The 72,089-nt window shown below is 32.2% G+C and overlaps 1 protein-coding gene across 1 annotated transcript; it reads right to left on the bottom strand.

The window, feature by feature from the left end:
* Positions 1 to 35,416: 35,416 nt before the first annotated feature.
* On the bottom strand, positions 35,417 to 60,981 carry LOC127727700 (hephaestin-like protein). Its single transcript, XM_052234816.1, has 9 exons — positions 60,968 to 60,981; positions 59,174 to 59,421; positions 57,362 to 57,574; positions 56,664 to 56,851; positions 56,026 to 56,165; positions 55,372 to 55,451; positions 43,971 to 44,186; positions 40,560 to 41,078; positions 35,417 to 35,427 (listed from the first exon to the last, which is right to left on the bottom strand). Exons 1-9 carry the CDS (start codon positions 60,979 to 60,981, stop codon positions 35,417 to 35,419), a joined length of 1,629 nt encoding a protein of 542 aa, XP_052090776.1.
* Positions 60,982 to 72,089: the final 11,108 nt, after the last annotated feature.

Raw genomic sequence — 72,089 nt, 5'->3', positions numbered from 1 at the left:
TAATGTGGTTTTGTAGTTTTCTCATATACCACATAATGATTCTTAGACAAGTTGATTCTCATTGTGTTCTTTGGTGGTCGCTAGAATTGGTCGCTAGCTTGATTGGTCGCTAGAATTGGTCGCTAGCTTGAGTCTGGTGTGGCGTACCGAAATTTTCATAAGAGGGGGCCCACAGACTTCATAAGACTGGGCCCGCTCCAATCATGCTCCAGTGATTCCCTATATAATCAAACAAATTTTTCCCACAAAAAGGGGGGCCCGGGCCCCCGCCCCCCCTAAATCCGCCTCTGAAACCTTTACTAAAATTTTCCATAGATGCACATATTTGGTTTGCGAGTTTGACTATAGCTGTGGAAAAAATATTTCAAACAGAATAGCACATCCTAATTTTTACGGTGATGTTGTTTGAGGGTTGTAATTGGGGTACCTCCATGGCTAATAACGGTAAAAATCATACTAAATGACGTTAACGGTAAGTTTTGATGCATAACGATAAAATGTACATTTTCTTTATGACGATAAAAAATTGACTGATTTTGACGAATTTTGCCAAAAATAAAAACGGTAACGGATGATTATTTGAGACCTGTGACGAATCACGATAACGAAGGGTATTTTTGACGAAAATGACCTTTTGACGTCTGACGGTAAAGGGTATTCCTACCCTCTTGTTTACCGAGCCTGAAAATTTAGATACGATCCCGGTAAACTCATCAGGACTTATCACTCCTTTAAATAAACTTATTCTAAAACGTTACCAATTCAACGCTGTAATTATACCTTTAATATAGTTTTTATTGGTATAAATATTGATTTGTTATCAGTAAATTAAAAACCCTACTAAATATTATTGTTATACACATATGCACTTTCACGGTACTAGAATCTGTCTATACCTATATATTGGCATTACAAAAGGTCATGTGTTTCTCTGACTGTTAATGTCGTCTCTACACTAAGTCTATTAGATCTTGTATGTGTACTGACTGATATTTTAGTCTTTGATACATGATTTTTTTCATAAGTTGTTAAAGGCTTTGAACTAGCTCTCAAACATGTTTAACCCCGCCACATTCTGTATGTGCCTGTCCTAAGTCAAAAGCATGTAGTTCAGTGGTTGACGTTGGTTCATGTCTGTCATATTCGTTTTTCGTAAATTGTTTTGTTATAGATTAGGTTTTCTCAATTGAAGTGTTCATTTTTTCATGTCGGGGCCTTTTATTGACGACTATATGGTAATGGTGTTTGTCATTGCTGATAGCCGTACGATTGCCTATAATTGCTTACATCCACCTCATTTGAATCTTGTAAGATAGTTGTCTCATTGGCAATCATACCACATCTTATGTTTATAAGAAAAGCCAACTTTAACAAAGACAAATCGGAAACAATGCTGACTGTTATTAAAATAAAAAAAATGCTGTTACATGTACTCGGGACATTTCCGATTCTGTAATCACGGAAAATCATATAGTCGACTGGATTTGGTCGATCTCTCTGAAGATCCTTATGAATATCCTATTTTTCTCTCTTGAACGAACAAGCAAGAACATTGCATTTTATCAACTAAGAGAGAGATGGGGGTGTTCCTGACCACTCTTAGAAATTTCTGTTAAGTGTTCATTAAAAAAAGAATGCTGATTTAGCCGAACAGTTTTATCATTTTCACTTTATTATATTCCTGTGTGCTGGTTCATATTATGGACGCCATTCTTTGCTCCTTTCAATTGGTAAAACGGATAACAAAAAACAAATCATGAAACTTCGAAATGGAAAAATACTTATTACTAAACTCGTTGAAAGGGTATCTACACGTCTCAATCTTCAAAATCGATTATCTAAAAATACTTCAATCGTTTACATTTTTATTTACAAAAATCGTGGTTACCCTTCTATCTATAAGTGTCATGCCAAAAAATGACTTACATGTCCCCGTCTTTCCACCAACAATACGGTAAGGTCCACGTTTGATGGTCGCACATTTTCCCTAAATTTTGAAACTGATATCACTTGAAAAACTAACAGTATTGTATATTTACTCACATGAAACAAACCGGGATGCGGTATTCAGTACGTAGGTGAAACTGGACGATATTTATCTAAACGCACGCAAGAACACCTTTATCGTTTTAAAAGATCCAATAAATTCAAAGTATCATTTATCAACACCTTAAGAAGCACAATCATCCTATTAAATATTTAACAGTTCAACCTTTAGAAGTAGTCTAGTCAATAAGCAGCTTGTGGAATCTCATTCAAAATTTGTACGACCACGAAAAATAATTGAATTAAATTGGATAAAAAAATTACAGACAGTCTATCCTCTCGGTCTTAATGACAATCTCATGGGAATTGGTAATATATCTAGAACAGATTCTGTTAACTTTTTGGATATAGTTTCTAAAACAGTTCGTAAAAACCGTTCTCATGGGCGTAGAATAAATCGCAATCAAAGAAAATTTCGTAATAACGATACAAATATTTCGGACCTAATTTCTATTTCAAAAAACAACGGTAGACATTATCTATTAACCAAGCTCTGGTCTTTGCCTGTTAATAAATTACATCAAATTTTGGAAGAATGCAACACAATTCCATATTGCAGTCCTAGGTATGAAATCGTCCAAATTATAATTGCATATTGTTATTCTAAATTGTTTCCCAAAATAGATCGCCCTGAAGATCACAAAAAACATTTTATTACAATTAAATATGTCAATAAAGGTTTTGATTTTGTAAATATTGCCGGTATTTTTAATGATCATTCTGTTAAAGAACAAATTCCTGGCTATTTTGATAATACTGAACTCCCTCTTATTTGTTGTGTTTACAAAAAATCTACCCGGAAATATGTTTTTAATTACAGCGAAGTGTGTAAAGATGTAAATATCAGTGACAATACACCTACCTCATGAAATTGCAGTAATTCCGAATACATTTATGGCCCCAGTTCCCATGTTATAACAGGAGACCTTAACATCGTTCGTGACCGAGAGTTGAAATCATTCCTCAGTAAAGGACCTAAATATCGTCCCCCGTCAATTATAAATTGGAATGAGTGTCGTAACATCATCCACGACTCACTCCGTACTTACTGCTCTAAATGGATAAAACGAGAAAAAGCTGACAAGAAATCATTAGATTCTTTTTTTAATTCGGTAATAAACATAGTTGATATACGTATTCAACATTTTAAAGATCATTTTACTCCTAGCAACAAACAAATTAGCCCAGTTTCTCGTATCAAACAAGCTAAAAGAACTCGCCAAGGAATTTTTTTTTGTCCCGGCTGATAAGGCTGCTAACAATATCATTATTGTTTGACGTAAATTTTACATTGAGGTTCTACAAAAGGAAATCACGATTTCACCAACATTCCAACTGACTCCATTTTTGGAAAATGACATCTGTAACAAACATAAACTTTTAGCTACCTCTTTACAAGCAGAACCAAATACAATGAAAGTTCCAACTATGTACTGGCTTCATAAGCTGCACAAAACTCCTTACAAATATAGATTTATTTCGTCTTCAAGCCACTGTTCCACTACTTATCTATCTATTCTACTTACTAGTACACTTGGTACAATCAAAAACCTGGTAATAAATTGTTCAAATAAGGCCTTTGAAAATAGTGGAATTAATTACTTTTGGAGTGTCAAAAATTCGTTGGAAGTACTTGATAAATTGCATGCTTATATTGGTGATTTTGAATCTGTTCAAAGTTTTGATTTTTCTACCCTTTATACCACTTTGCCTCATAATCTTATTTAGAAAAAATTCACACGCCTGATTAAATGGGCATTACAAAGTCGGAATGCGAATATATATGTTCAAACTCTTTTAGATAATTTTTTAGTAACAACAAACAAAAGAACTAATATCAATTGGACCTGCTTTGATACTATAACTGCCCTTGAATTTTTACTAGATAACATTTTTGTTCGCTATTTAGATTCCGTATATCGTCAGGTTATCGGAATTCCCATGGGGACTAAATGTGCACCACTTATTGCGGACCTGTTTCTGTATTGTTATGAGTTACAATTTATGACTAAAATCAGCAAAGACCCATCGAAACAACATCTGATTAAAAAATTTATAACACTTTTAGATATTTAGATGATATATTGGCTCTCAATAATGACGACTTCAGTATCTACGCTAATCAGGAGCCTCTGGCCTTTGTTAGTTTTGTATGTTTTTTTAATTTTAGTTCATTTATATGTTTGGAGTTTAGTGTGACGTCCATTTTCACTGAACTAGTACACAATTTTATTAAGGGGCCAACTGAGGACCACCTCTGGGTGCGGGATTTTCTCGCTGCGTTGAAGACCCATTGGCGGCCTTCGGCTGTTGTCTGTTCTTTGGTCGGGTTGTTGTCTCTTTGACATGTTCCCCATTTCCATTCTCAATTTTATGATACACTTAAAATTTGCTAAGAGTAATCAAAGACGATCTTATGTTGATTATCGACGTTCGAGATACCAAGTCGTTAAGATTAAAACTAAGAGAGCGTTCCGAGAAGGATAAAGAGCACTCTTATGGTTGCGAGTGCAACATGAATTTTAAGGGCTGTCAATCATTCTAAGATGACTTCAAGATACACTCTTAGCAAATAAGATGATCTTAAACACTAAGATTGCTCCATGACACTGGCCCCTGGTTAACAAAAGTCTCCTAAGATAAGATATGTCCTAAATTTGGTTCTTAACTTAGAATATATACATAGGTGTCTAAGGGTGGTCTTAGAATAGTCCTGAGAGTTACGATGAACTAAGTCGAAATAAACACAACAAATATGGCCATCAGTCAGTATTTGAAGAATTTAATTTTGTAGATATTATCCCATTTTTGTTCCCCAATGTTATTCGATATTTGATAGCTTGCTGGATAAACTCCCCCTATGCCTATTTACTTCGGCAAGCAGAGTTTAATAATAATAATAATTTCCTTTATTTCAACAGGATAACATATTTAGTCCAAAGAGGCGTGTAACTACGTTTCCCTCAAAACGCCCAGGCGTACGCTTGAATTTTTCTGGATTTTGTTTTAATCTTAATATTTAAAGGGTTAAAAGGTGACGAAATTTACTTTTCAATCAAATGGTATCAAATCTTTTTTTTTCTGTCAAAGTCTCAATCTATTGTGGATTGTACTCAGTTTCCTATTGTTTAACGCAGTCCATTATTGTACATAAACCCACAAGAGTAACAGATGAATGTGCAACTACTAAAGACCATATTTATACTACCGATGTAGACCATATTATAGAAGTAAATGTGCCTAATTATGCTGTCAGTGATCATTATCATGTTTGCGTAAAAATACTCAACCCGAAAATATCGAAAATGGAGTATTTATCCGTAGAATACAGATCATTCAAACAATTTGATCAAAATAAATTTATTGAAAATTTAACAAATACTCCTTTTCGTCTTGTTGAATCGATTTGAGATGTTGATGAAACAGCTAATTTTTGGTATAAACTATTTCTAAACACCATAGACAAGCATGCTTCTACGAAAATTAAAAGGGTGAAAAATACTCAACAACCAGATAGGAGGACTTCTGATCTAAATAGCGCTCGATACCAAAGAGATTATTTTCATAGAAATGGAGATATATATAATTATAAAATTTGGCGTAATAATGTTACATTTTTAGTAGAACAGGCAAAGAAATATTATTTTAAAGAAAGTAAAACTATTTGGAAGCATGTAAAAAGTTTAAATCCCAAAAAATTACATAATTATATCACGCATTTAGAATATAAAAATAGTGTAATTGAAAATGATGTTGATTTAGCAAGTACATTTAATATGCATTTCACAAGTATTGCTGAAGGTATAGTTGATAACAAATTATGTAATAATGATGAAGGTCCAAGTTTCTACTCAAAAAATTTGTGAAATCAAAGTTACAAAGGGGTAGTGAAAAATTCATTATACCAGAAATGAGTATTTTAGATGTAAAAATGTATTTAAAAAAACTTGACAAGTCTAAAGCAACTGGTTTAGATGATGTTGGACCAAACATTTTGAGTATGTGCAGTGATGTCATTGCACCAGCTTTAACATATTTATTTAATCTAAGCATCAAATGTGGTAAATTTCCAAGCATTTTTAAAATTGCAAGAATTTGCCCAATTTTTAAAAGTGGCGATGCTTGTAATTTAATTAATCATATAATTTTATTGAAGAAACTTGAATATTATAATGTTTCAAACTGTACACTAGACTGGTTTAAGTCATACTTGTTTGAACGAATTCAACAAGTTAAGGTCAATAACGTCATGTCTGATACTTAATACATAAAAACGGGTGTACCACAAGGCTCTATCCTTGGCCCTCTGTTATTTATTTTATACATCAATGATTTACCACTGAAAATAGAATATTCATTAATAGATTTATATGCAGACGATTCTACTTGACATAGTTAAGGTAATAATGTACATGAGTTAAATGCTAGCCTTCAAAATGATAGTTATATAATTGAAAACTGGTGTTCGCAAAATTGTATGAAACTAAATGCCAAAAAATGTAAATCAATAATAATTGGTTCAAAAGAAAGGCTTTATTCAACTGGGAACAGTTAATATATCAATAATCCAAATGAACAAATAGAGAATGTAGATTATGAAAATCTTCTAGGTTTATATTTCGACAAAAACCTAAATTGGAATGAGCAAATAGATAAAATGTCATGTACAATATCAAAAAGAATCAACTTATTACAAGAGATAAGAAAGTATTTACCTATGCATATACGTATTATTTATTTTAATGCTTATATTCTGCCATTGTTTGATTATTGTTGCAATATATGGGGTAGTTGTTATGAAAGAGGAATACAAAAATCTGCTAGGATTATAGTAGAAGCTGACATAATGACATCCTCTAGTTTATTGGTTAATAATTTAAACTGGTTAAATGTAGATAAACGAATTCAATATCAAAAGGCAATACTTGTATTTAAATAATTACAGGATATAGTTCCTAATTATTTACAAGAAAACTTTCATTTTACTGCCATTGTTTGATTATTGTTGCAATATATGGGGTAGTTGTTATGAAAGAGGAATAAAGAAATCTGCTAGGGTTATAGTAGAAGCTGACATAATGACATCCTCTAGTTTATTGTTTAATAGTTTAAACTGGTTAAATGTAGATAAACGAATTCAATATCAAACGGCAATACTTGTATTTAAATAATTACAGGATATGGTTCCTAACTATTTACAAGAAAACTTTCATTTTACTGATAATCAAAATTATGATTAACGTTCAGCTGATGAAAAACTATTAAATCTTCCGAAGCCAAAACAAAATTTTGCGAAGAAAACATTTATATATTCTGGTTCTCAAATATGGAACAGTTTACCAAATGAAATAAAGATGAGTAATACACTTGTATCTTTTAAAACAAAATGTTACAAATTTTTCATAAATTGTGCAAATTAATATGCTTTTTTATTAATATCTATATAAAATTGTATATTGTGTATGTATCATTATAATATTGTATGTACTTTATAAATATGTTATTATTATTTTGAGGACTCTCAGGAAGATTAGTTTTAACTAATGGGATTATCCTCTTGAAATAAAGATTATTTATTTATTTATTTACAAGTTTGATCGTTTATATAAATATACATTGATAATTTCCATTGTGTAATGCAATGTAGGCGTACATATAATAATAATTTTGCAGCTGAAATAATAGTTTTAGGTAAATAAATTGAAGAAAAACTACGGTTTCTTATTGGTGCATTCTGAATAAAATTCGGATCTATCATAACTTTCATTCGTATACACCTAAGTCTTGCATTGTTCTGGACATAATATTCAATTTCATGTATGATAATATAGAATCAACATATGCTAATCTTACTTCAAGCATACGGATTCATTTCATCTCTATGGGTAGCTACAGATTCTACTAAACAAATTTTATTGGTTTTAAAAAATATGGGATGCCTATATAATTCTTTCATTACCTTTTGTAGTTGAGAGGTTGTTTTATACAATTAACAACAATTATTTTTGTATACAGGATTTTTTTAAAATGTGTTGTTGGATTATACAAAATAAATAGAGAATGTATCCCCATGGACACAGATGATGCCCCCGCTTGCATACAACATTATAAAGGGACATAACTCAAGAACAATAAAAGTGACGCTACCCAAATTTGTACTTGATCTTAGTTTTGTGGTAATAATTATTGTGTTTCATGTTTGGTTGGGGCAAACTTTAGTTACAGAACGGAAATTAAAAATTTTGCAATTTTTCGATTTATAAAGGGGCATCACTCAATAATGGTTAAAGTGACACTACCCAAATTCAACTTGATTTGTGTTTTACCAGCGGAAGGCAAAATTAAACATTGCATTGTATAAAGCATTGCTTGTAGTTGATTCAACTATAATCATGGACAAAGGAAGATAACTCCAATTTTAATAAAATGCTCCGCTGGGCGCAGCTTGATACGACCGCAGAGGTCGAACCCTGAACAGTTGGGGCAAGTATGGACACAACATTCAAGCTTGATACAGCACTGAATTTGGATTGTGATTAAATATTTGACACAGCACAGGTTTCTGACACAGAATGAATGTGGTCTAAGAACTTAAAATTTTTTAATTTACCTATTCAAACCATATCATTATTATTTGCTTTTATATATAAATCAGAAATAACCAATTTAAAATGGAAAATTTTAAAGAAAAAAAAATCCCCCCAATTTTTTGAATCCGCTTATGATTTATCACCCCCAAACTCAATCCCATCCTTCCCTTTGTGGTATGGTACCTGCTGTACAATTTCAGAGAGATCCATACACTTGAACACAAGTTATTGTCTGGAAACTAGAAAAATGCTTGTTTTTTTGCCCTTATTCTTTAACGTTAAAGACAATTACCCCCACACTCAATCCAGCTTTCCCTTTTCTGATATGGAACCTTGTAGTACAATTTCAGAAAGATCCATACACTTACACACAAGTTATTGTCATAAAACTAGAAAAATGCTTGTTTTTTGCCCCATTTTTGGCCCCTAATTCCTAATATTTTGAGGCAATTACCCCCAAAATCAATCCCAGCATTCCCTGTGTGATATGAAACCTTGTGGTACAATGTCAGAGAGATCCATACACTAACACACAAGTTATGTCTGAAAGTTACAAAAATGCTTATTTTTGGCCCCTTTTTGGCCCCTAATTCCTTAACTGTTGGTACTATAACCCCCAAAATCAATCCCAACCTTCCTTTTGTGGTATTAAACCTTATGGTAAAATTTCATAGAGATCCATTCACTTAAACTAAAGTTAGAGTGCAAAACCAATGTGTCTTCGGACGACGACACCGGACGACGACACCGGACGACGACGACGACGCCAACGTCATACCAATATACGACCGCAAAAAATTTTTGCGGACGTATGAAAATTACTTTAACAATGGCATCATTGATATTTTTAGAAAAAAAATGACAAATTTAGCAATTTTTCCATTTGTAAAAAGGCATAACTCTAGAATAGTAAAAGTGACGCCACCATAATTCAAACTTGATCTGTGTTTTGTGGTAATAAGCATTGTTAGAGAACGGAAACCAATTTTGGGACGTACGGACGTACGTACGTACAGACGGACGGACAAGGGTAAAGCTAAATGCCCCCTCCGCTTCAGCGGGGGCATACAAATATGGAAATAGCATCTTCATCTTTGCAGGATGCTGATATGGCTTTATAAAGTTCCATATTGAACACACCAGCATTTGGATGCTGGCATCTAATATATATATAGACTTTGATATACCTTTTGTTTGGATGCTGGCATCCCAATTATATGCATGCAGACTCAACTTTCTCTTTGGATGCTGCCATCCCATTAAAAAAATTGGATGTTCATCCTTTAAAGTTAATCTCAAGGAATGCTGGAATCCCAGTTGTAAGTAAAAGTTATCTCAACACATTATAATTGAATGCTGACAGTCATTTCCTTTGGATGCTGGCATCTGTTTCTGTGAAAGCCGGTGGCCGTTTTGTTTAAAGGCGGACATCTTTGCATTAATATGTTTCTTTATATATATATATTTGACCAGGTGACTTAAGTTTAATCGCTCAATTGAAAAGTCTTTTATCTTTTAAAAAAAAATTCACATTTTTGGTGTTTGTTTATTATTTATGGTATATAAAAAATATATAGGAAAAGCGCATAAATCTAAAACTGGTGACTATTATTTTGATGAATTACAAAAATACAAATAAAACGAAACAGTAATATACAATATTATGTTGTATTAAAGAGTGTTTGGGGTTACTGAAAGTGAGCTCAACCTCATAGCCTGCTGAAATGATATCATAGACATACACTCTACTATTCAGATTGGTGACTGCACTTTATTAAGGTGCTTCATATGAAGTCTGTAAGCCTGGGTTATAATTTTGTGTCTATGACAAACCCCCATTTTTAATTAAAGTATATATTGGCATTAAATATATAAGATATCATAAGGAGATCTGTCTTCCCTAGTTGCCTGCATACAATAATACACGTACTGCTTTAATAACAATGCAAAATCTTTTAAATTTTTATTTTAATTATCAGTACTGGTCTCTTTCATCTGTACGTACTGGATATTGTCAATATCACTGGACTTGCTATATGCACATCATGTCATGATCTGTTTTCATTTCACAAGGAGATCTGTTTTCCCCAGTTGCCTACATACCATTATACATGTCATGCATGTACCACTTTGATAACAATGCAAAATCTTTTAAATTTTTATTTTAATTATACGTACTGGATATTGCCAATATCACTGGACTTGCTGTATGCAACTTCCCATGCGTAGGCACATCATGTCATGATCTACTTTCATGTCAATCACAAAACTTGCATTTTCTTTATTACGATCATTGTTAAGCTTTTTTCTGTATTCAATATTTATCAATCATCTAATAAAATCGGTTACATGAACTAGAGCTTTCTAACTTTCTATTATCATTTATTATTTATCTGAAATCAGCTGGAATCGCAAATGATCATAATGACCTGGTGCTGTTTGGATGTTTTGTCGCCAAAATTCAACCTGTCCAATAACTATAAAGTGTTACGATACATAATACACAAAACATGAATAGTAATCGGAAAGGTACAGCCACTGCTTAAAAAACACTGAAACGAGAAATGAAAATCCAGTATAGTTTTTAATACAGATAAATATTCTGACCAATATAAATGTTTAAATACATTGCTTAAAATGAGTTTCCTGTTGCTTACGTCTTTCATCCACGACAATTTGGGCTCATATTTGTCTCTAAGGCAATTATACCACATCTCCTTAGTTTTACATTCACAGTAAAATATAAATTGGCCTCAAGCAATCAATGAGTCTATATTCTTCATATAAAATCTTGCAAATATATGAAAGATTGTCAACAATAAGTTTTCGTTGTAACATCACAATACGTTTAAAGTAGATATTCATGTAGAATATAGTGTTAAAATATATTGCTTTCCTCCCAACGTTCGAAATGACTACTTGTGGTTGCAAAAAAAACTACTTACACCCTTCGATCCTTTTCCACCCCCAAGAAAATGCATGATTATTTGAAGAAAACCTCCATTTAATCTTCACTTTACCAAAGTTTTCCATACCAAGCCTGGTGCTTCTGCGTAGTCAATAAATAAATCTATTAAAATAAACCATCTGAACCACTAATTAAATCGAATTATAATTATGGAACAACACTCAGATCTATACACTATCAAATAAACAGCTGCGCCATGAGCGCATGATACGCCCGTCGCTTTTTAAAAGAATAAAGTTCAATAACTTCTTAATGTCATATCAGAAATTTATGAAAAACTAAAGGGAGGTTATCTTAATAGATATAAACCAGTCACCAAAGTTTCATGAAAACTCTTCAAAACACTTTAAAGATATTGTCTGAAAACTGGAAAATCACCCCTTTTTTATGAATAAAATCCCATAACTCGGTACCGTAAAATCTAAAATTTATAATAATCGAAATGGAGCTTACGTCAATAGATATAAACAATTCAATAAAGTTTCTTACAAATTGGTGAAAATGTTTTTGAGTTTTTTTCCGAAAACTGGAAAATCCCCCTTTTTAATGAATAAAACCCCATATCTTGGAAAGTTAATATCTAGAATTTATAAAAAACGAAAGGGAGCTTACGTTAACAGATATAAACAATTCACCAAAGTTTCATGCAAATTGGTTAAAGCGTTTTTGTCATATCAGAAATTTATGAAAAACTAAAGGGAGGTTATCTTAATAGAGATAAACCAGTCACCAAAGTTTCATGAAAACTCTTCAAAACACTTTAAAGATATTGTCTGAAAACTGGAAAATCACCCCTTTTTTATGAATAAAATCCCATAACTCGGTAACGTAAAATCTAAAATTTATGATAATCGAAATGGACCTTACGTCAATAGATATAAACAATTCAATAAAGTTTCTTACAAATTGGTGAAAATGTTTTTGAGTTTTTTTCCGAAAACTGGAAAATCCCCCTTTTTAATGAATAAAACCCCATATCTTGGAAAGTTAATATCTAAAATTTATAAAAAACGAAAGGGAGCTTAAGTTAACAGATATAAACAATTCACCAAAGTTTCATGCAAACTGGTTAAAGCGTTTTTGAGTTATTGTCGGGCGTATAAAAAGGGTGCAATTTCATTAATGTCATTCGTTTTGAAGAAATATACCCTATTTGGAGATATTTCATAAAATTGCAATCCAATGGGTAGATTCATTTTACATCTTAATTTATGTTCCGTTTTTTGCTTGACCCTAGTCCTTCACGAGCTTCAAAATTAAAAAAAAAAGCAAGAAATGAAAATATCAGCTTTAAAGGGGCATGAGCTACGAGATATGGAAAAAATACTTTTCTATTTTGTTCAATCATTAATGAAAGTGAAATAGTGAAATGATAATTCGCTTTTAGCAGCCAGCTTGGTTCAATTTTGTCAAAATAAGCTAAGAAACATCGCTGATTAATTATTCACTTGCAAGTGAATAATTCGACCTTATTAAATTCATTTTTATGTGACCTTCAATAAAACCCTTAGCTAGAGATTGATTAGGCATAAACTAGGCATGTTAAGCTAATAAAAGGAAAAGAATGTCAACATTGAAACTCAAAAAGGGAAACAAAAGTAAACCATTTGGTCGACTGATTCGATCAACAAACAACTCATTCTTATACAGGAATCAAAGAGCTGATAGCTCTGAGGTGGAAGAAGATGCATAAAAGGTAACTTGAATTAACTTGAAGCAGCCCAGCTCTGTCCCATTATTGCTTTCGATGTATTTTTTTCTTCAAAAAAATAATATTCTTTAATAATAATCATGTCTCAACAAAAACTGACTATACTAAACATAAAAATCTACAAATACTGTTGATTCAAATTAAATTTTCTATAATTCTAGACATTTGTCTCAGCATGGTTAACTTGATGCAAGCAATTATACCAATAATTGATTAGGTTTCACTTGAACGTTTTTTCTGTCAGAGGTACATGTAGATAGTTCACTTTGGGTATTCCGACTTCCTTCGTATAAAAAAAATCTGGCCACCATGATTTTAGTCAAGTGTGCTTAAAGTAGGGTTTAACACCAACATCAATCAGTTAATCATGAATTGTTATAGTTGTTCACAGTTACTTGTATTATTCATTATAAACATATATTTATTATAATCTTTATGCCCCTCGGGCCCAAAATTGGCTAAAAAATTTTATCTTATCTTATCTATATTAATAAATTGCTTCACTGAGCGCAGCTGGATACGACCGCAGATGTCCAACCCTGAAAAGTTGGGCCAAAATGGACACAATATTCACGCTTGATACAGGTCTGAATTTGGATTGTAACTAAATTTTTGACACATAATAGGTTTCTGACACAGAATAACTGTAGTCAAAGAACTTCAAATTGGTTATATGATTTGAATTTATATTCAATTCATTGCTTTTGTGCAATACACTATGCTGTTGCGAATTGACCCCCCCCCCCCCCCCCCTAACAAAAAAAAAATTATTTTACCCCGGTTTTTTGCTTTTGTGCAATACACTATGCTGTTGAATATTAATCCCCCAAAAAAATATTTGTAGAAATTTTCTTTTAATTTCTGAAATCTGAAATGAGAAAAATTGTCCCCCCCTCCAATTTTTTTCACATCCCCCTTTCCCTTATTCCCCAAAAAAATTCTTTCCCTCAAGATATGGTCAGTATCTCAATTCAAATTTCTAATGCAGTTTGCAACCAAAATTACCCATTTGAATACATCATAAAAGTTTTGAAATATAAAATGACATACGTAGTCATGGCTAAAATTAATATTAATTAATAGTAACTGCTTAAAATAAATTGACAGCTAATCACCTCAAGACAATCATCATTTCTTAATACATAATTTTCAAGCAGTGTAAGGGAGGTAATCAAACAGTGTTCTTTAATTTGAATTGGATTACCTCCCTTACACTGGTTTTAAATTGTCTCAATTGTCCTTTAACCAGAAAAACCCTCGTTTTTCCCCTTTTTTTGCCCCTAATTACTAAATGGTTTGAGCCATAACCCCCCAAAGTCAATCCTAACCATCCCTTTGTTGTATGGACGTTTGTGGTATAATTTCAGAGAGATTCATACACTTTAACACAAGTTATTGTCTGGAAACTACAAAAATGCTTATTAAGGCCCCTTTTTGGCCCCTTATTCCTAAACAGTTGGGACCATTACCCCCAAAATCAATCCCAACCTTCTTTTAGTGGTTATAAACCTTGTGTTAAAATTTTATTGATTTCTATTTACTTATACTAAAGTTATTATCCGGAAACCATCTGTCTTCGGACGACGCTGACTACGACGACGCCGACGACGACAACGTGATACCAATATACGACCAAAAATTTTTTAATTTTTGCGGTCGTTTAAAAACTGCTAAATATATCCAATGCAGATTTGTCTCAGGTCAGGGATTGGGTTTTCAGCACTTGTTAACATTTTAAACCCGTTCATTCTCTGTATGGTCTTGATCCAAATCGGGAACCACTAATTTGCTTTATGCACTTGTTAACATTTCAAACCCGTTCATTCTCTGTATGGTTTTGACCCAAATCGGAAACCACTAATTTGCTGCTGCATGTTAATCATATTTGTTTTTCATCTAATATTTTTACGAGAGTAGGAATGCCCTTTTCCGTCAGGCATCAAACGGTCATTTTCTGAAATGTTTCATGAAAAATAATACGATTGACAGCAACAAATTACTGGTTCCGTACTCGAGGGTCGTAATGGAAGTAGCATCATGAAGAATAACGGTAAAAAGCTGGACTATTTATTTGTTAAATCCCGTTTTTGATCACTTAAAACTTTCAAACGTAAGGTATAACAGGTAATCATTGGGGACATTCCGACAATGACTGACATAACTACCATGTACGTACTTTCGATATGGATTCCGTCAACTGACATTAGTTCGTACATTGATATTTCTGTCAACTGACGGTGCATCGTTTGAAGAGTAAAGCACCAGCAAATGTACGTGTGCGCTTGACTCTTTATTATCGCAATGACATACTGAAATATTCTAACTTTCGTTTAAAAAAACGCATGTCTTCTAAAACCGGAATATGACTTGATTGCGTTAAAGATCTGAACACAAACGGAACAACTAAATCCGTGTAATTTTGTCAAGCATCATTGAGTTTAAGTCGTACTCTCCGCGTAGACACCTGAAATTAACATAAGATGCATTGTATGAAGTAATGAAAACTTTGTTTAGCATTTTTTTGAAACTTTCGGATCACTGTTTCGGATGCACTATTAAATTTTCCATTTGTGCACTTGCGCAGATACGTAACCAACATGGTTTGATTAACCCGAATAATCCAGTTGTTTCATTCCGATTACTCCAACGAGAAACAGCAGTGGGTGGATGGCGCTGAATCATTCAAGTCAGTTTCGGATTACAATTAAATCAACGCATGCGTACTACCAAATCTACATTAAAAACATCCGGTTACAAGTAAATAAATAGCGTACATATAAGATGAGATGAAATCTAATAATTGCCATAAATAAAAAGGTAAATATTAAAACATTAAAACACGAGAAATTATAACACTTACGATAGTGATGGGTTTTTTTTTGAAGCCTAACTGTACATTTATTTTACAAAATGATGCAGATGCTATTTTACGAACTTGAAACCGATCATGTGTAAAGATATGGCACGGAAGTCATGAAATTGTAAAGCACAGAAAGGGATACGGCAACACTCCTGGTGACGGTTCAATGATTTTACAGCCGGCAGTTTAGGATTTCAGAAGACTTCAAAGTCTTTTTCCACCAAAAAACGATGATTAACATATTTTTTTAACCTACAATATGAAATCAAACAGACTAAGAAAAATCCGATTGCACGTGTTTGCTATCTATTTATATCTGTATTTATGTTTATATCAGGTTACATGACGATCGGCAGTCTTGGAGGTCACCTCGATGGTTAATTAGAGGCGAATAGACTAAAATACACACGAAATTCTGATACATATTATCGAGTTCATACATTGCAAAATGTTTATTTAAGACTTTTTTTAAATAGCGATATACGTTTTAATATGTTACAAATCAAATATGAGAATTTAAGTCATATCCGTGAACATGAATTTGACAGCTAATGCCCCTTTAAAAACACTAAATAATGAAAAGATGATGCAAAATATAGGACTAGCTTGACCCATAAAAACATGTAGCAAATTTCTTCAAGTATATGTATTAGAGTAAAATTTGTTTTAAGTCGATAAATCTATATGTGCTACTTTCTTAAACATTATTTATATAGTATTCATAGTGACATTCACCCTTTAATATTCATAAATGACAATGCAGTAAGGGTTTTGCTCATTGTTGAAGACCGTACGGTACCCTATAGTTGTTAACTTCAATGACATATGGTCTCAGGCTGGTGGAGAGTTGTCTCATTGGCAATCATACCACATCTTATTATTATATATACTGTAGCTCTGGTTCCTTAACTAATTTGGGTCCTTTTCAACATTTGTATTAGCTGTGGAATCGCAGTGGCGGATCCAGGGGGGAGGGGTGTTCCGGGGGTCCGGATCAATGCATTTGAATGGGGACATATAGTTGGATGCGAACAACACATTCAACTATCTGGTAAACTGGATAGACCTTATCCTTTAAAAAGTTTCAATTTACCTATTCAAACCATATCATTATTATTTGCTTTAAACAAATCAGTAATTCATGGAATTTCTTTTGGTTTATATGGCTATTTTTTCAGGGCAACTTCAGTGTTTGAAAAGCTTCTTGACTTTCTACACCGAAAATCAATCTTAAATCAAAATTCTTATATATAATGTACATTGCCTGTATTAAAATTGTAAGGCCTCTTACCACAGTGATGAAATTTACTGGTGTAGGTCATATTGCTAGTGGTGAAAAAAATAATTTAGCTGACCGATTTTTATATTGGCCATGGCAGTAGGGCTTGTGGTTAATCGTAATTAGAGACATAGTCTTGGTTGGGTGTAATGTACATCAGATTTTTGTCAAAAATCTATTTATTTCTCTGCGGAACAGCTTAATCCCACATTGCATGATAGGATACATATTTTCAAAATATATGAAAAAGGAAATGGATGTCTCAGATGCTCACCACTACTACAAAAGAATCGAAGTGCTATATGCACATATCGTTGGCCAAATGAACGACATATCCTAATCAGTGTTTTTAAAACTTCTCAGGAAAATATTGACGGAAATGAGGAATGGTTCATGGAATGTGTAGTGAAAAAATAAATGAAAACGGAACGACTCTGATTCTAAACACGGATGTTAGATATACTGTATATTTGGGTTGATATAGATGCATACGATGTTATATTTTTGTCCAGTTTCCCATGTTAAATAATTAAAATGAGAAGGTATTTACCTTACAGCTTCATTTTCCCGCGATGCTGGAATGTATAAATGATATAAAACAAGGTAAGCGTCTTGGACCTACTTTATCTCTTTATTCGGATACTTGTGGATATCTTCTCAAAGTTCAACGGGAATATTAGAAAAGAACCCGGATAGAACCAAGAAGTTGGGTTTCTATAACCAAACATCCCGGATGTTGAACCAGTTACCATGTACTAATTTGGTGTAGATAAAACTTCTAGAAAAATATAGACGGAAATAAGGGATGAGTGGTAAAAAATAAATGAAACTGACAGTTTCTTTCCGACTGATTTAAAAAGAAAAGGATGTGCGATAAACTGTATATCTAGGTCTAGGTTGATGGAAATATCATAAGATTCTGTATTTTTGTCCAGTTTCCAATGTCAAAATAATTTAAATGAGAAGATATTTACCTCAAAGCTTCATTTTCCGGCGATGCTGAAATGTTTAATGTTATAAAACTAACACCTCGTTCATACAAGATGCATATACATGAAAGCTGAACCGATAATCTGTCCTGCTTGAACTATTGATGTCATGCAACAATCATTTTTCAATTGTGGCATCAGATATTTTGTATTGTCAAAATTTTACAGGAAACTGGGTGATGTCCAGTAATGGCAGACAAATAGCAATAAGGTGTATAGGAAAACATGACCTAACATCTCGTTCATACAAGATGCAAATACATGGAAGCTGAATGGTTGAATGTGTTCAATATGAAAATAATAGTTAAAATGTCAAAATCACAAAACAGCCGTTGGACTATGAATATGACTTTTGAGCAAATTTGGAGGGAAATGGGGCGTAGAGGGGGTCAAATGGTGTTCAAGGGAAGCAAATGCTCTTTAAATTATGCGTGTTTCAAAATTTGAGGAAAAATTACAGGGAAAGTTAGGTCATCTTTTCAGACTTAATTTAAATAATGACTAATGTACTTTCCTTCTAATTCTATATATGTAAAAAAAAAATCACAACTCAGAACAGGAACAATAACACTATGTCTATTTTACTTTCACTACTGATCTGCAAACCTACAAACAGACACAGAAATATCATAAAATAGTGAAATATAAGATTGATTGCACTTTGTATGGATAATTTTCACACGTGTTACATGGGGAGCCCGTTTGTTTACAAATAATAATGTCACGTGATCGCGCACTGACGTCACAAATTTGCATCGCCCTTACAATTCACTACACAATTCACACATACATAACCCATTTATCATGCAAACATGCAAAGTGAATGTGATTGGTTGTCAAATAATACAAAAATATTGCATGTACAGTTAATGAGGAAATTAGTTCATCAAATAGATAAGATTTCACTCATGACACAAATCGACTGGGTTGACATTTCTGTCATCGGAGATAATTGATAAATGGGATTAAACTGATCGTCAAGAAGGTCTAGAGAACCACCTCTGGAGAACCTTAAGTTATAACATTAATAAGTAATACTTACCAAAATTACTCCATATTATCAAACGCTATTTAAATGAAATGTCAGAAAGATTACAATATAATACTGATGCAGGCGGGGATGCAGGTTATTTTGGCGCGAAAAAATATTCTTACTCCTATTGCTTGACCGAATAAAATTTGTATAGAATCAAATTTAACTAAAGTTCAGCGTAAACAAAAGTGAATATGCAGAAGCATGATAATACATTAATGATAAAATGTGTATATATTTCTGTAAAAGAAGTTGCCAGTATACTTCACTAAGAATTACATTTGAGCGCAAGGAGATCTCTATTTGTGAATTGGCTTATTAACGAAGTTCAACATGTTAACATATTAACGGAAATTTACCTAATTGCATTCGGAATTCTCATGACTTTTTATAACTTCAACGTATTTTGCTTTCAGAATTCTCACGACTTTTTATACCTTCAACGTATTTTCCATATCATTTATTTATTTAGTATATTTATATATAATTTATAAGTTTGATCGTTTATATAAATATACATTGTTAATTTCCATTGTTTAATGCAATGTAGGCATACATATAATAATAATTTTGCAGCTGATTTAATAGTTTTAGGTTAATAAATTGAAGAAAAATTACGGTTTCTTATTGGTGCATTCTGAATAAAATTCGGATCTATCATAACTATCATTCGAATACACTTCTATGACTTGCATTGTTCTGGACATAATATTCAATTTCATGTATGATAGTATAGGTACATTCTATTAAGCAATTGTTGTGTTGCTCTTTTAGATGTCTTTTCACACTCTGTTTTGAACAAAACGATTTGTTACACATACTGCACAAAATGGGTTCTCAACTACAATTTTAAAATCTCATATGCCGTTAAAGAAATTATTGATGTCTTTAGAATTTTTATGATCATTTTGTGTTACTTTCTACAAAATTTCACCATGTTCTGGGAAAAAGTTAAGCTTTTATTTTAATTTCTATTAAATTGTTTTTTATACATGTAGTATCAACATATGCTAATCTTACTTCAAGCATACGGATTCATTTCATCTCAATGAGTAGCAGATTCTGCTGAACAAATTTTATTGGTTCTAAAAAATATGGGATGCCTATATAATTATTTCATTACCTTTTGTAGTTGAGAGGTTTTTAATACAATAAACAACTGTTATTTTTGTATGCAGAATATTTTAAAAATGCGTTGGCGGATTATACAAAAAAAATATGGAAATAACATCTTCATCTTTGTAGGATGCTGATATGCCTTTATAAAGTTCCATATTGAACACACCAGCTTTTGGATGCTGGCATCTAATATATATATAGACTTTGAAATACCTTTTGTTTGGATGCTGGCATCCCAATTATATGCATGTAGACTCAACTTTCTTTTTGGATGCTGCCATCCCATTAAGAATAAATGGGGAATGTGTCCATGGGACACAGATGATCCCCCCCCCTTTTTTGCATATAACATAATAAAGGGACATAACTCAAGAAGTTAAAAGTGACGCTACCCAAATTCGTACATGATCTGAGTTTTGTGGTTATAAGCATTGTGTACAAGTTTAAGTTTCATAACATTTGGTTGAGGCAAACATAAGTTAGAGAAAGGAAACGGAAAATTCTGCAATTTTTCCATTTGTAAAGGGGCATAACTCGAGAACGGTACACCGGCAAACTCAAGTTAGAAAACGGAAATCAATTTCGGGACGTACGGACGTACAGATGGACAAGGGTAAAAGTTAATGCTCCCTCCGCTACGGCGCTACACAACACATAAATAGTAACTGGAAAGGTACAGCCACTGCTTAAAAAAATGCTGAAACGAGAACTGAAAATCTGATATACTTTTTAATACACATAAATATTCTGACCAATATAAATGTTTAAAGAAATTGCTTAAAATGAGTTTCATGTTGCTTACGTCTTTCATCGACTATAATTTTGGCTCATATTTGTCTCTAAGTCAATTATACCACACCTCATTAGTTTTACATTCACAGTAAAATTTAATCTGACCACAAGCAATCAATGAGTCTATATTCTTCGTATAAAATCTTGCAAATATATGAAAGATTGTCAACAATAAGTTTTCGTTGTAACATCACAATACTGTTAAAGTAGATATTCATGTAGAATAAAGTGTTAAAAATATATTGCTCTACTCCCAACTCGTGGTTGCAAACAAAAATACTGCTTACAACCCCCCCCCCCCCCATTATCCACCCCCCAAAATTAAAATTACCAAAATTTTCCGTTTCAAGCCTGGTGCATCTGCGTAGTCATCAATTAAATTACTAAAAAAAAAAACCATCTGAACCACTAATTAAATTGAATTATCATGGAACAACACTCAGATCTATACACTATCAAAAGGAGAAAAGGGTGCAATATCATCAATGTCATTTGTTTTTGAGAAATATACCCTATTTGGAGATATTTCATGAAATTGCAATCCCACCCAAGGGTGGATTCATTTTATACCTTAATTTATGTTTTGTGTTTTGCTTGATCCTAGTCCTATAACACAAACATTCTGTGGCGATATTTACATTTTTTTTAATTTTTTGTATTGTATTTTCTTTTTCATTCATTTTGCTATTTGCTATTTACGGCTTTCATAATCAAGCTGTTACGAGCTTCAAAATAAAAAAAATTGAAGGAAGAAATGAAAATATCAGCTTTAAAAAGGCATGAGCTACGAGATATGAAAATAATTAAAATAAGCTTGTATTTTTTGTTCAATCATTAATGAAAGTGAAATAGTGAAATGATAATTCGCTTTTAGCAGCCAGTTTAATTCAATTGTGTCAAAATAAGCTATGAAACATCGCTGATTAGTTATTCACTTGCAAATGAATAATTCGACCTCATTGAATCTTTTTTTATGTGACCTTCAATTAAACCCCTTAGCTAGAGATTGATTAGGCATAAACTAGGCATGTTCAGCTATTAAAAGAAAAAGAGTGTCAACATTAAAAGTGAAACAAAAGTAAACCGTTTGGTTGACTGATTCCATGATCCAGAAAAACTCATTCTTATACAAGAAAAAACGATATTAACATATTTTTTATTTTTTATCCTACAATATGAAATTAAATAGACCTAGAAAAATCCAATTGCACGTGTTTGCTATCTATTTATATCTATATTTATGTTTAAATCGGGTTAAATGACGGTCGGCAGTCTTGGAGGTCACCTCGATGGTTAATTAGAGGCGTCTAGACTAAAATACACAGGAAATTCTGATACATATTATCGAGTTCATACATCACAAATTGTTTGTTTTTGACTTTTTTTTTAAATTGGGATATACGTTTTAATATGTTATAAATCAAATATGAGAATTTGAGTCAAATCGGTGAACATGAATTTGACAGCTAATGCCCCTTTTAAAACACTAAATAATGAAAAGATGATGCAAAAGGCATATATATATATGGGTCTAGCTTGACCCATAAAAAAATCTTCATGTATGCCCCACTGCACATGGATTAAAAATATATGGGAACAGGTCTCAATGCATTCTGAGGTTTTCATTCTATGACATCACCAAAGAACTTAGTTTCGTTTATTCATATCTAGTCAGTTTTCGGTAAAGTTTTAACTTCTTGTAAAATGTCGTATAAAAACATTATGATTTTTATTACCAATATTATGTAATGCTACTTCGTCACATCATAAAATAAGTCAGATACCATTGGAGGTTGAAAGTTCTCCCGATTCTACAAAGTCATAATAATGTTATGTGGTGCATTCGAAAATAATTTATGCCGATAGTACAAGGGACTGCTCAAGCTTTACTGAGATAAGTTATAGTAGTCTCAGATATATATATATAAGCTGAATCTGATGTACAGTAGTTGTCGTCTGTTTATGTAGTTCATACGTGTTTCCCGTTTCTCGTTTTTATATAGATTAGACCGTTGGTTTTCCCGTTTGAATGGTTTTACACTAGTAATTTTGGGGCCCTTTATAGCTTGCTGTTCGGTGTGAGCCAATGCTCCGTGTTGAAGGCCGTACCTTGACCTATGAAGGTTTACTTTTATAAATTGTTACTTGGATGGATAGTTGTCTCGTTGGCACTCATACCACATCTTCCTATATCTATGAGATACGGTATGTTGTTTGCATTTTTATATTACAACTAACTATCGATGAAAATTAATTATTCCATTTGTCCATTAATGAAACTTGCGGATAAAATGGTGAGAAAGATAGATAAATTCAAAATAATTAATAGAACAACAACATTCAATTGAAGACTAGCTTTTTTACTATCTCTAAAGCTTTGGATTTTTTTCGATTGATTGTTTTTCCCCCACATCTCCTTTTATACATATTTTACAGTTAGTGGTTGGGACATTTTTCTCTAAAACCAATGACCAATAGATTCCAAATCTCATAAAAAGTAAACAAATTTGTTTCCATATTCATGTTGCTATTGATGAGATTTTTAACGACCGAAATGATACCTCTTTATCGATAAGGCATGCGCCTCCTGTACGGACCCCCTTAAATCATCAATCAGTGCTCTGCTTGGATTCGGGCGTACACTTTAAAATGGCCTAGCTACGCCACTGCCAGAGACTAGTTTACAATAAGTTCCTGCATTCAATTGTGTTAGTAAAACATTTATATATACCGAAGTCATTTGTTGAAGTACGTTAACGAAATAAAATTGCTTTTCTTTATACAAAATAATCTGAAATGGGAATCCATTGCAGCTCTTCAAAATGTGTGTGTGACGATGTCATATCATTAAGCTCATTTAAAATAATTCGAGCTGTCTTTTTTTAAACCTTTGAAATTTTAGCAAAATATTTTTTGCACCTTACAAAATGGCACAACAATAATTCTTACTAAACTAGAATATATAGCTTAAATTGGAGCACGATAATAGTCTCTATTTAAGTTTTATGACAATTTAGTTTAGTGCTGTATGAAATTTAATGATAATTTTCAATAGTATATAATATTGTATCTATTATTATCACGTTTAAACTTATTTTTGCGTTTTTCCCGCCTCCCCCCATCCCCCCCCCCCCCCATAAAATATCGAACCTCCCGCCCTTCACATATATACTTAAATACATCAAAATATATTTCATTTAATTCTGTACGTATTTGTATTAGTTAATAATCATTGCAATCATCGTTCCAAATCATTTATTTCATTTTTTATTCCTTTTTGCCCTAATTTTACAACATAAGATTGCAGTTTCATTCAGTCCCATACTTTGATAGTTTTCATTATGTTTACATAATCTAAGTAGGAATATATTAAATTATTTATCTTTTCTTTAAAGTTTGGTTAACTTAGTATAGTCTTACTATTATTTATTTAAAAAAAACCTTTACCTTTATATTTGTTGTCTAAATGCTATTATAATGAAATAGATTGATGGTCTGGGGCCCTGTCAATGAAAGTATCCTACTACATGTGCAATTATTAATTGATCAGCTCCATATTTTCACTATTTTTATATCAATATTTGTTTTCAAATTCTTCTTCATTGTCTTTAAATGACTCAATATTCTGTATTCATCATTGGGACATGTATGTAACGTAGGTCCTTTTCATCTTGAATTTTTATATGGATTTTGACAGCACTTGGCATATAGATCCAAAGTATAGTTGATCTTGGCTTTTAATGTGGATTCTAACTGCACACTGCATATAGGTACAAGTATAGTTGATCTTGAGTTCTCATGTTGATTCTTAAGTTACAGCACTGTACATATAGTTCCCCATTGCAAGTAGAAAGTAAATTAAGGAATATTCAAAACGGAAAATCCTTTATCAAATGACAAAATCAAAAGCTCAAACACATAAAACGAAAGGACAACAATTGTCATATTTCTGACTTGGTACAGGTATTTCCCTATGTAGAAAATGGTGGATTAAACCTGCTTTTATAACTAGCTAAACCTCTCACTTGTATGACAGTCACATATAATTCCATTATACTGACAACAATGTGTGAGGAAAACAAACAGACGTTATTGGTAATAATGTAAAAAATTACATTTTGATATAATCTTAATCACTAAAAAAAACCAACTATTTCAATAGAGAAAAACAAAATGGAATATAGATACTCTATAGACAAAGCACATAAGCAAAATGAATAACAAGAATACAAAAAATGACCATAGCATAATAACACAATGGCGGGATGTATAAATACCGAGCCACGCGATAAGGATATTACAAAAAATGGTCTAAACATAAACAGTAAAGGTTAACATCTTTTTATTTGTCTTTGTATATACAAAGACAAATAAAAAGAACACCATAACACATAACACGTAATTAAGATGATACACAACGTCAGTACCTAGAATAAATACTTCAAGACCATCATGTATTATTTTTGAAGTTGATACGGAATATTTATCAACAAGGTCTTGGTATCTTCAAATTAACTTTTTTTTAGAAAATGGACAAGACGTTCTTTGACATAACCCTGGTTCATCAACTTTCTGCTCAGACACAGGTCATGTTTTATAAAGTCTGAGTAGCAGCTGCAAGCCCTTGAATACCGAATGAGTTGGGAAAAGTATTTCCCATATGCAGGTGAAGTTGGCATATTGCTGCTATGGTGGGGGATATTTATAATTTCAAGATTAAATCGTCTCGTTTGTCATAGATTCTGGTACTGAGATGACCACTTATGTCAAATTCGAGGTATAAGTCTAAAAATGATGCGGAGGAAGCCGTATCTGTTGTATATTTAATTTCTTGTTCTTGAGGATAATTATATTAATGGAACCCAATCAGAAAAGTTTAGAATTTTAATGGAAAGAACGTTAACATCATCAATATATATGAATGTGAAATTAAATGATCTGGCTTCTTTGATCTTCTTGTTTTTGACAGATCATCTTGTTTTTGACAAGACAAGGAACTCCGATTCATATGTAAATAAGATGAAGTCAACAAGGAGAGGCGCACGCTTCGTTCCCTTAGTAATGCCGATAATTTGTTGAAAAAGTCTACCCCATATTCAACAAATATGTTGCCAATAAGAAACTCCAGCATACTGATCACTTAGGGACCGGTCAAAATTTCTTGATGCATGGGACCGGTGCAAACTGTAATGGGACAAGCACTTTTTGCAGTGTTTACAGGAATGGGACTCAATGTTTTTTCATTATTGGCAAGCATGGGACATGAACTTTTTGAAACAATATCTGTATATGAAAAAAAAATTATTTGATAAATCTATAACAAACAAAAATAACATCATGAACATCTAGCAATGTGAATTTAACAGTTACAACATACCAAATTCATTTTCAAGATTTAGGGACCGGTCAATATTTATTGAGGGGTTGGGATCGGTGCAAAACGCAGTAGGACACACATTTTTTTAACTTAATTTTTGAAAGGACTTCTACTTTTTTAGTTTTCAGCACTGATAGGACAGCAATATTGTTATGACATATGTATGAATGTAGAAAATAGTCTATACAAATTTAATTACAACAAAATAAACAAGATTAATTGAGGAACAAACAAGTAACATATGGTGTAAATCAGCCCATCTAACTAAATTAAATATAGATCTATCAAAATTCCAGTTTTTTTGGTAGTTTGGTTCATTGCTGTGAAATTAAAGAATTAAATTAATAGGTAAAAAAATTTGATGAAATTCAGATAGTCATCTTTAATTATTTTTATAACTTTTTCAAATCAACTTGGATTTTCATCAAACTATACAGCTATCTTAGTTATATATTGATCTTACTGAATCCCAAGTCGTTATGTAGTTTGGTGTATTGCTGTCAAATTTAAGGATTAAATTAATCTAGGTAAAAAAAGATAGAATTTGCATTTTGGACTAAATTCAGATAGTACACTTTAATGTTTTTTATAACTTTTTCAAATCAACTTAGATTTTCATCAAACTATACAGCTATCTCAGTTATATACTGATCTTACTGAATCCCAAGTCGTTATGTAGTTTGGGGTATTGCTGTCAAATTTAAGGATTAAATTAATCTAGGTAAAAAAAATCTAGAATTTGCAGTTTGGACTCAATTCAGATAGTACACTTTAATTTGTTTTATAACTTTTTCAAATCAACTTGGATTTTCATCAAACTATACAGCTTTTTCAGTTATATACTGATCTTACTGAATCCCAGGTCGTTATGTAGTTTGGAGTATTGCTGTCAAATTTAAGGAATAAATTAATCTAGTTCAAAAAAGCTAGAATTTGCAGTTCAGACTAAATTTGGATAGTTAACTTTGAATTATTTTATAACTATTTCAAACCAACTTGAATTTTCATCCAAATCTACAGCTATCTTCATTATATTTTTATCTTACAAAAAAACAGGTTATTTGGTAATTTGGTTTATTGCTGTCAAATTTTAATATTTAAATTATAGGTTTCTATCTGAATTTTGTCAAAACTGAACATTTTAGCCTTTTTTTACCTATTAACTAAGTCCTTAAATTTGACACAATACACCAAAACACATAACAATATGGTAGTTTGTAAGATAAATATATAATAAAGATAGCTGAAAAGTTTGATGAAAATCCAAGCCGATTTGAAAAAGTTATAAAATTTTAAAAATGACACCTTTGTTTTGTTAAAACAAGAATTTAATATAATCAGGTAAAAAGAAAGCCCTACTTTTCTTAAACTCGTGTATTACTTATCGAATGTAGGACAGAAAGTCACAGGACAAAAAGTCACAGACAAAAAGCCACAGGACAAAAAGTCACAATTCAGTTTTGAGATTATTTAAAAAAAAAACATTTTTGTATTTTTCTTTAACTTTAGTATATAAAGCAACTTTGTAAACAAAATTTATATAAAAAAAGTATTTATAATGATCAAATAATTGTTATGAAAACAAAATGTCAAAGTGGGTTGGTACTTAAACGGCTTCATGGTGCCAAGAAATATATCTTTTGCATGATTAAAATTTAATAAATCTTTATTTATCAAGTCTAATGAACAATTTCCTCAACTGTAAAATAAATAGAATGATGAAGAAGATGACCTTGTAATAAGAGCCTATGACAGTTCTGACAGTGATAATGACAATGATGATAATAATACTAAATGATGAATACAGTAACTGTAATAGTAGTAGTAGTGGCAGTGAAAGTGAAAGTGAAATTGAAAAGGAATCTTATTTGCCTTCTTCAAGGAGGAGATCATTTAAAATTCCAGACAAATTCAAAGACTACTATATGTGATCTATGTTAATCTGATAAAAATGAAGTTAAATATAAAAAAGAAGATGTGGTATGATTGCCAATGAGACAACTCTCAACAAGAAACCAAATGACAGAATCTAACAACTATAGTCTGTTTGATTTATTCATAGATTAGATATGACATATACTTATTTAGTAGATATTTCATATAGGACAGAAATTTTTTGGGTATATTCAGAGGGTAGGACATAGCTTTTTGTAAGGGAGAAATATGAATTGCACCGATCCCAACCCCCCAATAAATATTGACCAGTCCCTTAAAGAACAGTGAAGGCAACAAAAAAAAACTTTGGAACAGAATAAACATGAAAAAATACTTTGATATAAAATTAAAAAAACATGTAAAAATTTGATTAGATATTTTACATGTATAACTGTTTAACAAATGTAAAAAAAAACGAATTCATGTATAGTGTTTCTGCACAAAAAAGCATGATTGTCAAATATAATTCTGTCCTCCCATAAAGCAGAATTTACCTCCCACTGTTAATTTAGAATAGTCAGATTCTAAATTAAGCTGCAATTTAAAAAAAAAATGTATTCTACCATACACTTCATACATGTTAATTGTTTAATATTGCATGTATCATTTATTATAGTCAATAACATATTGTCATCTGTTTGGGCTCCTGTGTTGGCAATAAAATATGCTTATGTATTGTTTTGTTTACTTTATAACAGCAATATAGATACAGTTCACACATAGTAGCATTATTTTTCAGCTATCTAGCATGAAATGTAGCCACAACTTTGATCATGTTTTTTTGTGCTTTAACATGGGACACACACTTTTTTACTAGGTAAAGTGCATGGGACAAGCATATTTTTATTCTGCCAGTAACCATGGGATCAAGATAATTATTTCAGACAATTTTCTTTTTGCACCGGTCCCATGCATCAAGAAATTTTGACCGGTCCCTTACTCCTCTGTGTATTATGTTTTACCTTTTTGTTTATTTTTAACAAAATATACCGTATGGTATCCCATAGCAATAGATTTATAGCGTATGCTACCATTTTTATATTGAAAAGCATTATGGATTATTTCTGTTATACGATTTTTCAATTTCACATGGGGAATGGTGGTATAAACGGTTGAAAATCAAATGTTTTGATAGAATTAATTTCAGAGAAAGATCGAGATTTAAATTATCCAGAAGTTTTTTAGAGTTTTTATCAGAATCCACAAATGGCCAATACCACTACGCGAGTAAACAGTTTCACAGTATTTCTGATCCATTTCTGAATACCTTCTTCCACTGTGGACAGAATTCCTTTGTAGAACATGCTGATGAGCCGGCAATATACCGTTATTTGTTCGAAATTTTGTGAAGCGTAGGTATCCAATACAAACAAGGTGAGTCCTCAGATTTGCTTTTCACTGTAATGTTCATTGAAACCATGAAGGATTTATGATTAGCCAAATCTAAAATACCGCCTCGGTGGTCTCCTGGTAGCGTGTACGCCTCGAGTGCGGGATGTCGTGGGTTTGAACCCCGGCCGGGTTAAACCAAAGTCTTTAAAATTGGTATTAACTGCTTATCCGCTAAGCACGCGGCATGAAGGAGTTAGAGCAAAGACTGGTCGGCTCGGAATCTGAATAATGTGTCTGGGTAAAGTGACATATCTTCCTGCGGACTGTTGCCTTGTGAACTAGCACGTTAAAAATCCGGCTCAGCGTGTCTGTCTAGTACAAAGCAGGGTTAATATTCATATTACATTACCTTGTTCTCGTCCTGAATATGCATATTAATTTGCCGCTTGAAGTCAAGCAGCCATCCATCATCATCACAATCATCATCCTTGTCAAATGATATGTTTTTGTATGTTGGATTACCTGGGTGCTAATTTATTCCTAATTCTTTTACAAGACACTTTAGAAGTACGATTTACATACAAAAACAATATTATTTGAAGCTTTGTCCGCAGGAACAACAACGTATATATCGTGAAGATATAATAGACATTTCACAGCCTCCTTGTCTCTGAATATGGACTTTGATCGATCATTCATACAGCTTTTTAACTTATGGATTCGACGTTTTATCAGAGACCTGATTGTTTTGACCCATTCTGACAAAGTGTCCAGTTAAACTTCTTCTCGTTTAGCCCATGTTCTGGCGTAGTCTTCAATGGAATCAATAATTATTTTGAAGTTATGGTACAAATTGATATATTAGGGTTCTCTGAACTTATGACCATGATATATCACCTTTCGGAGATGTTCATGTTGAATTATGTTTAGATCCCCAATAACAACATGACCAGAGGGTTGTAAATATCAGGCGAGTTGAAACAGTCACATGTCGGAGGGATTTTTAGATATTCTTCTAAATCAAGGTCCTGCAATGCTTGCTTATAGTTAAATACTTTAGGTGCCATGGTTTTAGTGTAACTGTAGTATACAATAGGAACAGACTAAGTTTGATTTTAGAAGTTACCTCTTTGCGATGAAGAACTTTGCTTATGTCGATAGCATCAATTTCTTTATTAGAAAACTGAACTGGAAGGAATTTCCTTTTTTCGTCATGTAATGGTTCCGATCTTACTGACTTAAAAAGATAGAATCGAGCTGCATCACAAACTATACTGTAAATGTATTTATGCATCCCTTGTCAAGTGCAAACATTTTAGAAAATTAACAGGCAGTGAAAAAACAGTAGTAATAATGGAACAATGTGTACTGTAACCCTAGCGAATGACGAAGATGTAAAAGAAGGTCATCAAAGCTCCCAGAGGGTGATCTAGATTTGGAAAAACATTTTTACATTGGGCCGATGGTAATGTTTTTGCCCATAACTACGCTGGGGTCTTAAGTTATTATTGAATAAGCTCATTACATTTACATCACTGCAGGCTGGACTTGACAAATGTTTCTACTTCTTTGATGTTATCATTGCAACCATAGGGCATTGCAGTACCTAGTTCCCTAATCCAGAAATTTTCTCTATCTGTTTGGAAATGAGTTCTTAGTATAGGGTTATTGGTGTGGTGATAGATTTTCTCGATGATGTGTTCTTTCATAGATAGAGAAGGACCAGGGTCCAGTTGATTAAAATGGTTATAATGAACCCTGAATTGCGGATCTTTATTCTCAGACCGGTGTTGATTCATATTTTTACGCAAACTTTGTCGAGTTTCACCAACATAAAGTAGCCCACACACAGTACATTTAATTCCGTAAAAAGTAAAATAACAAAGTACCGAACTCCAAGGAAAATTCAAAACGGAAAGTCTCTCGAATGGCAAAATCAAAAGCTCAAACATATAAAACGAATGAAAAACAACTGTTTTATACCTGACTTGGTACAAGTTTTTCCTTATGTAGAAAATGGTGGATTAAACCAGGTTTTATAGCTAGCAAAACCTCTCACTTGAATGACAGTCGCGTAAAATTCCATTATATTCATAAAAATGTGTGAACAAAGTAAACAGACATAACTATAGGTAAAAATGTCAAAAATTGGGGTACAGCAGTCAACCTTAATCACTATAAAAACAATCAACTATGTCAACAAAGAAAAACCAAATGGCATATCGACACTCTAAAGACAAACACATAATCATAAGTGAAAGACAAGAATACAAAAAATGATCATAGCACAATAACTCAATGGCGGGATGTATAAATACTGAGCCTCGCCAAAAGGATATTATAAAAAATGGACTAATCAGTAAAGGTTAACAATATACAAAGCAAATTAAAAGAACACTATAACACGTAGTTAAGTTGATAAACAACGTCAGTACCTAGAATATATACTTCAATACCATCATGAATGATTTGTGAAGATGATACGGAATATTTATCAACAAGGTCCTGGTGTCTCCCGATGAACTTTTTTTAGAAAAAGGGTGAGACGTTCTTTGACATAACTCTGCTTCATCAACTTTCTGCTCAGACACTGGTGAACGACATTGTCCGTGTAACAGTCCAGAGGCTCAAAAGATTTTGTATAGTAAGTTTTCATGTTAAATTACTAGTGAAAAATAAAATAACAGAAATGACGAACTCTAAGGAAAATTCAAAACGGAAAGTCCCTTATCAAATGTCAAAATCTAAAGCTCAAACACATCAAACGAATGGAAAACAACTGTCATATTTCTGACTTGAGAAATAGAGTTGATCTTGGTTTCTCATGTAAATTCTGTCAGTACTTTGCAAATAGTTCCCAAGTAAAGTTGGAACATTCCAGGGGTCGGTTTCACGAAAACAAACTTACCTTTTGCAACAAATCACTTCATCCTATTACAAGTCTCATATGAACCAGTATTCAGTATTTGAAGCCTGAGATTAGATTTCAGAGTAATTCTGTCAGAAAAAATAACCATGATTGATATTTAACTGCATAATGTATTTCATTTTTACAACAACAAAAAAAAGGAAGAGGTAATGGGCTCATTAATGAGCCAACAAAATAGAATTGAATGTATAAATAGTGAATCCGCATTTGTACTCCACCTCAACCAATGCCAATGTTGAGGTTATAACTAAGTAATTACTGGTGCATTTAAAAAATAACTTTCAACGTCCAATGAACTATTTTTTATTTGGATGAAAAAGGAACAACTCATTTTTTTATTTGGCCTAACCATTCATCTTTTAAAAGGAGGCATTACTTAGTAAATAGTTTTTTTTTCTTTCAAATAATATTTAAAATGGTTGTTTCAGAATGGAAACTGTATAAAATGTTTTTGTATTGTTGCAATTTAGTAAAACAATAAAATAAAACAAATTTGACTTCAACAAAATTCTGAACTTTTTAATAAAGTTGAAACACATTTTTTGTCACTGAATAAAACAAAGCCTCCTAACAAACCTTCTAAAGTGAGTGTCTTGTCATGCTAGTTAAATAACAAATGAATATGTTTAAACAATGCAAAAATAGGACCTTAAAGTTTGAAGTTTTATTTAGGTGTATAATGTATATAACGTCACAGTACCAAAACTGCACCGAGTACCAAAACTGCACTCATTTAGCAAAAAAAAAAAAACAGCAGAAATCTTTCAATTTTTCTTAGAGACTTAACAATTTGTAATTTTATGATTTGACATTATGCACGTCTTTCAACATAGCTAAATATATTAAAATATACACTTAACTTTCACAGTATTTATCAACAGATGAAGTTATCACTGGAAAAAGTAAAATATATGGTAAAATTGCTATGCGACGTCCATAAAAAGTCAACTTTTAAAAATTAGCAATTAGAATATGTTACAGGCATCCATTTCTTATAAAATGAATAGCAACCATAGCCTATTGTCATTTTGTTCTAAATATTTGGAGAAATAATCGAAATATCAGTTATTCGATTTTACGGATGTAAATTTAAGCATGGATTCACTTTGGGTAATCCTAATTACAGAGCTTGTTCGGAAGTCGGTTCAAACCTATATTTCCACGATTCATTACAGATACAAAATTAAATTGGTGGAACTATAATGAAAATAAGGATACATCTACAAAATAAACACAGAATGAAAACTTTTGACTGATCATATATAAGCGTAGATGAAAAAACTGTCAAAATAGGTGCAATTTGGGTAAACTCACGTTATATATAAGTGTGTGCTTTTGGTAAATTCTTACTTTAAACAGGACGCAACCGGTCACCCAAATGGGTTTTGGATATGGGATACACAAATTTTGTATTTCATATACTGAGCATAACAAATATTGAATTGTAAGTTTGGAAGATTAACCTTAAACTCATATGTATGTGTTATTTGGTAAATTAGATAAGTCATATGTTTGTACCTAGATACTGGACCTTTTTTCTAAACCAAAGAGGGGTGTAACTTTATACAAATTATGATCATGACGAATCGACCAATAACATGTATTGCCTTATACTGTAGGGATTATAATTTACAATAAGGCCATTTATATTATTGTCAACAAATTCAACAATCTTACTCTTTGGCAGTGATATTTTACGACCTGTTTAATCACATGTTCACTACTTGTCAAATTTACTGTTTAAGGTCAAATAAACACAAGAGGATACTGTGGATTCATTAATATTCGTTGGATACCAATTTTCGTGGATTTCGTTGGTACAGGGTTCAACGAATAACAAAATGTCTAAAGGAAGGTATACAGACTTTGCCAAAACAACGAAATCAGATATCCACGAAAATGCAAGTTTTCCTCAATTCACAAAAATTGGTACCCACGAAAGTAAATGAATCCACAGTACCCAGTCAAAAACGAATATATCACATAATACTATGAAAAGACATAAATAATATGTTCCGCAAACAGCATTCATATTTTAACCCAAGGATATTTTCTACATTAGCGAGTATTTTGAGACAACCCCCAATTTGTATTTTTCGTGAGACTGATAACATTTGGCTGCATTAGATATTCAAATTTATATTTTTATATGCAATGACTCTACTTTTAGCGTTTTATATTCGCCACTTCTGTCTGTTATTCAGGTACATGGTCGTATACATCAGAACTGTGTGCTGCACAACAATGGCGACCTAGAATTTTCTGTTTTCCAATTTTGGCGCCAAATTAAAGGGAAACAACTCGCACCTGACAAAATTTCCGTATTTTACCAAAATAATCAAAATTTCGCTTTGTCATTACACACAATTATACGTAAAACAAATTTATATTCAGTTATCCTCCACTGATTCAATTCACTGGAGAAATATTATGAAAAATCGATTTAACCAATGTATTTAGCCTTCAACTGAAATTATAAAATGACAAAATTTTAACATCAATATAAATATAAAAGGAATTTTAGGTCTAAAGCAACCAAGGAAACGTTTTAATATTATAATCTTAACGTTTTTTTCACATGATGAATATACTGACTAAGTTCTAAAAGTCTCTGAATTTAGTGTAGTCCTTATTGTTGAACGGCTGGAAATGTTTTAAAATAGGGTCAAAATCGCACATTTAGCTTCCAATTGAGGAAAAAACGAGCCTAGTGACCCTTTTTTTCTTTGCATTACTGGATTCAGCATAAAAAGATCTACAAAATATGCGCAAATAAAAAAATTCTACTGAGGGGTCCTTATTGGGGTGAGCCACTTTAAGGCTAATAATTTCTATATGGAAACAACTTATGATTTGTGTCGTTTGACTTATTTATTGATCTTGTTATTATGCATGTGAGGTTTTGATATGATATCCCCATCTGGCAAAGGCAGTGTATCAGCCACAGCCAATGCACCGTGTGCTGATAGAGAAGGCCACGTCGTCACTACGCCTGAATCATGATCTTTATTTTCAACAACCCTTGGACATACACCCTGATCTTTAGGTGAAAAAGATTTACAACCAAGTCCATGTTGCATTGTGCTTTCACTAAGATACTGTACAGCATTTGTCTACTTATTTCAGCAATCTGGTCGTCAATATTTGACATATTTATATCAGTATAGTGTAATTCAAATAAAACAATTATAGTGTTATAATATTTTATTAAATAAAACACTTGTGTTTCGACTCAACCGTGAACTACAACCGTAAGGGTTGATTTAATTTAATTCTTTAAATAAATACTGATGTCAACTGACATTGAATTAAATAACAATCAATCAATCAAATAATTTTTAATAGACAACTTGAATCCCAACCGTCCGTCACCAAATATGAAACGTGTAACCAGTAAAGCGTTTATATCTTAAACGAACGTTCCAGTAAATACTTGGATTCAAGCTGTCCATAACCAATACGGCGATACAAAAAATCTATAACTATATATCTATCTACATGATCTATGTTATGGACAACGAACTAAAATATACAAATGGGCTCTTTGTCGATATAAAGCAACAACGAACAAATAAAATACAATCTAACAGCCTGTCCTCTAGATGGAATGTTTTGTCACTACAAGACAGTGCAGGCTGGTACAACTTGTCCTCCGAGTAGGGAAGTCTGTCACTACCAGACAGTGTGGGCTGGTACAGTCTGTCCTCCGAGTGAGGCAGTTTGTCACTACCAGAGAGTGCAGGCTGATACAGCCTGTCCTCCAGGTGGGACAGTCTGCTCTGTCAACTTAGAATATCCAATCCAACCTGTACGTTTACTACTTTGTACTCGGTACAAAGTGTCCTTTCAATAGTATTGGTTTACTGGTCTTCTCCTATGTAAGATCATTCACAGTACCCGAATTGTATTCCTTACCCGCTTATATACCCGAGGGCGAATACAATATTACCTGGATAGGGCTGTTCCCTGAATGTTCCACTAACTGAACACCAGAATCCCTAACAAACACCCCTATAACATTTGACCCGCCAAACGTCTAAATCTGCTCAAGCGTTAAGCATGTATCGTTACAATAAGATTCTTCTTATTTGTAACCATAGCGATCAATGAACATTACAATACAAACAATACCCAAAAACTTGCGTTTAGTGGATTTTTGTACAAAATGAGGAGAATATATAAAAGGTTCATATTTCATAATTTGAAGATAACATGATGATCAATTAAAAACCGACAAAACGATACTTAACAATACACAACACATAAAACTAAAAAGTGATCACCACGAACTTCATCTATAACAGGGATAAACTCAGATTTAGAATTTTCTTTGGTGCATATAAGTGTTCTTTTAAACGAATTTGAATCGTACAACTCCAATGGTATCCAAATGATTTAGACATATGAAATTATCACTGAAGGAAGAGAAAGACAGTAGTTACATTGCCGTCATAACACGTAATATCTATTTTTTTAATTATAAAAACTAAGGCTATGAAAGTTATGTGTGATCTGTGCAAAAAGAAAATTAATATTTAAAATTAGAAACTGAAGTTAAACTATGGCATTGTAATCTTTCTATTGAACTTGCCTATAATATCAATAGCAATCCACCATTTTATCTCTTTCTTTAAAAGTTAAAAGCAATTCCAAATTTTTAAAAGGTCCATGTGTTTTACTTTTTTTACTCTTAATAAAAATGCCGCAAACGTTGCAAAACTGATGTTTATTTCTGAACACAATGGACCAGCGGAAGATCGTTAGATTGTGATTGTTCCTGAAACAAGAAACGGAGTCAAGATAAAATTCCTACATCTCATTCACAACACAGACAACAAACTCTAATTATACTTTTATAATACAAACAGCTTGAACCTGAACTTTATTCTCTAACCAGTATGTTAAAACAAATCTCACCTTACTATTTCATTTCATATCTAATGCTTTTTGTAAATCCACCGAAAGATAATGAAGTGGTCGTTATTATACAATTGTGTTACAGACAAAAAGAAGCAGGAATAACAGGGTCAATGCAATAAAGTTCGTGTCTAGAAGGCAATTTCAAAATTCTATTTTGTGATCACCAGTCCGTTGAATACTGATACTATTTGATAACTAAGTTATGTAAAGGTGCAAATTGGACGCAAGGTTTTTATAGTGTTGTTTTCATTTTGTATACCCTTGTATTTATATTTTACTTAATTTGTACTTTACTGAGAAAATGAATATGTCATTATGTTTTACTAAACTGTACTATTAACTACCAAAATAAACTTTGTTGTTGGCGTCTTTCTAAGATTAACTTGTATGTTTGTTTTGATTGATTTAGTTAGTTGTGTTGTTTATCCATGATGTATGTTTACACAATTTTTGCTGAATTATTGAATTAAGACCAACTGACGTACAAGTTGGCAACTATTGGTCAATGTACAGCCTTCAAAAATGAGCAGCAGCTATGATTAATAGCAAGCTAAAAAAAGGCCCCGAAATGACAAATGTAAAACAATTCAAACGAGAAAAATAACGGCTTGATTTATGTACAAAAAAAAAAATATTCAACAACTGGTCCCTGACTTAGGAAAGACACATACATAATGTTGCAGGTAATGCTTGACCAATCAAATCGACACAAAACCCTTAAAAACAAGAAATAAAGTGATGTGATAGTACTTGCAGTTATTGAAACTCAGTTAAAAGCCAATAACAACTACTAAAACATCATGTATCCAAGACTAGTTTCAATCAGTATACATACAATGGAATAAGTGTAAAGACGTCACCAACAGTCAGAGAAAAATATGATCGTGTGCAATGCCAACATATAAGTATCAACAGAATATATGACCGTAAATGTTCATAGCTGTATAGCACTAATATGTAGTTATGTTTAAACTTATTGATACAAAATAAATTTTTGTACAAATGAAAACAATATTCAAGATCTTATTACAGTGTTAAACTGATAACCTTTTAAAATAAGTTTATATAAAGGACTGATTAGTTTACATGGATCGTATCTATATTGAATGGCTTTATCAACAACATAACCGTAAAAATGTTGATGTAACATCTTTATATGAATGAATGGAAAACAACTGTCATATTCCTGACTTGTTATAGGCATTATCCGAAGAAAATGGTGGATTAAACCTGGTTTAAAGAAAACTAAGGACTGAGCAACACGAACCCAACCAAACACCTTGGGTGATCTCGGTTGCTCCGGAAGGGTAAGCAGATCCTGTCAAGACTTATCCATACAACGTTTCCTTATGATAAAAACCAAACTGCAATTAAATATCTTTGTTGAAGATATCAAGTGTTGGATGAAATTGTTTGAAATAAGAAAAAAATACTTATGTATTTATCGTGACGTTTAAGGTTGCCTTTGCGTAAGAGTTTGAATGTAGGCAACTAGAATTTCTGACATGCAACATGTTTAGTAGGTACACTGTAAGTGTATATAAACACAACATATCATTAAAAAAAAGCTTAAATAACAAATAACAACAAATTTGACGTGTGCAAATAAAGCAATAACGCATATTGTGAAATCTTAATATATACATTTCGTCATATAATGTCATGAACAAGAGATGGAAGATACCAATATGACATGTAAACTCATGAGTGGAGAGAGTGACAACACTATGGCTATAAACGATAGACGACAAAAAGACACACAAGTGTACAAAACAATATATTGAAAACTACAGACTGTGTAACAGGAACCCCACCAAAAACCAGGAGCGATCTTGAATGCTCCGGAAGGGTTAACAGATCCTGCTCTACTAGTGACACCCGTCGTGATACTCCTATAAAACATGATAGGTTGTATTAAGTGATTAGGGATTATTAGCTGATTTTTTTATACCTTTAAAGCCAAAGGAATGTTTTTTAATGAATCAGAATAGATAAGCAGTACTTCAATTAATGAGAAGCTAATGTCAATAAGGTATTTGACGGTCTCAAATATCATGCTTTCCCTAGGGAAATCATAGATTTTTTCAAAACTACATTGAGACTAAGACGTGGAGTTTAAGGAATACCGTTGAACATGACATGCGCATTACGTATTTCTTAATTCATTGATAAACATAGTTTATCATACATTATTGATGTAGTTAATTCGACAAATCAATGCATTCGACATTGTATTAAAAATATTTATTTCTTTATATTCTTACCTAAAGTATATTTACGGAACAGGATCTTCGGTGATGGTATATCTTGCCATCGAACCTTTAAACATATTTTCGCCTACATGGTTACTCATTAGCCATAAACTGGCATGGTCAGCTAACATTTCTGCTGTATAATAGGTTCCTGCCTCACTACTTATCACACTTGTTCGTTTGGTTTTACCAAACACATTCATGGTTAGTGCTTGGCCATGGAATTTAATGGAATGTTGGGATGATTTGTCTCCAGTTGACATTATATACCACGAAACCTGTTCCCCGACGGAAATATTCAGTGCAGGTGTATTGAAATACATAAAACCATTAATTGCGCGCATTTGGTTTGATTCGACAAAAACAGGATCATTACAATCTTTTCGACCAGGTGCGTATAAGCGAGTATTTAACTTGAAAAAGTGACTTTTTGTTTCATCGTATTTCTCAAAATTTACAGCAAACTCACGATCAACATTATCATTCCTGTTACCATTCTTATCAAGTACGCCTTTTCTACAAACAATCAAAGGTCCGAAAAGGCCAGTATTCGAGTCTTTCAGAGGATTAGTTGTAGAATCATAGGATCGTCCAACGCAATTGGGGTCAAATGGACCAGGACCAGATCTCTCTGGAACATACCATCTAAAGGTTGTAGTTTTACCAGGTGGAACTCCATTTTCTGCTTGATCACGAACCATGTGGTTATCGCCTTTAAGATTTCTCATATTAATTGTATTTGGAAAATTGACCATATTCTTATATACTATTTCAAGGGTATCACCAACCTCAACTCGAACGAAAGGTCCTAGTATTCCTAGATGGTAATCTCTGAAACTTCGTTTTACTAAATGCTTAAATGAACCGTCAGTAAATTCTCTGTAAACCGCTTTGGCATATTTTGTTCCAATAAATTTCATGGTGTCTCTTACATATAAATGACCATCTCTGAAATATAAAAATAAAGTATTGATCGCATGGACGTTAGAAAGGGTTAAACAAACACAAGAGTGTAAACAGTTATAAAGAAATTTGAGGGTGCAAACAGTAGGAAGCCGAGGTAGAAAATACATGAGCGTGAGAAAAGTTAGAAACAGCAAACCAAACATGCGAATGAAAACAGTTAGAAAAGATGAATTAACTTCAGAGTACAAATCATGCAAATTGCAAGGAAAACTGTTGGAAGTCCAGGAAACATAAACTTAAGAGAAAACAGTTGGAAGAGGAAAATCAAACATGAAAGTGAAAACCGTTTAAGGCATTGAAACAAACATAAGGGTGAAAACAGTTGGAAGTCGAGGTATACAGTGTGAAAACAATCGAAACAGATAAAAAAAAACGACTCATCAGAGAAAATAAGTTGGAAACGACGAAACAAATGAGAGCAAAACAGTAAGAAAGGGCGAAACACACACGAGAGAGCAGTCTCCATCTACTGTTATAGTCTTTGGTGGAGATTTGTCTCTGGAAATTTTACCACATCCTCATATTTTTTTTATATTCATTGCTAGGATTGTTCCTCGTGCTGTGTGGATGCGGTAAAATGTGTCCCCGTGCCTGTTGTGTATGTCTTTATATTTTACAATTATGGGATTTTTGCTGGTGAGAGAGCTGTCTCCATTTTCTACTGTGAAATCACACCAACTAGGATTTCAGTAGCGAACTCCTAAAAGATGTTTGAAAACATAAAGATTAAAGTCATGATATCATTAACGGTACCAATTTTACTGCACTAGATGCGCATAAGAACAACCAAGGTCTCCTCAATGATAATCGAAGCCATAATATTTGAAAATTCAATACCTAATACTTACCTTGAATAACTGATAAAACCAAAAAGGAGCAAAAGTAAAACCATACCTGCAGAAACAATCTGAGCTATGCATAGAGGAATAAATTCCTTTATATAAATTAATTTCCAAAATTTTATAACAGCCAATTTTAATAAAACAATATCACTATTTACATGCAAGTAACCAATACTGGCTTATAGTTGGGCTAAACTGTAAAATGAAAACACTTTTATTTTACCTTCAACCTGAACGCTCAAAAACAAAAATTTTGAACTTAAAGGATTAAGCACTATACTTGCATACATGACAAGAAGGAAGGATCTGAACAGAATCATCAAATCAGTGTAATGTATATAACAGTATTACACATAACGCAACGCAATGTTTCTCAGTTGTACACCAATTATGTCTTCGAGTATGTCTGTAGCGAAGAATTATTTAGTTTCCCTCTATTTTCAAATTGAATTTCTATCACTGTATACAAAAGCACGATAGAAATTTTATCAGCATCCATGAGACATTTATTAGTAGACGATTTCGGGTAAGTTTGGTTAGATTAGGACATTAATTTTTAGTTTTATATTAATGTTTTCAGTAATTAACTAATAACAGGAAGCATGAAATATGTTTTTTGGTATTAAATATATCTTTTTACAATAGAAGTAATATCTATTAAGGATTTTACAATTCTACGCTGTGTGCCAATGATAGATATAACAACAAATCAATCTAAATTTCTTGGTGTTATAGGAATTACAAATTATCTCACGTGTTTGGATCCCGCATATCTCCAAGTGTGACAGGATGAATTTTTCTTTCAATATATTCCCATTCAACGCCTACAGCAGCTATGAAATATCGCCATAGTTTACCACCTGACGATATTGATTTTGGTATATAGGATTTGCTTCCACAGTCTCTTACAATGTATTTAGCGATCATTCCATCTTCTTGCAAATTGGTCTGACCACTCTTAATAAGCCATACCCCTAAAAATTGATAAGTTTAACATTTTTTGATATTGTATCAGTTGAACTGAAATTTGAAGGCAGACTCCATCTTTGAGCGACAATGATCGAAGTTTGACAACAACACTGTTCTGTCTAAGCCGTTCTTCCTGGTTTTGTTTTCTCTTGATTTGGCACACATTTTTTTTCCCTTTCAAAACTTCATACACGAGATTACAGGAAAGAGGAAAATTCAAAAGAGTGTTGTTTATGTTTAAGTAGTTTAGTTCAAGGAATATCGATTGAGATAAAATGACTGGATGCGTTAATCACTTTATCTTTAGATATTGAAAAGAGTAGATTTTTAAATGTGCCACTTGAACAACGCCTATGTAAAATGTGCATGTCTCAGTCCATAGAGGACGAAAACCATTTTATGTTGTATTGTAAACGTTATGAACACATGAAAAAACCCTATTCAATGACATCCGAGACAATTACAACATAGATTTAAATGCGCTACCAGTGAACATCAGATTAAAACATTTATTTTGTAATTACAGCAAGTTTGTGTCTATCTTAACTGTTTTACTGTTAAACAATCTATGGTAAATTGATAACATGCTTTACTGTGTTTTCGTCTAACTTTGAACTTTATTGATTCATTTGTTTTCTTTTCAATAATTAAAATATAATGCGTATCATATCATACGAGTGCATCATAAGCATATTTGGCTGGTTGAAAGTTTTTAGAAATGTTTTAAGGGCAAGCGATTAGCTGGATTTGGATATATCAAGCAACGTTGAAACAGTTTATAAGAAGAGGCCTCCGATTTACAGAAAACATTTTGTTTTCATCAGTTCAAAATGATAATCTTTTTCTTTTTCAAATAACAAATCAGATAATTCAAACAATAATGAGATGCAGAAACAAAGAGAATTATGTAAGAGTATAAAACGAAATGGTATTTTCATATTATATCGTTAGTTTAGAACCAAAAATTCTTAACATTTACATGAAATTCTCGAAGACAAAGCATCCACACATACTGAGTTGACTACTTTGTTTTGAAGTGCATTTTTAATTCTATTTCTTACCAATATTATCCGGTGTCATGATAACTGTGGCTGATATTCCATTCCCAATACTTATGGCATCAACATTTTGCCCAGAATATTTCACACTGTTACCCTCAAAGATTATAGACTGATACCTATCCTCATCGCCTGCAAATCCTAAGATACTAAGTAGGACTGTTTCGCCAGCACACATTTCTAGTCCTTTGACATTTCCATACTGTAACCCATTTATTGCTATACAAATATACAGATTAGAAATGAACTAGGTATACTTCCCTTCATATATTTAAGAATATCATGAAACAATCAACAAGAATTCATCTTTAATTTAATATTTTGACTTCTTTCGATAATGTTAGAAAGTCGTTACAAAATGTACGCATAGTTGCATGACAAAAAGTGATTATTTCAAACTTCCTAATGTGAACTAACCAATTAAAACGAATGCGGTCATGATTGAGTTCGCCGTAATGGAATATCTGCGCCTCAGGTGACGACGGATATGTTCCTCTTTTTATCGATTGTTACAGCCTCAAATTCTTACCTACTATAGACAACACAATGGTGCCAATAGTGGAGTATTAACTAAGATTGTCCTTTGATTTCGACAGGGGTAATATTGCTCAATCTTTATTGTTTTATGAGTGTTATATTTTTCTACTGGCCATTGTTTTATATTTGTCGTATGTGTTTTTTTATTTGCCTTGTATGGACCTTAGTTCTGTTTTTCGCATAAATTATTCTGAAGATATATAGCGGACATAAAAAGTGTTTGTAACGGGTAATTGTACATTGCATATATGGGGTTAACTCCCATAATAAAACAAAAAGCATTCAACTAAAAAATAAATCGGCATTTAATACATGTATCATTCGTTTTCTTGGTTAGATATTCGGCTTGGATCTGTTGGCCAGACAGCGCACGCTTCCTGGCACGTATGACATTTCTTGTCTCCATCTGGGTATTTTTGTATTTTGTAAATAAGGTTTATTGTGTGGTCATTGAATACAAATTCTGTATTATAGATACAATGAATAAGCGTTGATTCTTTAAAAAGAAACCATGAGCCCGGAGGGCGAATGGTTCGTTTTTAATGAATCAACGCTTATTCATTGTATATCTAACTTAAACTATTGTGTTCATGTCTTTTCAAAATAAATTAAAGCCTTTTCTTAATTAGAAGGTATTGTAAGTGAATTTAAATAACCATGTTATCAAGTTCAAGGATGCGTTAATAAATCTAAGTTCACAATTAATTGTTTGGAGAAATATAAATTTAACATAACACGTCTGTCTTTAAATTACCAGGTATCTAAATATCCTCCGTAATTTACAAAATAAGACAAATTCAAACTTATTTTTAAGTACATAGAATAAGTATGCTACCGAAAATTCTATCAAGAAGCCTAATTTTAGACACATCACGATGAACTCGCATAGGGATTTGAGAATAAAAATTTGTAAAGATATGTAGTAAAACAGATAAAAACATACTATATTTATAAAACAAAAATGGACAAATTGAATGTAATCATTTTTTTATGTGAAATAGCCAATTATAATCCAAAAGTAAACGGGAAAACCCGCTATTATTTCAAAAATATCCACAGTAACATACAAAATAAGAAAAATGGAAAAACTAAAGAATAGGGACAACAAAGAGAATACAGGGATTCGAACCTAAACCGACAAGTCTCTACCTTTAACTTGATTCTTTAACTCATTGATATTAACCATGTTAACCTCGTGGCTACCAACTCATACTATACGGTTGTCTATTATTATTATACATAAATGTACAAGCCTTGGATGTCCGTTGTACCGATGTGTATCGTATGTTCATTTATATATATAAACTAGACATTTAAATTGCAACCCATTGGTAGCCAAGAGGTTTCGTCGATGTGTTGATATCAGTCACACATAACATATTTCAAGGTGGGGTTCTATTCCCAGTGAAGGTATATAAAAAATGCAAAAATTAAAGGTGAGTTTTTAAATTAATTCCATTAGTGAACAGAAATCAGTAAATTGGCCAATTCAAACTTAATGAAATAAGGCACACAAAGGAAACAATTGAATATAATTTGGTGAGTCCATTTAAGCGACAGATTTAGGAAGTGTTGATTCTAGAAAATGAATCCACGGTAAATGAATGGGCTGACGTCATGACAATGGTTTAAATAGTGTGTATCAATGTATTTTTTATAACAAAATCCACACTATAAATCATTGTTCAAGTTATAAGTCATTTTTATGCACAAATTACAATTTGTACAAAGTCAAAATACAAATTTTGATTTGTACAATTTTTTTTGTACAAAATGATAACTTGTACACAACATATACATCAAATGTATGTCTGTTAAGTTCGACGAGTAAATTAATATTTATGTTGCTTCTCATGACTTAAATGATGAAGAAAATTTTATCCTTAATAACCATATACAGAAAAAAGCTTCTCGATAATTCTCAAAACTTATTATTTGAATGACAAATTTAGCCTTTCAATGTACACTGGTTCTTCTTTCATGATGTAAATTTGGCTCATGTTTCTCTAAATTTAGTTTTCGTTGTGGGGTAATGCGAATTGGATTAATATTTATATGTTCGGCTAATCTGTTTTAGGCTCGGTGTTTGTGTCAATTTTTCACTTTTACTTTTATATTTTCAGTTGGAATCATTTAAATTTTCCCTCATAATCAAATCAAATCAACTATGCATGTGATACTTACAAGGGAATCGTGTTATCGTTGTCGGTCTGTAAGCCGGATACATCCCTTCATATGGATTTCTTAAACTTTCCTTTGGGTTGTAAACTGATGCTTGTAGGAAAAATTGTTTGTCATATCCAACCTTCAAAGAAAAAAAGCAAAACCACAAGAGAGTTGGTATGAACATTTTGGAAGATTATAGAATTACTGCATTTTATTTAAGGGAAATATAAGTAAACAATTAGAAAACTCGTTTAATCGTAACAAGATGATAAGTGTCAGCTATTGCTTACTAATGGTTCCCCGCTATACTTAGTCTGTAAAGATGAAGTTGTTGAGCGAAGGCTATTAAACTGCATCATATGGTATAGGTATAGAATGCTCATGTAAAGATTGATAACAATCTTCTGGAAGCTCGAACTTTTAGTTCCTGAAATAGTGCGACTAAAATTTCATGTTTTTATAATGGCCATTACGTGTAAGAATATTTGAGGTTCCGATAAATGTAAAGTTGACATGAAACGTGTCACATAGTTAAGCATGCTCACATCAAGCTGTGGCAAAATCTCAAGACCTTCTGATTTGTACAAAAACGGGTGATACAAAATCTACATTTTACACAAATTCCATTTAGCATTAAAAATAATAATGGTCATTTCTTTCCTTCGTTATAAATGCATCTGTTAATCCTTTAACGGTTGAATATTATTAAAGCATTTATATATATAAAAAAACCGATGCAAAATAAACTTAAAGTTTTGTATGCCTGACACGCGCTTCGTCTACAAAAGACTCATCACTGACGCTTGAGCTTGAATAAAAAAAGTATAAAATGCCCAAAAAAGTAATAAGAAGAAGTTTCGGTAGAAATTAAAACATTTGCAGTGATGATCTTCTTTAAACGTTGTCTGTATTCCATTCATGTTTGATTTGACGATATCATAGTAAAACAAAATTACAAAAATAAACAAAACTAATTCTCGTTAATCTCGACAGCTACAAAATTAATATCAGAGACCGTTTTAAAGCCTACGTCATATTATATCATTGTCCTGGTACATACATATGCAAAAATGGAGAATTTATGTGTTCAGTTGATAGACAAATACAACTTTAATTCTAATATAACACTGCATGGCCCCATCAATTGTAGTCACAATCTGCTTTGTTTATGCAAATACATTTCAATAGATATATTCTTAAACATTTACCTGTTTTCCGTTCCAGTATAATCCTCCACGTTTACATATAGTCATTGGTCCTGTCAATCTAAAATTAACATCCTCGACGTACCCTTCGCCTGCAGAATGATAGAATGAGGAAAAGCACCGCAGTCCCAACTTAGGATTTTGTGAAACATTATCGCGAATTACAAACCTATATAGTTTTGTCTCTCCTGGCATGGCTAGACGACCACATAATTTCTTACCTAAAAAAAATATTTTAAAGTTTTAGTATGATTGAATCCATACCAAAAGGGCCCTTCAATATATTGGGTATTTTTTTGTTGTTGCCTATAATATGTTATGTATCACCACACTTTCTCCATTTTGACTGTCAAGTCCGTATTGAGGCACAAAGGCATTTGAATTGACAGGCCGTGCTCCTCGAATAAACACAAAATCACCACCAGTCGGAATGAAAGGCAGTCTATGTGTTCAATAAATATCGTACTCTTTGTATGTAAAAAATCATCTTACTAATTGTAGCAAGGTCCGCAGATGACCAGTTGAAGGATGAAATTTTAGTTTCTACATAACATAATTTTTTATTCGATTTACAAAGTTTAAGTTTGCTCGGTAAAAGTCGGTGACCATATAATGTTTTATATCATTAAAACGATTTACCAACAACATATAGGTTTTCTTTCGAAAAATCTATGTATCAAAAGTTGGAAATTAAATGATTTTAAGACAAACTTATGAACATTTTCGTTCATGTTATGTGCTTTCTATACAAATGTTCACCTTTTTGAAAGAATTCAATCAGTAATATTTCAGAAAATAAAAGAGATAAAGGCATTATTTTTTTTCGATTTTCAGATATAATGCAGCCAGCCAAAGTTGTATGCAAAATTTTACCAAAATCTGTGACATAGCCCATTTACTGTTCCTTGACCTTAATTTAAAACAGTATCCATGACTGGTGTCACCAATGGATCAGGAAGTGCTTTTCCTTCTGGAGCACATTATAAGATAAGAAGATGAGTTCATTTGTAGTCCTTTTAAGACTTTTTTTTATTTATCTTGTCATTGTTTCTTGGAAAAAAGAAATTAAAATATGCCCAAATGATCATGCACTGGCTCCTGGGCGGATAGTATTCTTAGATACTGACAGTTTATCAGTTTCGTCATCGACCATGCACATGGTATTAATGTCAACATATATATGCAATCTCACGCCACGTTCCTCCTAAAAGAATCTCCATAAAGTTGCTGGATACATTAATGAATAAAATCGTAACTAAAACCTCAGTTTCATATCTACGTCTGGCGTAAAAAAATCTGGCATCTATAAAGAGTTTATTATCGATACTAGCATGATATAAATGATGCTATTTCTAATATCTACATGTACCGGTAAAGGAGATATTTAAGAAATATGTAGTTTTTTTTCTTTCTTTCTTTTAACTGTAGTTCAAAACAAAACATTAAGATAATTGAATATTGCATTATCTTTTTATCTGAATATTTTAGAATAGTTCTGATTATTTCAATATTGCATTTAAATTTCTTTCATTTTCTAAATTTCAATAATAGAACTAGTATTTCAATTCATTTAATGATCATTTGTTACCCCCCCCCCCCCCCCCACAAAAAAAAAAAAGCTGACACAGAAAAGCAAATATACATTTTTATGCTACAATGGTTGTCATTTCGAATGGGAGATAAAGTTAGTTCCCGTTGTACAGCAATTTTTTTTTGATTCCATTTATGTCATTGCATTATTTATTTATAAATCTTAATGAAAAATTGTAACAATACAAATGTATTGATAAGTCAATTATCCACATCTGCCTGAAATTTGCATGGTTTGGGTGATAAACTAAATGATATTCAATTCAGAAAACATAAACTGTCATTTGAATATCCTCTTAGAAACTTGGACAGGTGAAAATAAAAAAAACAAAAACAAGTTTACTAGACTACCACTCTATTTCTAAATGTAGAAAAAAAGAGAAAGAAACCTAGAAGACATAGTGGAGATATAACTATTTATTACAAGAAAACTCATGGTAGATGCATACAATATATAGAAAAGGGTTCTTAGTCAGAAAATAGACTTTGGCTGAAATAAGACAGGTCACTTTTTGATTTCATCCGAGATTTATACATATGTGCAGTCTATATTCCACCTGTAAATTCGACCCACTATGAAAAAGATCTTGCGGAATAAGAAAATGAGATAAATTCATTTGCCTTTAAAGGAAAAATTCTCCTTGCTGGCGACTTTAACTGTCGTACTGGACAAATTCCAGATTTTATTATAAATGATTCTACAGATTTGAATAACTTTGAGGATGATAATATTCTACCTAATAACTTAGTATAGATGAAGTCTTAATAGAAATAATCAAGATAAATCATGCAATAACCAGGGCATAAACTTATTAGACATGTGCATTTCATCGAAACTTCGAATATTGAATGGAAGATATATAGGTGACTCATTAGGATAGTATACATGTTTGACTGTTAATGGATAAATCACTGTTGATTATGCTATAATCAGCGAAAGTCTTCTGGACTCAGTTCTATACTATATTTTATGACTAGATATTTTGATTATTTGTCTGACCATGCATAACTAAAGATTGAAATGTAAATTTAATCAGTAATCATTTTCTGAACTTTCTTCAAAATGGGAAGAAAAAAAAGGTTATAAGTGAACAGGTGATTCTAGCTATAAAATAATAGAAGCCTTGTCTTATGCTACCATACCATGATTTTTGTCACACACTAACTATGCTTTTTTGACAAAAAAGATATTTTAAATTATATATGTCATTAAAAGAGTGTAATGAACATTAGGTTGCAAGTCCGTCATAATCAATTTTTGTTTGTTTTATGCTCTTATTAGTATGATGACGATAGCTGAGTTTTAATTTTTGATTCCACTTATAGATTACCTTAGCTGTATTTGTCAAAACCGTTCGGAATTTCGTGTCCTAGATGTAACTTTGTACTTTATTTGGCCCTTTCATACACTCTTTTGATTCGAGAGTCACTGATGAGTCTTTAGAAGACAAAACTCATGTCTGTCGTACAAAATTCTATCTCTGGTGTCTATGATGAATTTATTTATGTACCCAAAAACCCTTATGAAGCTTTCTTTAGGAGTCAAGTGGCGTGCGATTACTTATATATGTTGACATTAATAGCATGTGAATGTTCGATAACGATACTGATTAACTGACAAAATCTAGAATACTACCTGCCCAGTAGCCAGTGCATGATCAATTGGACTTATTTTAATTGAAAAAAATATTCTGTGGAAATATCAAGAATACTACTGAATAAAATAACACTTAATAAATTAGGCGAGTTTGGTGCCTATCTTCCCTTACCTTCGTCAGGTAAATAAACTCATCATAGATACCAGGATAAATATTTTGTACGACAGACGCTTGTTTCGTCTACAAATGACTCATCAGTGATGCCCGAATAAAAAAAATGTAAGATCAAACGCTTTATTTTTAAGAATAAGGATGTATAAGTCCTTGAATACGCGGGAATTAGGTTATATGCCTTAAAGGGACCTAAAATGAGTAGCTACATCGATATAAGGTCAACTTTGTATGAAAGAGATAAACCCAACCAAATTCCTAGGACTATTGCAGGTGCTCCGGAAAGGTAAACATATTGTCCTCCACTCGTCGCACTCGTCGTGCTGCTCATGACAAAAAACATATGTGATGTTTCAATCGAGGAAAAGAGGACAGGATGGTTGCTGCGCCGTTATAAATCATGCCAGCACTGACTACTGAACTGATGATGCCCTCGGTAACAGGCAGCCAATAAGCAGTGGTATCGAAGCAGTGGTAGGAAATGACATTTCTACTTTATAAATTTGATGCGTCCGACGATTCCTCCAGGATAACTCTTCATCAGGAATGCTTGAAAACCAATAACTTTGAAAGCCAAGGATATATAAGAACTTGAAAACGTGAGGCGCTCAATAACCAAAATGGACCAAAAAAGAGTAGCCAAAGCCATTTATAGTCAACTTGCCTGCGGAAATTTGAGCCTTAATTTCTATAAAATTTCATAACTTATCAACGGAAATTGGAAGTCATTGAAGCAAATAAAATCTGAGTCGATTTTGGTCGTTCTGGATAAGCCGCTTTGGTTGTTATGTTCTCAACTGTTTAATTTGTCTTTCTCTTTAGAATACCTGAAAATCGCGTTCTCTGAAATTTTAATTCCATTTTGATAATGAAAGATCTTATAAATCATTACTTACTTTCTCTGTTGTTTCTATATAAAATTCCTTCGAATTTTTTGTCGATATCGATTCCTACAGGAACAAAAGATGCTTTCCGATTCTTGAGTTTGTTTTTCAAAACAACTTCTAAGATGTCACCAACTTCCGCATAAACGTGTGGTCCAAAGTCGCCAAAATGTTCTGTTTCTGCAGTTTTCGCGACAGGAGTTGTAAATGTTTCATCAGTATACTGTATAAATCGTCCGTGATGTATTTTCCCAGCATTGATAGATTGCTGTTCTCGTCTGATATATTGAAATAAAATATATTGAATAAAATTGCAAATGCAATATTGCTAGTGACTTATTTTTTAAAACTATGAAGGAAGAGTAAGTTTAGGTTTATTTAACTGTACTTTAAAATACTAATTTCAAAGCTTCCTGGATCATACCCAACTTCTGTATTATCGACAATGGTAACGCGTAAAAGCAACCCCCATCTCGTAATCATCAACATTGTTTGTAAAATTGGTTTGGTAGTTGTTTGTTTTGTTTTAATATGTTTATTCAAAATGGATATCAAATATTAAACAGGATAGAAATGTTGGAATAACATATATGTATGCACATATAGATAAAACATTGTATGTTGTTTTGTTTTTTGTTTTAATAAAAATAATTGTTGCTCTACGTTGATGAAATCAAACAACCCCAAAAAGAAATTTAAAGTAATCAAGGATTCAATAAACAATCTTTAAAAACTTAACAATACATTCTCTGAATTCTCCACGTTCTCCATAATACCAGAAAATTTGTTAATAAACCGATAATAGATTATCAAAGAACTACCACCATCACGAAATGTTCATGAAAATAAACATTTTTAAATACATCACTAGGGATAAGAACTGACGATGTTTTTTTTTACAGGCATGTTAGTATGTGGTTTGGTAAAACTATTGCTTTAAGGACTCAACCCACCCTTTGATTCCGTTCGGAAAATATGAAAACAAATACTAGTATAGAAAATTACAATAAAAATAGAGGAAACACAAACATACTCTTTTATACCGATATCGTAGACACCAACAACATAGTTACAAGTAAAACATTAACAACCTATAACGCATATAAGAATGCTTGCAATTACTGAAAGCAAGCTCATAGTACCTTATCTTTTTCGTAAATGTTTCGGGGTTGAGTCATATGCATACCTCAACTATGAATCCCTATATTTCTGATAGAACTCGGGGAAAAAAATTATGCAAGTTATGATATTTGTATCCTTCCCGTAATATTTTTGTAAAAGAAAGACACATTACAATAAAAAGTTATATTAAGTTTCGTGTAGTTTCATTTTTAGTTTTTCGATGCTCTGTTTGTCTTTTCGTCTTTTTTTTTTGTCATTGCATTGTTTGCTTTTTTATTACCCATTGTTATCTTCTGTCTCTCTCTCCTGTCTTCTATAAAAGTTTAAAACATTCCACAAATAGTCATTGACGCTTCTATCATAAGCTTTGTCATAAAATTTGCAAATCGATTTGCTTCCATTTGTAAGACGACTTGTCAGAGGAAACTATATTAGTTATAAAAAGTTTGTTTCAATATAATAATGCATTTGTATTATTGTATGACGAAGTGACAGAGTTTATTTGTTGTTGCTTTGGTTTACATCAATCCCCTATCACGATAGTATACTTGATCAGCATTATTTAATATTTACTTACATTGCCCTTTCTTTTGTTAGATGACCTGCTCTAGCTACTATACCATTTGGTGTGGGGCTAGTCATAAAGTCTTCAGCGGCCATATAAAACCGAACAATTTTTCCCGAAGGTATTGTTGTAAGTGGTTTTATCCATGGGCATTGGTTAACTTTCACAAATGCAAACATACCATCTGGAATAGTTTTTATTTCATTACCTTACTGAAAACTCTTAAATACTTTGTACTTGAGGTACATGTCTATATAAAGTGTATATGATATGGCTTTTTCAATATCACACACAGTATCAACCCTCAACCAATATAATTCCTCGAGCAGAGCTCTTGGGATTATATTGGTGTCTTGGGTTGATACAGGTGTGATATGGAAAAGGCCATATGATATTCTCTATTTATTATATATTACAGGGTAGTTTTTGCAGCAATGTTATCTACCTAAAATTATAAAGGTGATATTTAAGTGCTTTCTTTGTCAAACTAAACCATGTTAACAATTCTCTAAAATATAGACTACATAGACTGTCTAAGTAAGGAGGTATATCATCTTCTTCAATTCGACGTCCTTGAGATGTACTTTTTTTTAAATGCATCGATAGAAATAAGATTATTTCATATGACGAGTTATTGTTTTATACGCTTAGATGTTAAAGCATAAATTGTTGCTAATGTTTAATCACATCTTGTCTAATATAAGCAAGATAGACCCGCTCTGCAAGATTACACTCCACTATGATACAATGGGCAGCTATGTCTTTAAACTTAAAGAATGACCCAAGGACGACAAATACCCAAGTTTATAATCTTTAACTTCAATGGGCGTAAAAGAAAGATAGTACTATATTGTCTTCAACTATTGCCGGTCTTGAAATAAGTCTTGATGTTTGGACCTTGTTGATTTATTTTGGTTTTCAGACAAATATGTTTAAAGAACATGACTTGATTCTTTAGATGCAACGGATTATAGATTATTTAAACATAACCGAGACAAATTAGGTAAACAAAAAATATTTGACATATGATACCTAATATTATAACAAGAAGACGTGACATGATTTCGAAAGAGACAAGTGTCCACATAGAAAAAAGAATTCTGGTCAAGGTAATTCCTTCAATGGTGAGTGAAACCATTACCGTATGGTTAAAAAGTAATTGATAATATCGACTCTTTCGTTGGAAGCGTTTAAAAGTCTATTCATTTTGAACTGGAATACTAGCGATTTATCTTTCTATCATTAATTTATAAAAATAAATATTTTACACCTGCAAGTTCTTTTCAACATCTTGTCAGAACTTGCAAACTAGTGATTTATCTTTCCTTTATCAATTTCATTTAATACATATTTTATACTGACATCTCTTTTTTAACATTTTGTCTCAACTTCTTGATACTATTAATTTCTTTGCTACTTATTGATTATTACACTTGTCATGAACATTCAATCATAAACAGTCTATCAATTGCGATATTACAGGGCGAATTATTGTGTAGAGTGCATGTATTATAAACCAATAACTTTTAGCATACTTACTTTTAAAATTGTGAAGATTGGTATTACCCATCAACCAACGTCCAGTACCTTCTGGATTAACAGTGATTACTTTAGCAATGCCAGGTTGTATGCTAACGCCCTCAAATCTAGATTGGTAATGAAAATATTGTGTAATTTGTTAAAAAAAAACGCATGCATTGATCTTGAAATAACAATAAGAACTTATAATTTGAAAATACGTATTTTGATATTGAGATTGCTCCCCGTTTACAAATCATCCCCTGTAAGTCACATTTCAGTAAAATTGGAATTAAAAAAGAAGTTAATAAAATAGGATAGTATCTTCTTTCAAAGACAAAATTACATTTCTGAGACATTCAATTGATATAGAATCAAAATATACTCCACATAAACAAAAGACGACACTGCTATATTTAAACATCGATTTGACTTTTTAGTTAATGTATTAGTTGGTTCATGTATTTTTTTCCACTGAATATGATGCAGCTACGGATGAGTTACTCAATGCAAATAAAAATTGTAGGCTCGTGCCTAATACACAAAAACTTTGGAACATCCACTAGTTCTTCAAAATGAAGATCAATTGTTACAAAATGTCAATATTCACAATACAATAGTTCCTTGTTTTCTATAAGCGAACATTTAAACATGTTAAAAAGAATATTTTTGATATTATTCTATTGTATAGGCTTGTCTTACCTCCTGTTTAACCATGATTGTATTCCTCCATAAATTGTAACTGTTTGTATTCCAGTGTTTATTCCAAAGGCATAAAAAACCACCTTCTCTCCAGAACAAACTTCAAAATCCGGACCATTTCCATAAATATATCCGTTAATCTGTAAATGATATACATTTTTCATTGTCAACAACTCGCATATCTTGCAGAATTTCATCAGTACTTTTAAGTTAAAGGTAAAGTTTCATTACCGTATTATAATAAAATATTATTAACATCATCTCATTTCCCTTGACTCTGTCGTCTTTATTACCTGTTGATATATAGAATCAATGAATAAAATTGAGAATGGAAATGGGGAATGTGTCATAGAGACAACAACCCGACCATAGAGCAGACAACAGCCGAAGGCCACCAATGGGTCTTCAATGCAGCGAGAAACTCCCGCACCCGGAGGCGTCCTTCAGCTGGCCCCTAAACAAATATGTATACTAGTTCAGAGATAATGGACGTCATACTAAACCCCAAATTATACACAAGAAACTAAAATTAAAAATAATACAAGACTAACAAAGGCATGAGGCTCCTGACTTGGGACAGGCGAAAAAAGTCTTTATTACCTGTTGATAAATAGAAGACTCATGGAAATTTGTATTACCTGTTGATATATAGTAGACTCAATGAATTCTTTATTCCCAGACTTTACTAAGGAGTTACATTCAGCAGGATTTCTACATCGGTTTACATTTTCATCTATTAACCAGCTGAAGCTTTCATTAACCGCACCCATGAACAAAACATACTCCCTGTCAACATCTACTCGACTGCCATCATGCCGTAAAACTCCTGCAGTATAAAATCAAAAACGTTTTGAATTTTTCAATACATGTATCTATTTTTACAAAGGATTTAACACTACAAGAACAGACTACCTTGGCTGTAAATTGTGAAACCTTGCGAAATTTTGTGTCCTCAATGCTTTTCAAATTCTTAGTTTATTTGTCCTTTTTTAACTTTTTTGAATCGGGCGTCACGTGTCTTTTGTATACGAAAAGCGTACAAATTTTTTATCCTGGTATCTTTATTCACATATCTTTGTATCTTTGTCAGTTTACGATATACGATGTGTTTTACATTTACAGTTAAAAGTTTTTTACTACATGTACTTTAGCAAAAAACATTGTTTTAATTTTGAGTACACTTTTCGATGTAAAAAGTAAACTAACAAAAATACCGAACTCCAAGGGAAATTCAAAACAGAAAGTCACTTATCAAATGGCAAAATCAAAAGCTCAAACACATCAAACGAATGTAATGGATTGTTGAAAAATAACCTTTCATAACATGATCTCTTACCTGGCTTACAAACCACCATCATTCCTACCAAACCAGTATCCCTATCTTTTGGTGGTTTATTATGGGAGGAGTAAGGAACTCCAATACAATTTTCATCATCACCGGTTGGCCCAAAATTCGCTCTGAGTTCCCAATTATATGTCCAAGATTCTCCCGGCTGTACTTGGTCATCAAATTTTTGACTTGTAGGTGTGTTATCGTCATACAAAGCACCTATTGAAAGTAAATTATGTCATTTAACACAGTTTCGGCAAATAAATGTGTATACATTGTGGTATCTTCATGTCGAAACAATTGCATAAAATAGATTTCACAATCACAAATTAGAAATAAATTATCTTACTGTATAGATAGTTATCAAATTCTTTCTAGACAAAAAAACATCCAGTGGTATATATTTGACATGAGCATGATCTTTAATGACATAAACCATGCAAATAAAGGCAACAGTATTATACCGCTGTTTGAAATTCATAAATCGATTGAGAAAAAATCAAATCCGGGTTACAAACTAAAACTGAGGGAAACACATCAAATATAAGAGGAGAACTACGACACAACAGAAACACAACATTAAAATGTAACACACAAGATAGATATTGATTGATGAATCAAATGAGTGAATAGAGACCAGAAGAAGATTAAAATGGTGATGTCATAGAAAAATCCATATGTTCAAACTCATAGAACTGAACAGGAACGAAGAAACCGATATAACATAAAGCCCAATACACAACGAATCACTTACTGTACATATGTTGAATGGAGACCCACTGAAAAAAACCCATACGCATACTAAAGCTCTGATAAAACAGAGAGTAATCATGATATAATCGCATTATAAGCAGGAAAGTTTCATCCAAAAAATGCCAAAGGAACGTCCGCTTCTATCATGCCATAGTGACCGTTGCTCAATGTCGTGTCCAACCAACATTCTTAGGCTCGAGAACACAGTTATTTCGTAGTGTATTTCTTTTTCTTTTAGAAAATAAATTCAAATTAAAAGAATCGCACCTGCTCTATCTCAAAAAGATTTTTACAGTGTAGTGTACTACTTTTGGGACAAAATAATAATAAAATTGACAGCTTAAGACATACTAGTTTTTGACCTCTTTTAACTGGACCAAACCACTACTTTACCTAGAAATTCATTACCCATTTTTTTAACATTTAATTTCATCCCCCTACTTAATATTTCATGCATAAAATATAGAGAAATAAATTGGAAAGTGTATGAAAATATTTTGCAAGTTATACACTGATCAAACTAGGGACTATATTTGAAGACAACGAAAATCAAAGTACGATAACTGTGTCCTCGGGCCATATAGATTAAAAAAAAGATATAAGTCGAATACATAGTCATACTGCAATAAGGACATTAAATGTCTTCATGACAAAGTTGTATATGGTGTTTGTTATGGTATGTGTGTACTAACAACAAATAGAAATTAGTCTTTCGTTGTCTATGATTAAATAGAGATGCGTGTTATCAGTTAACCAAAATTTCTTTCTCTTAGCAATTGTCTTTAAAACCTAGTGGATACTTCTTTGAAAGATTAAAGGACAACCAAGAGTTTGAATCGTCTATTTCTTATCAGCTGTTGTAAAGACCTAATCCTGAAAGATTATAGGATAACAGACTTACTTTCAACTTGAAATATATAAGGACAATTTCAAACTGTATAGAAATACTAAAAATATGCAAGATTTTAGGACATCAAAAGTTTTCAACATCTATTTCTTTTCAGCTGTTGAATGAAATTACTCAAAACTTGATTAAACTTGAATGAAATTGTACAGACAATTTACCTTCACTATCGTCATTGTACCAAACGTTAGTTTCAGGATGCATAGTGTATGGCCTGCTCGCCATATTTTTAAAGTGAATACGTATTTTTTCACCAACTGTTCCTTTAAGTGTGGGACCAAGGAAACCATTATATTTTGGCGCAGGTATTTCCCTGGTGTATGTTCCGTCTGTAAACTGTGTGTATATCACTTTTGTATATCTGCTGCCAATCTGTCTGCCTCCATTGAATATAAACTTCTTCGCAGTGCTTAAAAACAATCAAAATCCATTGAAATATTTTCTTATTTTGTGACTGTTCAACTAAAATTTTAGCAAAAACGAAATGATTGGCATAGGTTTCCGGCCAGTTACAATAAATTTTAACTGTCCCCAAAATAAAACCACAATTTATAGTCAGTGATAAGTCATATCTAGACATACCTGCGACCATATATGATATAGGTCTTCAGTAATGGTCTGCCAAGTCAAGACGGTGTTGAGTAAATAATTTTCAACTTTTCCATTTAGAATCATTGATTCAGGGGTATTCCTGAACACAGTAGCACTCCATCAGAGACACAAACGCACAGGAATAGGGTACCAACTTATTGATTTTTACATGCAGGTGCTACTTGAATGTTGTTACATATAATTGGAAGATTATGATTGAAAAAAATATCAATTTAGAGTTGAGATTATTTTTGAACCAGGCCTCACTCTTCTAGTCCTTGTAAATGTATATTTGCATTATGTTAAAGAGACTGTTGCGGTATCAATAGTTATCAGTTTATTATGCCAATTAACGCTTAACAGGTCATTTAATTAAGCTTTTTTTATAGTGTCTTAAAGATAAAAATTTGAATTTTTAACAAAAAAATCCAAACAACGAACGTCTATTTTGATATTTCTGTGATTGGTATTTCTTTACAAAACTTGTATCTGTTAAAAGCTTCCATGGTTTCTATCAATTTTACATCTTTGATGATATATGATAGCACGATAATTCTACCTATTGGTTTATAAGCCTTTTTTTACATTACAAAACTAGAAATATAAACCGAATTAACAATCCGGTTATTCAGACTATTTGAAACCATAAATGTGACTTTAACCTTATACCTAGTAGTTCAAATGTCATAATTCAATTGTATAAAATAGCAAACAAAAAATAACTATTTTGTAAATGTTAACCAACATAAAACGTACACTTTTACATCATTGGCTTTACTTGTTCTGTTTAGAATTTTCTATCTATAACTATTCTAAAATCCCTTTTAAACGCACAAAACTTATAAGATGTTATTTTCATTTTTATATATGTTGCATTTATCGAGTTAAACCTGTTGGTCGTCCCGCACAATGTATAAACATTTGGTTATATCAGTTCTAGGAGCAAGAACTTTTACTTTATTGTACCACTGAATTGGGGCTATTTATGATTTCCGTTTTTTATACTTCTTTTATTTGTTTAGTTTTTGTTATTAGCATTAAAAAACTGCTTCTGACTGACATCACTGCAAAAAAAACCGGTTGATGGGTTCAACATTCATTTTAATTTTGTCCTAAATCAAGGTAGCTTTTTTTTTATTAAACTTTCGTTTACTTCTCTAATAAGTTATTAACACATCCTCAGAATATAACACGGTTATCTCATATGAGAATTGAAATACACCAAATTATCATAGAAATTGGGGAGAATACTGGTTTGCTTTCCTCTGGTCTCACTCTGTTTGAAATTCAATCAACTCCATCTGCTTTCACAAGTACCCCCGAGCTGGATGCTAAGCTGAGTCAAAACATACTTTTAAATGTACCATCTATCATGCATCCTTGGTTTTTAAGTTTTTGAGTTATTGCTTTGGAAGTTAATGCAATAATTTTCTTAAATCGACCAATCTAGATTTCATATTATATCAATTTCGTTCAAAATGCGAAATTTTGCAGTTTGCAGGAAAAAAAACTCTCGATACCGATATTTACGTGACGGCACGTTTCTGGAGTAACCATCTTCGGGTACAATTGAGACAATAAGTATGAAGAGTTAACGTTATTAAATCAATAAAGCAAACCAGGCATGACAAGAACATATTTAATCTTCTAGAATAATTCTGAATTCAGTTTTAGTAAACATTTCTAGTTCTTGTATAATGGTACACTTTGGAATGATATTGTTTACGATACAAAACTACCCAATAGGACTTTACTTTAACTAAAATGAAAAAAGAATTGAGCAAATGACAGAATTTATAATATAAAAATAATCATAAGACTATGCTAGAAAGAAAAAGAACTTACCTCAAATCGTTATTTAATGTATTTTCTTTTAAAGGAGCATAATCCCATTCTTTTTCTACTGCGGCGATGTAGTAGGTACGTACTGGAGCTATTAATGAGATGATAATGAACCTGAACCTTTACACTATAGCAATTGTCAATTTATTAACTGGAATTTCCGTTTTGTTATAAGTACCACTGGTTCAAACAGAAAGAAAGAAACAAATTCCAGGTAAACTTTTAGTTAGTATAACACTTAATCAGAAAATGAAACAACGAAAGATCAATATCAATCTAAAGAAGTTTCGTCATTACGATGAAGATTTCACATTACTTATATTAAGTGGCAAATCAAGTGTTATTTTTGTTATTTCTATTTCCATTTATCATATAGTAACTTTGAGTTTTATCAATAGTTTGCAACAAAAACAAAGGAGTTTCTATCAGTCAGCTTCTGAATGGCTACAACTCATTCTGCTTATTTTATTTTTCTTAATTCAAGAAGAGTTGTACCGTTTCCCATACAACAAGCTAAGGAAATGATCTCATTATCATAGTAAGCAATTTAATACGTAAGGAAATAATTTGTACTCTTTATTTCAAGAGACCATTACTTTTAGCATTCATATTTTTTTTGTACTTTATCCCCAAAATGTATACTCATTTTAGCTGAAACATCAACAGATCACACTTTTCGAATAAACTTTTAGATGAGCATGGATATTGTGTGCTCAGTGCGCCGGGCCAATTTACGAATTTGTAAACACGAAATGGTGTCAAAGCTGGAAATGATAAGGACATTCAATGTTGAAAAATAACTTTCATGTAATTATTGTATTATCTTAATGCTACACAGCAATTAAGAAGGTAACGAAAAGACTATGTTCAGATTTTAAGCTAGAAGAAGTTGGACAAAATATGCTGTGTAAGATAATGTATACGGCAACAGTGTTAAATACGATCTTTCGCTGATACATTGTTTTTATAAATGAGGATTATTTCGTTTTCATTGGTTAAGATGGCCTTTTTTAAATTATTTATAGCATGCTTGTTAAGAGTAAACATTTGAAACACATTGAGGCTTTTTTGATAGTTTTTCGGAAAGGCTTTTGATTTGAAAAATGGAATATGCTGTGGACACTATCGGTAAGCTCAATAGGAAGATGATTCTGCCATTATTTGACCTCAATTGCTATCAAATGATAATTTTGGTTTAGCATACACAACACTTTCTTCTTCTGATTTTCATTATAAATATTCAATTCCAAAATATAAGTCTTAAGGCTTATGCTGGCAAAATAAGTACCCTTTTTCTTTTATTCCAGAGAGAAGTAGATCCATTGGAGTTGTACCTTTTTAAAGCGTAAATGTTTTGTACAAAATCCACTAAACGCAAGTAATTACGAATTTATCTTGACTCTTAACTATCGTTGATTAATGTGCATAAAGCGATGAATGACGTTTTGAAAAATTGCATGTTTTGCACAAAAATTCTGAATGAATAAGAATACTTTATTAAATCCAATTAAAGGGCCCGTTCCCGAGCATATACATATATATATATGCAAGTCTAAATTGAAAACAACGTTCAAACCTATGATTGCGTTGGATAAAAACCGCATTTTTTAAACGTGTGCATGCAAAACAAATTTCTGGATAGAGGGGTCTAAATACAGCACAAACAACATTTTCCAAAATACCAAAAAAGTGAAAAAGTATATTTTAACAAAACGCATTTGATATATAAGTAATCATAGGTTTGAACGTTGTTTTCAATTTAGACTTGTTTATATTTTTTCGTTTGGGCTTGTATTATATTTGCCTTTGGGTTTACATGATCCGTTCATCCTATTTCGACTCTTCAAAATTCAAGAGTCTATCCTAAATTGAGGTAAATTATATGGCCTTCCAAATACCGTTTCGATTCCTAACATCACAATTGAGACATTAATTGTCGAAATCCGGATATGGTGTACTAATTTTAAAACCTTTTGTTTGCGGTAAACCATCTTTTCCGTAAGATTATTGTTTTCTGTTTGGTATTAAATTAATTAATACGATCCATTTTGTTTCATCTGGTGATCCGTTTATATGGCAATCGCCAATGGCAGTCAGCAGGGTTTAAGAACATCCGTTGTTCGATCTGCTAGTCAAATGTGTTTTATTAAAATATACTTTTTCACTTTTTTGGTCTTTTGGAAAATGTTGTTTGTGCTGTATTTAGACCCCTCTAACAAGAAATTTGTTTTGCATGCACGTGTATAGAAATTGCAGTCTTTATCCAACACAATCATAGGTTTGAACGTTGTTTTCAATTTAGACTTGTTTATAAAGTAATTTTTATACAGTAATTTTTAAGATATATTAAATTGAAAATAAATGAATTAATAACTATCCTCCATACAAGATGGTGTTGGACAAAAAATAGATAGAATAGAATATTAACCCTTTGTTATACATCAAACATAAACTACATCACTACTACATGTCTATGTAGTCACTGGAATGCAAATGTTTTCTTATTTTAAAAGAAGTACTAATAAAACTTGAAACTGATTAATAAGACTCACTGGACATTAACCAAATAAACTGTTCCTACTTTGAAATACAAGGGAAGTTTTCAAATTGAATACATGCTTCCTCAAGAATAAAATTCTTTTCCTTTTCATATGCAGTGCCTTCCATTAAAAATGAAACTCGTCTTCAACCTGCGTATTTTTACACAACTCACAAAATCTTTTATCTTTATCGATTTTGTTATATCGACCTTTTTCAATAGCTTAGTAATGTGCACTAATTAGTTACCTTGAGTTAGGCTTTTCCGATACTAAAATTTATCAACTTAACATCAATATGCGACCTTTTAAAGAATGAATCTCGTTTTGTTTTTTTATATGAAATATATCAAACTAAACTTTTATTTTTTACTTCTTACATGGAACAAGACAGACACATAGATATGTTTCGATAATTGGTACAATCAACTTTTTACCTTTGAATCATAACACCAATGCCTTTATAAAAATTAAGCAAAGGTATTTACTGACACTAATAACGTAAAATTGCTTGTTTACCCACACAGTTACTTTTGTAAAAGTTACTTTTGAAAAGGTTATCACTACATCCATCTACACATACAGACATCACCTATTTTGTATGAATTAAACATTAAAACGTGCGAATTCTAGTAAAATATCTAGATAAAATGAAACATGATACAGAGAAATTTTTATTGGGTGAAAATGCTTACTAGAACATACGCCGTTTAATTTGTTCTGATGCTGGTATGATAATTCAATAAAGCAAGATTAACAACGAAAGGATAGATAGACATAATATCTAAGTAAAAAAGTAGTTTTACCATTATCATCTAATAAATAATTCTTCTCAGCGCCTCGTCCTATTCTGCCAAAATATTCAGGTTGCCTATAGTACTCTGATTTAACATGGTGTTCATGTATCACAATCGATAATACAATACACAATAAAATCATGGTGGTGAGACTGAAATATAAAAGAAATAGTAAATGTTAAAACGCAACGAGACCCCATTTCAATACAGTTTGCTTGTGTAACAGTTTATCATCATCGGCAGTAGTAACGATATAGTTGTAGTTATATACTTTCACAAGGTCATGTTTTACTCTTACTGTTAATGACGTCTTTACACTTAATCAATTGGATGTTGAATATGTACTGATTGATATTTTAGTCTTAGATGCATGATTTTTTAATAGTTGTTATTGGCTTTGAACTAGCTGTCAGTACGGTAACTGCGAGTACTCTCAGATCTGTTCTTAGTGGTGGTTTTTGTTGTGGGGATGTATAAATACTTTGCCACGTCCGGTCTGTGTTTTTGTTAGATATATTTCTGCTTTGTATCGATCTGATGAGTTAAGCCTTTTTTAACTGATTGTTATAGTTTGTTCGTATGTTGTACTGTTACACCACTGTGACAGGTTATGTAAGGGGGGGGGGGGGGTGGCGTCTTTAAACAAGTTTAACCCCGCCGAATTCTGTATGTGTCTGTCTCAAGTCGGGAGCCTGTAATTCAGTAGTTGTCGTTTGCCTCTGTATATCATATTTTATTTTCGTTCATTATTTTGTGCATAAATCAGACCGTTAGTTTTCTCGTTTGAATTGTTTTACATTTGTCAGTATTGGGCCCTTTATAGCCACAACAATAACTTTTGTTTATGCAAAAAATAATATTTGGAATTCACGGCACATAAACTCCTATATCATTCAAGTAAGGGGAGGTTTTTAGAAGACACCAATCCTGTGTTTGTCTCCTTGAAAGGGGAGATTTTTAGAAAATAACTAATCCTTCTATGTCTTCTGGTATTTACATACAAAATGAAGATGACAAATTCCATCTTGCATGAAAGAGATTTCATGCAAAACTTTCTAAAAGACAAAAAGAAAAAAATATGTTACAAAAAAAGTTCATTAATTGCACTTAGATATATTGGTCATGTTTTGTCATTCAATAAACCACATTCCTATGAGTGATCCTTTTGAACTTCAAATTATGGATACAACCGAAAGTAGAAAGTCTGCTTCATTGCACGACTTTTCCTGGATATTGACACAGATGGACGACTTCAAACTAGAATCTACAACACACGTGTTGATATAATTCTGAAAACAAGTAGCTTTCTTCTAAAAAAGAAAAAATCAATCAGTGAACCCGAGACCGCGGGTCACCAAAACATTTTTGCTGATTTTTTTTGTTTTTGTTTTTGTTTTTTTTTGCTTTTACTGGATTATACGTCGGTCACAATTTTCATAATTTTTGAAAATAGATTACATAAATAAGCACGCATTTTAATGAAACTTAAATTTACTAAGGACATATACTATTTTTTTCTTGGTGTCAAAATTCATGAAAAATAAAACCCTATTAAATGTAATGCCTAGTTTGTATTAGTATCAATATTTTTGTTTGTGCCTCACATAAAAAGCGCAATCTGAGCATTACTTAAAATGTCTGTTTTTCTAGTTTGAAATGAGTTTTTAAATGAATAAGAAAAAAAAAAACAATTATTAGATATATTATTGGATTTTAACCTTTAAGTTTCCATCTTTTTGGAGGTGGTTTTTAAAAGCTCAACAAATGGAAGAAGACCGATTACAATAAAGCGATTAAATATTCACTTTAAGGTGGCTCGGCCTTTTAACAGTGCGCATATTTTAACGCATGTTTCTAACGACGATCCCCTTGGAAACGGTCGCTTTGAGGGGTTTTCTCAAAAAATAGTTTTGACGACATTGGAACGCGGGCGTGTATGAGAGCACCCTTTCCCGATGTCAACATACCATGCAAAACGTTCTACAAAACAGGAAATACGTACGGTCAAAAATATAGAGTGGTTTGTTCATTTTTCACATAAAAAGAACAGAATTATAGATGATATATCAAAGCATAACATTTAAAAAAAAAAAAGAAAATATAAATATTGACATGTACGATGGTATCTGGTGAGTTCGCTCCAAAAACACATTCTCACCATACACGTTCGCCCCTTGGATCCGTTCGCACCCTATTTTCATTTACTGAATACTGATTGAATATATCAAAAGATGTCAATTAGATGTATTAGTATATATATATATATATATATATATATATATATATATATATATGAAAATCTTTTGCCAATGACGCAATGTTTAACCGTAAACATAGGATAGCGATGTAAACAACTGCATGTCACCTTACGGCTTTCAAAAACAAGTAAAACCTATATAGTATGCTATAGTATAAAGGCATCGGGGTTCATCTGCACGCTATAAATAATAAATAAATAAATAATAATAAATAAGCTTTATTTAGAGTCGGCAAAGTATACAAACAGAGTCAACATAAGCTCTAATGAGCTTTTAACCGTTTTATCCGTTTGGCGTATTATAACATTTTATTATTTTATTACTGTCATAAATCTCTTTTTTACTTGAAATATCTTCATTTCCAAGTATTGGTAGGATTTTATTCCGGAGTATGTGAAATATTTTCCCACTGCAATATTTTGATAATAGTTACATATTTTTTATTTGCCAAAAAATTTTGAACATAACAATTCCGGAGTATGTGAATTATTTTAACACTGCAAAATTTTGATAATAGTTAAGTATTTTTTATTTTCCAAAAAATTTTGGACATTACAATTTTCAAACAAAGACTAAATACTTGACAGTCACACATAACATTTTTATTCAAAGATTTATATACTTTATCAAATAATGGGCACGAAAATATCTAACAAATTTTCTTGTATCATGATTCTATGATTTTTGGAACTCTAGTCCTATAACATGAGACCTCGGGGCCAATGTTTTCTGTTTATGATATTATCCTTTTACTTATTTTGCTATTTGTTCATTTTCTATTTTCTTTTGTATTTATCAATATGCCAACAGAGTTCGCACTAAAAAAACAGGAAATAGCAGCGTAATAACTAAAATAATTGAATAAGAATGAGTTATTTTAATAGACTAACGGAACTCGAGCAACACATTTCACTAAATTGATTATTTGTTTTAGGCAGAAAAAAACCCCGACTCTTCAATAATTTGCAGTTTTCCACCTTTGATCATGTAGATGAAAATTGGTCAATAGTAACCGGGACCTTACTAGTATTCCGACCTTACATATCGGTCTATGCTATTATCCTTTATCAATACCGCATGCTTTGCGGAGAAGCGCAAAATATTTGATTTGACCAAGTCGGGATTTTGCCTGGGACACACACCCGCAGTCTACCGGGCAGTTCCAAACACTACTGGTTAAAGACATTATACATACACAAAATCTATACTACTAACTAGATTCAGGAAAAGTTAGGATTGTAATTTTAAAACTCCGCCCAGTACACAGGGAAGCTATATTAGTCGGTGATATTGGCAAACTTTAACTTCTATCTTACTTCTTTGACATGCGTTTTTTTCAAAAGGGAAGCTAATAAGGACAGTTCTTGATTTATAAAAAAAATTTAAAGTGGAGTGTGTCATTGCGGCAAAAATATGTATGACAACTTTTTTAATGATGTGTGAACACTGGTTTGACCCATCTGCTAGCTGCAAAGAAACGTAATTATCGGCCTATGATGATAATATGGAGATGAAATTATTATTTTTAATATTGACTTTTAAATTTGAACTTTGGTGGTTAGTTGTCTCATTGGCAATCATACCACATCTCCTTATTTTCATATCATAGGGTTAACATGGGTATAGAAATATGACTTCCCTAATCTGACAGATAATCCCTTGCTATGACAGGGTGTTCATACAGCTGGATGTATAAATACCTCGGGTGGGGGGTGTGGGGTGTGTATGGGGGGGGTTCAATACTTAATTGATAGGGGTGCCGCTGGGGTTCTATTACCCCACCCTTTTCATATATTGCGTAGGTAAAAATGTAATCTTTTCCCCATAATGCTTGGGTTTCATGTAGTGTAATGTAAGACTAGAATACCAAAGTGTCAAAAGAGAAAATTTGGTTGATAAAATCACATACGGGAACACCAATAAAGATGACAGACGAAGAAGTTATGGAAACTTTATTGACCTTATCATATATTTCTGTTAGTTTTCCCGACCTATTCACATATTTTCAAGCTTGAAAAGGTGACCTATTCCAGCGTCACGTCCTATCACCTTGAATATAGGAAGTGCCGTGAAAAATTAATATTATCAATGATCATGAAAATGAGGAAAAGGTCAGATAATCCAATCCAAGCCAGCCTTACACAGTGGCGGAACCAGAATTTTTCATAAGGAGGGGTGTGACTCCCTAAGAGAGGCCTGCTTCAGTGATTCCCTTTACAACCAACCAATGGGCCCTCCCCCTAAATCCGCCTCTGTTACAATCATTCCATCAATCAAATATTTTGAAACATATATAGTATGCCAGTAAGGGACAAAACCATGAACATGAGGTTAAGTTCAGATAAACCCTGCAAGACAGGCATATTTGTTTTTCATTCATTATTTTGTACATAAATCATGCCGTTAGTTTTCTCATTTGAATTGTTTTAAATTGTACATTTGTCATTTGGAGGCCTTTTATATCCAACTATGCAGTATAGGTTTTACTCATTGTCGAATGTCGTATGGTGACCTATAGTTGTTTATTTCTGTGTTATTTGGTTTCTTTGGAGTGTCTCATTTACAATTATATCACATCTTTTTACTTAATATATCAATATATACATTTAATAATCATACCATACACCAAATATAATGACCTACTGATTACACAATGTAGCATGTTAAAAGAGAACTTACCATTGACCAATGAACCATGCAAATGTGGTCAATGACAACTGCCAGACAGACATGTACTCCTTACATTTGTGAATCATTGCATACATATAGCTTATCTACTACATGTACTTTTAGTATTAGAAAAAATCAGACAAAAACACAACAACATGACATTGACAAATGACCTATTGCTAACAGTATCTGATAAACAACCCAAATCAGGTAACTTTAACCTTGATCACTGATCCATGAAATGAGGTTGAGATCTTTGTTGCAATCTGTATCAATTTAAGTGCAGATTTAATTTTACAAAACAATATTAATCTGGATCATTGTGATACTGTAAATTTAGAAATTATTGTGAGGTTGTTATTAATGCAAAAAATGCAACAGGGTGAATATCGCAATAATAAGAACTTGCATTCATGATTCTGATAACTGAATTATAGATCTTTATGCAGATTTTTTGTAATCGCAATAATCATGATAATTAAACTCGCAATTTAGTCCATTTGTGAATAAAATCCTTCGCTGAGCGCAGATGGATACGACTGCAGAGGTCCAACCCTGAACAGTTGGGGCAAAAATGGACACAATATTCGCGCTTGATTCAGGTCTGAATTTAGATTGTATTTAAATATTTGACACATAATAGGTTTCTGACACCGAATAACTGTAGTCAAAGAACTTAGAATTGGTTATATGATTTGAATTTATATTCAATTTTTTGCTTTTGTGCAATACACTATGCTGTTGCGAAATTGACCCCCCCCCCCCCTACAAAAAAAATGTTATCCCTTTTTTTTTTGCTGTTGTGTATTGACCCCCCCCCCCCCCCCCCCCAAAAAAAAACTTTTACCCCCCCCCTTTTTTTTTTGCAAAAAGAAATAATATTTGAAGAAATTTTCTTTTTAATTTCTGAAATCTGAAATGAAAAAAAAAATTGCCCCCACAACTTCTTTTTTACCCCTTCCTCCCTTAATTTGTTTTTCACCCCCCCCCCCCCCCCCCTTTTTTCCACAGAAAATTTCTTTTCCTCAAGATATGGTCATAATCTCAATTCAAATTTCCAATGGAGTTTGCAACCATAAATACCAATTTAAATACATCATAAAAGTCTTAAAATAGAAAAAAAATCCCCTCCAAAATTTTTAGAACCCCCTTATGATTCATCACCCCCAAACTCAATCCCAGCCTTCCCTCTGTGGAATGGTACCATGCAGTACAATTTCAGAGAGATCCATGCACTTGAACACAAGTTATTGTCTGGAAACTAGAAAACTGCTTATTTTTGGCCCCTCATTCCTAAACGTTTTGGGCATTTACCCCCATACTCAATTTTAGCTTTCCCTTTGTGATATGGAACCTTGTAGTACAATTTCATAGACTCTATTAGAGATCCATACACTTGAACACAAGTTATTGTCTGGAAACTAGAAAAATGCTTATTTTTGGCCCCTTATTCCTAAACGATTTGGGCAATTACCCCCAAACTCAATTTCAGCTTTCCCTTTGTGATATGGAACCTTGTAGTACAATTTAAGAAAGATCCATACACTTACACACAAGTTATTGTCATGAAACTAGAAAAATACTTGTTTTTTGCCCCTTTTTTTGGCCCCTAATTCCTAAAATTGTGAGGTAATTACCCCCAAAGTCAATCACAGCATTCCCTTTGTGATATGGAACCTTGTGGTACAATGTCAGAGAGATCCATACACTAACACACAAGTTATTGTCTGGAAGTTACAAAAATGCTTATTTTTGCCCCCTAATTCCTTAACTGTTGGTACCATAACCCCTAAAATCAATCCCCACCTTTCTTTTGTGGTATTGAAATTTATGGTAAAATTTCATAGAGATCAATTCACTTAAACTAAAGTTAGTGTGCGAAAACCAATGTGTCTTTGGACGACGACGACGACGATGCCAACAGCATACCAATATACGACCGCAAAAATGACCCCAAAATCCTATAAAAATCGCAATAATAAATGGACGCAATAATTTCTGAATTTACAGTAGGCAAAAATGTTGTCAGTTAGTGAGACACACATTTTCCCAGACAATATATAATTCTTTTGTTGTTTTGTTTGGTTGCTGTCTCATTGAACAAAACTGTATTTTATTTCTCCTTTTATCCAGAAAATATAACTTTTGAAATAGAAACTGAATAGCATATGGATGGAAAACAAATGCCAAATGATGTAAAATAATCCAAGTGGCCATTTAGGTCAGGGGTTGGAGAGGTAAAAGATGAGGCAAAGGCATGTGCATTTACCAAAACTGCCACTTGGTATTATGATTTCCAAAATTTACAAATCTCATAGCTACCTTCTGTATTAAAGACAACTGCATATAATGCAGTTTGCATATCATAAATCATGTTTGCAG

Source organism: Mytilus californianus, unplaced genomic scaffold, assembly GCF_021869535.1.
Source record: "Mytilus californianus isolate M0D057914Y unplaced genomic scaffold, xbMytCali1.0.p SCAF_2, whole genome shotgun sequence".
NCBI lineage: Eukaryota > Metazoa > Mollusca > Bivalvia > Mytilida > Mytilidae > Mytilus > Mytilus californianus.
Note: the sequence above shows the minus strand (reverse complement) of the source record. Positions and strands in the feature narration are given on the sequence as shown.

Bases quoted from the DNA above. Each gene is read 5' to 3' on its own strand.
- LOC127727700 (XM_052234816.1), bottom strand. The intron at 44,187-55,371 runs GTAATACCAATC...ATATTTGTATAG, and splicing joins TACTGGACGTTGGTTGATGG to CAATAAATGGGTTACAGTAT. The intron at 41,079-43,970 runs GTAAGAAATAGA...TATATTTCAGAG, and splicing joins CATGACACCGGATAATATTG to ATGGTCATTTATATGTAAGA.